The 63,697-nt window shown below is 41.9% G+C and overlaps 1 protein-coding gene across 4 annotated transcripts; it reads left to right on the top strand.

The window, feature by feature from the left end:
* The first annotated feature begins 6,809 nt into the window (after positions 1 to 6,809).
* LOC121698772 (centrosome-associated protein 350-like) lies at positions 6,810 to 22,193 on the top strand. 4 transcript variants are annotated; one of them, XM_042081135.1, is made up of 13 exons: positions 6,810 to 6,904; positions 6,996 to 7,105; positions 7,595 to 7,720; positions 8,133 to 8,326; positions 10,160 to 10,232; positions 10,610 to 10,747; positions 11,027 to 11,137; positions 11,515 to 11,676; positions 12,068 to 12,301; positions 20,576 to 20,977; positions 21,081 to 21,224; positions 21,522 to 21,647; positions 22,007 to 22,193. In XM_042081135.1, exons 1-13 carry the CDS (start codon positions 6,877 to 6,879, stop codon positions 22,163 to 22,165), a joined length of 2,007 nt encoding a protein of 668 aa, XP_041937069.1. In that variant the 5' UTR covers positions 6,810 to 6,876; the 3' UTR covers positions 22,166 to 22,193. The 4 variants fall into 4 exon arrangements, with proteins under 4 accessions (XP_041937069.1, XP_041937072.1, XP_041937068.1 ...); XM_042081134.1 differs by lacking the exons at positions 6,810 to 6,904; positions 6,996 to 7,105; positions 7,595 to 7,720; ... (4 more) ...; positions 11,515 to 11,676; positions 12,068 to 12,301 and adding exons at positions 16,108 to 16,270; positions 16,362 to 16,489; positions 16,768 to 16,893; ... (4 more) ...; positions 19,407 to 19,568; positions 19,962 to 20,192; XM_042081137.1 differs by lacking the exons at positions 6,810 to 6,904; positions 6,996 to 7,105; positions 7,595 to 7,720; ... (4 more) ...; positions 11,515 to 11,676; positions 12,068 to 12,301 and adding exons at positions 16,362 to 16,493; positions 16,768 to 16,893; positions 17,211 to 17,404; ... (3 more) ...; positions 19,407 to 19,568; positions 19,962 to 20,192.
* The last annotated feature ends 41,504 nt before the right edge of the window (positions 22,194 to 63,697 follow it).

Genomic DNA, 63,697 nt, shown 5'->3' with positions numbered 1-63,697 from the left:
TGCAACTGGCTACAGCAACCGTTCCACATTGGGGTCCAAGTGTCCATGGGAACCCGGGTTTGAGTCCCACTCCATCTCTCTCCTCTCTCTCCCACTCACCTCCGAGTCACCAGCTGGCCCGTCGCCGCTCACACAGCGTCCAACTTCAACGTCACTCACACCGTCATGTTGCTCAGGGGCCCTGGGTGTAAAAACAGCATAATTACAACAGAGGACCGCAACCATGCAGTTTGTGCATGTAGTATGAGGTTCTCATTACCTGGTGGAGTCCCCAGAGCAGAACCTGATGGCATCCATTTGCTTCAGGTGCAGGTGCTGTCTCATTAGATTAGATTCTACTTTATTGTCATTGTGCAGAGTACAAGTACAAATCCAACGAAATGCAGTTTGTGTCTAACCAGAAGTGCAAAAAAGCAGAAAAGTGCAATGTGATATACAAAGTATAGACAGGTGGTGCATAGGCAGGAAAAGAAATATAGTGCAGTAGACAGTAGAATGCAGTTGGTTTACGGAAGGTGGTTTAGAGTAATATAAATTAGATATAAATATGTGCAGTGTATTAGCAGTTACTTTATAAGAGCAGAATAAATATGGCTATGTGATATGAACAGTGTTGGGGAAGTTACTTTTTTTAAAAAGTATTGTTTGCTCGTTACTCGTTACTTCTTTAAAAAGTAATCCGTTACTTTATTAGTTACCCTCTATGGAAAGTAACTTTTTATGTTACTCGTTACTTTTACATTATGGAGGACATAACAGGTATTTCTTTTGTGCTCTTTATTATAAAAAAAAGACCAAACACAACACTTGACAAGAAAACATTATAGGCTATTATAGGCTTCAACACCACCACCAAGACCGAGAGGCCTACAATGTGAAGAACAAGTACGCCAAAGTGGTTTTTGACCACTGGTAGTAATAACACAAATGATCAAAACAGTTTTTATTTATTTATTTATTTATCTATTACCATGTTTATGTATACTTTGGTTTTGTTGACACGGAATAACGCTTAACTTATCCCCCTACTACATTAAGTTTCCTCAGGTTACAGCTGTTGTTTCATATGCAATGGAGTCAAGCTAATTAGCTCGACGTGCTGTGCCCATTGTTACTAGCAGAGATAAACTTCTGTGAATATTATAACATGGATTTTTACACAAATATAGTCAAAAAGGGACTATAGTCAAAAAGGGTTCTGTTACTAAACAGTAAATGTTTAGCTGAAGCCAGCTGCCAAGATAGTTATTATTATTATTATTATTCTAAATAAATTCATGCCGCTATCAATCATGTATGCATAAGATGAAGTCTTACATTCCACCTTCTTCTCAGATATGCCACATTCAAGGCAAATAAGGACTCAAATGATCTGACTTTCTCTGTGAGCTCTGATGGACTCGATGAGCATCGATGGCTTTCTCAAACTGGCTGCAAGAGGCAAAACTCTTCAGATTTTTGGACACCTGATACCCTGTTTGTACCTCGGCAGAATCTGCTTTCACACCCTTTGCTGAACTTGTGTGGCCCCAGGCACTTGGTTGGCAGACAAATTGCATTTGACCGGTTTGACTGAGATTTGGTACTTAATTTAGTTCAAATTGACAAAAAATAAGCAATTTAGTAAACACACGCACACACACACTTACAAAATAGGAAATAGTAATTTAAAAGTCTTTATCAGAATCAGATTTGGGGGAAATTGAATTATGTGAACAATTAACAACAAATAAGACCCAACAATTCTAGTCAGAATAGAGTCTGATACTGCTCCATTGGGATGTGATTATGGGGTGCATTTCAACTGATACAGGGGGCGAATCCCGTAGGAAGAACACCCAAACCATCCTTCTCCACAATTGCCTTAACATTGTTTTCTGGTCGTTTTTTTTAAAGTTATTGCACTGTCAATATCTTCTACAACAGACGCGATGGCGAAATCTACATGTCTACCTTCTAGCAACATCGTTTTTGTTAGGGAGAACCGGGATGAATGAAACACTTTGTAATTAAATGTCATTTACAAAGATACCATACTGAAAGCTAATATTTTGTCACTAGCAACCTTCTGTTTGCCACTAGCAAGCATCTGTCCTCTGTCAAACACAGTTGCATTTTCAGCTCTGAACAAAATTGTTCTTCTGGTCCGAACCGCTCTGCTTCCTGACCTCAAATGTTGTGGGCGGGGCTAAGTTCGGCTGGCATCCAGGTTAAACAACTCCATAAACACACACAAAATAGGTGTCATTTAAAAGTCTTTATTAGAATCAGAGGTAGGGGAAATGTAACTATGTGAAAATTAACTAATACAACACAATAATTCCCATAACACACACTCAAAATGAAAAATAGTCATCAGAATCAGAAGGGAAGAATACTGGTGGTCCAGAGCTGTGAGTATCCACAGGCAAAAGGAAAGCCTCTTCCGCCACCACCCCACCCAGCCAAGGACACAGGACCGCTATCTATCTTCACTGTAAGCAGCCCTAAGGTGCTTGAGAACAACATCGCCCTCAACAATGAGACCTTTTTTTAGTGTATGCTAAATATCAATAATAATTCTGAGAAAACTCTTTGGTAACAGTACTACAAAAAGAACACATTGAACAAGAACAGAAACAAGAACAGAAAGAACTATTTAGAACATGTGTGCATACAATGCTATCCAGTATCCAGCACAGTTCAGTCTCAGTTGTATAGGGACAATAGCAACAAGTGCAAGCCCAGTTGTACACGTAACTTCTTACAACAGAGCAAAGCACCTTTTCCTTTCCAGGTATTTAAAGGTAAACGCCAGACAGGTATTTAGCAGACAGTTTTATCCAAAGCGTTGGGAATCGAACCCTGGGCCAACCGCAGAGTGGCGACCTGCTGCATCGCCATTTGGTGGCTGAGGTAGATACTGATTTCCCTGTTCTTTCGACAAAATCCACACCTATCCAGAGAGCTCCAATTGCTCTTGCTGTTGCTGGCAGGACTGCTGCGTGCATTTCTGACATCTGTAGTGATGGTGGTGGTGGTCTAGTGGTCAGGGATCTGAACTTCCACAATGGAAAACTTGAAGGTTGTAAGTTCAATTCGAGGAGCTGCCACCATTGTGACTCTGAGCAGGTCACTATGGGTACATGCATTGTACTGAGAAGCTGTCTCTGGAGCCAACTCTGTCCATACAATGACAATTTCATTACATTTCCTTTTTATGTCATTCCTGAAAAGCAAAACGAAAAACTGTAATGTGCCAACCGAGTCATGTTTGATTGTTCATTGAATGACATAACAGGACCAGAATGCTCTGCAAGTGCACAGAATGTTTTTTTTGTAATAACTGTGTTAATTAGTTGTTTACTTTAATGACATGTTTAGTAATATCAGCCATCAGGTAATTTATGCCTTAAAGTGTGTGTTCCAGTTAGTGCCAGCCTTGCCTGCTGTTCTGTGCCAGGGTATAAAAAACCTTTGCCATCCTGCATTAGTGTCAGTCTGTTGTGAAGTTCTGTGCATCTGCGAATAAAAGGCAATTTTCTATGCTACAATACTATATGATTTCTAGTTCTAGGCCTACTGCAGTGTATATTTAGCCTAGAAATCTAGACGCACCCTAGCGGTAGTGTTATTATTGTTCTGTAATTCCTCTATTATAAGCTACACAAATGCTGTTTGCATGGGCGTAGATTTAGGGTGGGACGCTCATGACTAGTCCTAACCAATATTTTAAGATGACAAAATTGTCCCCACCAATATTTTAGCGAACTCATTTGTGCTGCTGATCATTCCGACAGCCAGCACGACAGTAGGCCTACAAGAAACGTCGTCATTTGATTGGCTGAAAACCCGAGGGGGAGGGGGAAGGGTTATCTGACACGCATGCTGCACACACATTGCTTTATTGCACTGGTAGTCAAGCGAGCAGGTGTGTCAACGACAACGGTAGGCTAAACAAAACCTCACCGGTTTCACAAAAACCGGCGTTGTGTGCACGGCCCCTAAGTTACCAGGGCTGTCTGTCAATACATAGGCCTACCCCATGAAAGGCCAGAGTGAAACATTTTGATATTCCCTTTTGCCTTTAGCATACATACAAACCCCTTTTTGTGGTGTGTAGATCAGCTATGCCACCCAAGAAGAAGAAAGGGGACATACGAAGCTTTTTCATAAAGCAGAGTATAAGTAAGCAAAACTAGATGTACCGCAGAGCGGTACAAAATATGACCGCCGCCCAGTCCAGCACGTTTTCCACAAAAATAATTCACGCTGAAAGGAATATATGATTCTAACTGTCTCACTGAATTGCATTATGCACACTCAATTCTCACTGGTATCTGCTAGACAACAAGTACCAAAACATGATTAGTTCATAGATTTCACATGTAATATACATTTTATACAACCCCACCCCCATCTTGCCTGTTCATAATTCTAAGAAATTCTTGAATTGTGTGAATGTGTGCGTGTACAGTACATGTTTATGTTTATGTGTGGGTGGGTGGGTGTGTGTGCGTGCATGTGTGTGTTTGCCTGTTTATGTGCCTGTGTGTGTGCATGTGCATGCATGCGTATATATGTCTACTGTGTGAGTATGTGTCATACGTAGGATTACTGTGAATGTATGTGTGTGCGTGTGTATCTGTTTATGCACATGTGTGCATATGGAATGGGTTTACATGACCCCTGGAGACAAAAAAAAATCTGACTAAACCTATATGACCGCCGCTTCGCTGCGTGGCGGTCATAATAACTAGCCACACAAGCTAGCACTGGTAGTGACCAGGCTTTCAAATTATGCAGATTCTATTATGTGGAAAAATAGTATTAACTGGCATATGTTACCCAGGATATTGTTAAAGATAAACCTAGCTTCTGTAATCTTTCAACCAAGGTCAGGAGTATTGATTAGGGGTGTGCAGCACGGTCGCATAGAAGTCGCGCTATCACAATAGATGCTATTACCAAGTCACTGAATGTTAATTAGCCTACCTTAAGTTAGAATCTTGGAAGTCACAATAAACATTGGATCTGGACATTTTTCGTTTCTATTCTGTTTATGTTATGAATTTCTGAGTGTAGCCTACACAATGCAGAGAAATAAAAGGGAGACCCAAATTCGTTTGAAGGACTGTCATTGCATTATGACACATGCTGTAAAAACGTGTTGGCATGTGAATAAGTTAACACTGTTGGTTATTCAAATATAATGAATCATTATTTGATGAATAATATCCAAATAACACTATCATATACAATATGGTAGGAGGGTTAAACTCGCTAGCCAAAGGATAGGCTACAAAATGAATGAACCACTTTGTATGCAGGAAAGACAGCATCAAACCACTACAGATGGATGGCAGGTTGAGGAAACAGCAGGGCTTCAGGTGAGGTTCTAATTATTAGCCTATGTCAAATTGTCAATTCAGTTGGAGTCAGCAGCATTGCTGTACAATATAATGAGATGGAGTAGATTCACTTCTGATATTCTGTATTGCCAACAGTCTGAAATAACAAAGGAAATCGCCATTAAGGCACTGGTATCTTACAGCAAAAGAATTCCAATTACAGTTAAGCAAATACAAATATAATTTAGAGTCGCATAAATTCATAGACATATTCAATCCTAAACTATGGTGCATTTCCATACTCATTAACATAAATAAAATACTATATGACTATATGATATATATGACTATATAATCTGGGCAAATTTAAGATATGCTTAGCTTCTGTTATCATATTTTCTCTCCAGTCGGAGATGCTAGTTTAACTTTAGAGTACTATAAATAATGAAAGAGGCTATTGTCTATTGACAATCTGACTCTTGTCAGTAAAAGTTAACTTTTCAGCGGGGGGTTGGACGTCCCCACCAAAGCTGAGACCAAACCTAGCCCTTGGCTGTTTGGTGTTGTATTAGGTGTTTTACTACTTGGCTGCGTAATGATCATATTTGCCATGGCAGTCGCTTAAAAGCTTAGCATTTGGTCTAGCTGGGAGGTAATCACACACAGGGACAAGTGAGCATACGACTAAGCAATACACAACAATTAGAATGACAAATCAAATCGAAGAAATAAAATAGTGTAGCCTACATTAACACCGTAGTAGCACACTTGATAAAGTAAATACATAATCGTCAGCTCCTGCCATGAAGCCGAAAACATAGCTAGCAACAACACATTGCAAACGGGTTGCTTTCTCCCAGTTAGCTATTAAAACTTGACCAACATAGCGTTAACCACTTGCAACAGGCTGCAAAGTGAGAAAACTGACGCGCAACATTGAACGAGACAGATCTTAATAACACATGCAATCTTATGTATCATTCCGTACCAGGGTAAATTACGATATAAACTCATGGTATAGGAATATGCTATACCCTATAGCATATTGCAGGAGTGATTAAAAAAAGTCAGGAGCGGACCTGCGGCTGACAATGGGACTTGACCTAACGGCTCGTCCAGAGATGTGGAACTCCGCTTGACCTTGCGGCTCCTCTTACTGGCTCTGCAACGAGCACCACCTGCAGTGTGGGACAGTAGGCCTACGTTATGCCCCTGTACGGGATTCTGTATGAGAAAACAGATACAATTGAGAGGGATGAGCTTGTGGTTGGTGAATATTTTATTTACTATTAGTTGTAGTCAGTGTATCATATTCGTAATGCAATAGTCCCAGAATAAAACTGCAAGTTCAAGAGGCATTCCACGTTCACTATCTTACGACGTCACGTCGCAGACTGCGCTTTTATTACGTCATTAGGATTCTGTTGTTTACGTGGAATGTTAGTTGAGTTTACAGTTTTATTCTGAACATTACCTGGCTGGTGTGCAGACGGTTATCGGCTACATATCAACTGACTTAAAACTCATAAGGTGTGTGTTTGCCCACATGATCATGGGTGCAACGGTGGTCGAAGGTAAGAAAATAATGGAAGGCTACTCCTAGGCCATTCAAATATTGACTGATATTATTTTCAGCACATCCTAATTTTTCAATCATGATTTCAGGTGAGCCACGCGGTGGCGTACCTTCATACATGCCACCTTCATTGGAATTTTCTGAGGCCATGATCATGGATCAAAACAATCCATTCAAGCTCTTAATTGATCAAAAAAAAGTAAGTGTGGCTAAATAACGGAACAAAAATCATCATTTTAGGTATTTAGATTTGAGTCGATTCGATTAGATTCAACTTAATTGTCATTGTGCAGAGTACAAATACAAAGACAACGAAATGCAGCTTGCGTAGACAAAGTATAGACAGGTGGTCTATACCTGTATTCAGTATGAACCATATAGACAGATTTACAGTATGTTCATCTACAGTGTGCAGTATGGTAACAGTACCATTGTAGTGCAGAAACAATAACCATATAAGAGTAGCCTAGTAAGAACAACTGTATGTGCAGGATGAATAGTATGAGGAGCAGTAGAATATGGCTATGTATAAGTGTAAATACAGCAGGTACATCTATAAATAATAGAACTCTATGGGTGGGATAGGTTAGTGCAACTGGGGGGGGGGGGGTCTGTTGAGGGGCTAAAAAATGGATAGGAGAAAGTTTCAAACGTGAAGACCATTTACCAGCCATTTACGTACCCACAGGTGCAAGGTCCAAACAAGGAAAAATACCTGTTGGGTATGAAGGTTTGGCTGCAGACCCAGATGGGAATGCAGCGTGTGGGACAACACCTTCCCCAACTGAACGGCACTGTCCCCTTACCTGAGGAGGTACCTGCTTTAGTCAACCCAGCAGTTTAGTGCTTGAGAACTGCTCTGGTTCTGATCTGATCAGCGGCCAAGATGCTGAAACTACTTTAGTTCTGATTCAATTACACACCAACATACTAATAAATAAATAATACATAAATAAATCACTCAGATATACATACCCTGATTCTCATCCAAAATACTGAAGCTGTTTTAGTTCTGATTTGACTACACACCAACATACTATAAATCATTCAGATTCTGCCCTGATTGTCCAAGATACTGAAGCTGTTTTAGTTCTGACCCGATTACACACCTACATACTGAAACCACTCTGATTCGATGGGCACATAGTCCATTCCAGACTGCCTTTGGCTTTTTTTAGCAGATAAGCTGTTCCCCAGTAACCCAACCCCCCTCTTTGTACCCTCAGGCTGTGTTAGCGGCTGCTGCCTGCCCCTCTGTGGTGGATGACGGCTGGACATCATTCATGTTCAGCATGATCCACCGGATGGTGACGGAGGAGAACGGCCGAGCTGAGCTCTGGGCCACCGTGCTCCAGTTTAAGGAGCAGGCCCTCGTCCAGGAAGCCCAAGCCAAACTCGACCTGCTGTCCTGCCAACCAAGGCAGGTGTTGCCCATATGATCACACACACCTATACACACTTTGCCCATATCATACACCGATACACACGTAAATGCACTCAACTCTACTGTCTGACAGACTGGTGTCAAAATGTAAATAGATTGACTGGGGCGGTGATATTGTAGTGGTTAAGGAGCTGAGCTAGCTAAAGTTATAGATTCAATTCCCGGCTTCCACAGTTGTGCTCTTCAGCAAGGCACTTAACCCCGAGTTGCTCTGGAGACAGTGGCCTTGTAATACCTGTAATATAAATTACATATAAGTCGCTTTAGATATAAGCGTCTGCTAAATGAACCAGAAATTCTATTCAAATCAATTCCAAATTTGATATAAAATATATAGTGCAGACATAGTTACTGCGATGTTGCTAGGGTAGACAGTGTGGTTGTTATGCTAAATAAAGTGGTTGCTATGCTGGTTGCTAGGGTGGTTACTAGGTTTATATTTTGGTAGTGGTTGCTAGGTTGTTGCTTAGGTAATAGAGATGGTTGCTATGGTGTTGCTAGGGTTATCCCATTGGTTGCTATGGTGATTGCTAGGATGACATTATGATGGTGGTTGCTAGGTTGTTGTTTGGGTAATTGAGATGGTTGTTAGGTTATTGTTAGGGTAGATATGGTGATTGCTATGCTAAATAAAGCGGTTGCTATACTGGTTGCTAGGGTAATCATGTTGGTTGCTATGGTGGTTGCTCGGTTGACATTATGGTAGTGGTTGCTAGGTTGTTGCTAGGGTAATTGAGATGGTTGCTAGGGTAATTATAGTGGTTCCTATGATATTAAAGTGGTTTCTATGTTGGTTGCTAGGTAGGAATTAAGTGGACATGGATGTTGATAAACAGATAGTTTAATGGATGTTGATAGGTACCATAGTGGATGTTGATAGGCAGATAGTCTGAACAGGCCACTAGAGCAGAGTACTCTAGAACCTTTGGTTGGAACAGGTGCAACTCAGTTTATGACATAATGCCTAATACAAAGTCTATGAGAAAAATAAGTTTGTAAGTTAAACGGTTTAAGTTGAACACCATACGGAAAAAGCAGTCAGCGGAAAAATTATAAGAAGCCTAGGAAGAACAATACAGTGTATTTTCATGCACTGTAATACATGTACCGTATTTTCCAGACTATAAGTCCCTCCGGAGAATAAGTCACATCAGTCAAAAACTGCGTCATGAAGAGGAAAAAACATATAAGTTGTACTGGACTATAAGTGTATTTATTTAGAAATTTATGTCACAAAATCCAAGATCAAGAACAGACATTTAATCTGGAAATGCAATTTATTCAACTACACAATAGCACACAGGACAACAGGCTGAATAGGTGTACGGTATATTAACGTAACACATTAACAGTTATTCAGCTACACAATAGCATAAAGAACATACCTGGGAGGCTGAATAGGCTAAATTAACATAACAAGCCAGCGAGTCCAACAAGCAAGTTACCGGTAAGCATGTTTCAGTTAATTTTTTCAGGGGTACAGGAGCAGCATATAGTTGTCACAAGCCTAAAGTGCCCTCTCGCAGCTGTAGACGGTATTGTTTACTTCTTGGTTCTGGTTTATGTCAGTCAGTATAAATGAACATTTAAAAACATGTTAAATTATATATGTTTTGATATATAAGTCACAACTCACTATAAGTCACAGGACCAGCCAAACTATGAAAACAAGTGCGACTTATAGTCCGGAAAATACGGTAAGTGTAAATGTGACTGCTTGAGGCCTTGCTAGCCAAGGTTGCTGCTGCTTGTTAAATGACTGGCTGCCTGACTACTGCTCCCTCCTGCTCTCCTGTCCTGTCTGTGCAGGTGTGGTGAAGAGGCAGGTCAAGGCCTTCTTGCGGAGAGTATCCGTGTGACCTCCCAGCTGATGCACCAGCAGGTGGGCTATCTGTTTCCTGCAAATGGTCTCCTTGCAATAGTCAAAAAGCGAAACTGACAGGCTATGCAATGTAAAAGACATTTTGATATCTAACGGAACTTAAATCAACTCAATTCAACACTGTATTTCTCAGTGGTCCTTAAACAAACAAACTGATATAAAATGACCTGATATGAAATGTCTGAATGTATTGTGTCTTATTAAATATTTTGATGTCTAATTATGAACTCTCTTTTGTCTGTAATATTTATTGTTATTCTAAGGTCTCCTTTTGCACTGTATCATGATTGACAGTCCTCGTCTGTAAGTCATTTTGGATAAAAGTGTCAGTTGCAAATGAATAAATATAAGTGTAAATGTTTTATTTTTGTCTGCAGGCCCAGATGAAGAAGCTTATTCGGGCCACTCAGGCTGCAAGCGAGGACAGGAAGATGCTCCTGAAACACCTGGCCGACCTCGAGACCCAGAGAGCATCAACCACCCAGCTGCAGAAGCAAGCTGAGGCCTACCAAAAGGTCAGGGGTCACCAGGAAACACACAACCAGCAGGAAAACACACCACACATCACAGTCATCAGGAAAACAGACGACAATACAGTCACCAAGACAACACACACACCACAGTCACCAAGAACATACACACACTGCAGTCACCAGGAAAAATGATCACACACTACAGTCACCAAGAAAACACACACCGGAAAACACACACACACACACACACACACACACACACACCTCAGCCACAGCTGCCTGCAGAGTGGAATGATTTGACGTCATAATTCAACTTTGCAGGAGGCCCAAATGTCTGAGTCTGTCGTAGAGACCTCAGTTCTGCAACCTGGTCAGATGCAGCGAACAGACCTGAAGGCCCCGGAGGCCAAGCTGGTCTCCCCTGCAGAATCTGTAAGTCATTGACTGATTTGTTTCCCCTTAAGCCACCTGCACTTACTGTGGGAAGGCCTATGCCTATCTGATGTACAATACCGGTACTCTTACAGCCGGCCTACACCGGCTACACAATTGAAGCTCTCCATACAAAGAGAATTGTTGCAGCATAAATCATTATACTTCACACTGTAATCTAACCAGATTACATGATAGCAGTGTACAGTATTTCCATCTGTGAACTTGTAAATGCCATACTGTAATCCACCCAGATTGTGCCCTTGAGTAAGGCGCTTAACCCCGAGTTGCTATGGGGACAATGTAGTCCCTTACAATAGAATTGACATATGTAAATTAATACATGTACATTTAAATAACAGTGCATTCATTTCCAGGCTCCTGACCAGGACACTAAGGTCCTCCACTCTGAGGTGCAGGATGCTGAGGACCAGACCTTTGAACAAGATCTGTGTCTGAAGGTGGCGATGGGAGAACACCAGGAGAAGGTGGACAAGTCCTCATACGAGAATGATAAGTATGAAGAGCTCTCCACAAAGGTATGTGGTGTGCAGAGTGACTATAAGGGCATGATCAGACGGGCTGGTTTGTCACTCGTAAAACAGTGAGGTGCACTATATTTTAAGAAAAACATGAAGGTTGTTGGGCGCTTTTCCTCCTCGAGTTGATTTTTCAATTGGAGGTGAAATAAGCAGCCCGTTAAAAGCTTACTGCCTTTACAACACAACAGAAAATCAAAACCAGTTTTCTTACAGATACATCATAAATCATGTACTGATCATGTATAGATGACCCATAAATCATATACTGCAGCTAGTCTTATTCGTTCAGACATATCAAGCATAAGGACATTGTAGACACAGAAGCAGGTTGCACCATTTCTCATATGGTCTCAGTGATGACCTTTCTGATACATTTCTGTGTGTCCAGGATCTTTATGACCTGCTTTTGGCTAAGCAAGGCGAGCTGGAGGAGATCTTCCAGAAGAACGGCACTCTCCGTACTCTGTCTCCGAAGTATGAGGTGGCTTCTCATGATGCTGCAGTGATGCCGGACGACACAGAGGACATTGACCTTCAGTGCAAAGATGACTTTGAGTCCGGCGAGGATGAGGCTGAGACCTGCTCGTCCCTCAGCAGCACTGATGACTGCGTAGAGTTTCTGGTGAGACCCTGCCTGACCTCTGACCTTCCCACAGAGTTCTAACCATATATATATATACGTCGATACCGCATGGTTCTAACCATAGATATATATACGTCGATACCAGATACCATAATACCCAACACAGGTGACACTTGGCACAGGCTGGGTCACATACTAGAGGCAACAAATATCAGGCTATTCTTAACACTTTTCTTTGGAACCTAATGTTCTGTTTGGTCTGATAAGAACCAGCATCAGACTGACCCGTAAATGTACAACCCAAGTCTTTTGGGGTGATGGAGAAGATTTCTCCAGGCACTAACGTCTAAGCATTAAACTAAGATTGTCACATTCCCAGCCTTCACCTGGTCCTTTAAGATCCTGTAAGTAAAACTCGCATTCTCTCTTTCAGCTCACTGACAGTGCCGTGTCCGCTGCGGAGGAGACACCCCGAGTCTCAGCCCGTTCTGACCAGCAGGCGTTGGGCCAGCTTAACCGCGAGGACAAGGCCGCCCCCTCCAACACCAGGGCTCAGGACCAAGCCTCCTGGAGCACTAAAGCTGGGCAGGCGGGGTCAAAGGTCACGATCCCCACCAGACAGCTGCAGGTGCAGGCCCTTGACACGCCGCACCACCCGGGCAAGGTGGAGATGCTCGTGCACCACGCCGTGCAGGAGATGTGGCAGAGCTTTGAGCTCGGACAAGGCCCAAAGGATCTCTCCGGAGTCCGAACCCCCAGGCCATCGGAGCAGTATCTGGTGATGGATACCCCTGGACAAGCCACAAACACCATCAGCAGACGCAGTTACAACAAGGTTCGATAAGAGTCGAGGGAATAGGCAACATAGCCAATACAACTTAATTGCATTGAGATGTTGTTCATTGATGTTTGTTTGTATTAATGTAAAAGAGTTTAATCTAAAGTGTAAACTGGTAGTAATAACAAAAATGATGTATTTATCTATTTACCTTAATATTTAATATATATTTAGATCCAAATACACTTTTATGAATTTTCAAACCAGTTCAAATATATATGATCTGAATCTAGGACATTTTTCGCTCTGTATTACAATCTGCTTTTTCCTGGATAAGCTAAATTCAGGACAATCCCAGAAAGTTTTGAAGGCATCACCTTGTTGAATTTATGTTACATTCAAAGGCTGAGATATATTTTGTCACTTTTGTTTTCATGTTTATTTATTTATTTATTCATTTGCAAGAGCTGTCTACATGTGAATCAAAAAGTAAATGCATATATTTGTGAATAAAAAAAAAACAAATCTGACCTCATATCAATTAATTGTAAATTTCACTTTTGTCTATTTTTCCTTCACCTCCCCTGAAGTCCTGAACACTAATTCTCTATGACTCCATTTTGGATTTTCTTCTTTACATTGTTGTTCCAACTATCTACACATGTTTAGTAGGCTACAGCACATCAGCATTTCAAACAAGCTTGAATGATGTTGCTGCTTTTATTGTAGGGAAACAAGACTGAAGTAGACTGCTGTAAAAGAGAGAGAAGGAAAAAAGCAAAATAAGTGGGAAGAGGGTGAGACTTTAAATTAATTGGATGAGACTCAAAGGGGGGGGGGGGGGGGGGGGTGCAAGTGTGTGTGTTTGGAGGGCGGGGGCGGGTCAGTCAAAAGCCTTTTAGTCAGTAGTGCTGTGGCGCAACTGGCTACAGCAACCGTTCCACATTGGGGTCCAAGTGTCCATGGGAACCCGGTGCTAAAACATCAATTATAATTCTGAGAACACTCTTTTTGATGAACAGTACTACAAAAAGAATGCATTGAACAAGAACATAAACAAGAACAGAAATAACTATTTAGAACATGTGTACATACAATGCTATCCAGTATCCAGCATATTTCAGTCCCTGTTTACGGACAATAGCAACAAGTGCAAGTCAAGTTGTACACGTAACTTCTTACAACAGGGCGAAGCATCTTGTAATCTACAGGTAACTGGTATTTAAAGGTAAACGTCAGACAGGTATTTAGCAGACAGTTTTATCCAAAGCGTTGGGAATCGAACCCTGGGCCAACCGCAGAGTGGCGACCTGCTGCATCGCCAAGCCCCATATCTCCTAGTGATGTTGGTGGTGGTCTAGTGGTCAAGGATCTGAACTTCCACAATGGAACACTTGAAGGTTGTGAGTTCAATCCGAGGAGCTGCCACCATTGTGACTCAGAGCAGGTCACTATGGGTACATTGTACTGAGGAGCTGTCTCTGGAGCCAACTCTGTCCAAGGTCTCCCACAACTGCCCCACGGTGAAGATAGCCTTTTTTTTCAGACTCAACCTGGGTTCCCTTGGGTATTTGGATCTGAACATGGTATGGACGCTGTAGCACCCGAGATGAAGATAATCTTACCACAAAATAATCCATTCTGGTTGAATTCTTCTGATGTAGGCCTGTCTCCCAATGGCCAGTGCAGTGTCTTGGAACTAGAAATACAATGACAATTTCATTACTTTTCCTTTTTATGTCATTCCTGAAAAGCTAAAGGAAAAACTGTAATGTGCCAACCGAGTCATGTTTGATTGTTCATTGAATGACATCACAGCACCAGAATGCTCTGCAAGTGCACAGAATGTTTTATTGTAATAACTGTGCTAGTTGTTTACTTTAGTAATATCAGCCATCAGGTAATTTATGCCTTAAAGTGTGTTCCAGTTAGTGCCACCCTTGCCTGCTGTTCTGTGCCAGGGTATAAAAAACCTTTGCCATCCTGCATTAGTGTCAGTCTGTTGTGAAGTTCTGTGCATCTGCGAATAAACTAGTTCTAGGCCTACTGTAGTGTATATTTAGCCTATAAATCTAGACGCACCCTAGCGGTAGTGTTATGATTCTGTAATTCATCTATAAGCTACACAAATGCTGTTTGGTGTTGTATTAGGTGTTTTTACTACTTGGCTGCGTAATGATCAGTATAAATTGCCATGGCAGTCGCTTAAAAGCTTAGCATTTGGTCTAGCTGGGAGGTAATCACACACAGGGACAAATGCGCATACGACTAAGCAATGCACAACAATTAGAATGACAATAATCAAATCGAAGAAATAAAATAGTGTAGTCTACATTAACACCTTAGCACCACACTTGATAAAGTAAATACATAATCGTCAGCTCCTGTCATGAAGCCGAAAACATAGCCTACTAGCAACAACACATTGCAAACGGGTTGCTTTCTCCCAGTTAGCTATGATCAAATAAAACTTGACCAACAAACCGTGTAATAGGCGTAGCGTTAACCACTTGCAACAGGCTACACCGTGAGAAAACTGACGCTCAACATTGAACGAGGCAAATCTTAATAACTTAATAACGCATGCAATCTTATGCATCATTCAGTACCACGGTAAATATCGATATAAACTAATGCTATAGCTATATGCTAGTGATTAAAAAATGGGACTTGACCTAACGGCTCGTCCAGAGATGTGGGGCTCCGCTTGACCTTGCGGCTCCTCTTATTGGCTCTGCAAGGAGCACCACCTGCAGTGTGGGACAGTAGGCCTACGTTATGCCCCTGTACGGGATTCTGTATGAAAAAACAGATGCAATTGAGAGGGATGAGCTTGTGGTTAGTGAATATTTTATTTACTATTAGTTGCAGTCAGTGTATCACAGAGCATGGCTCTGGTGTACCATATTCGTAATGCATTAGTCCCAGAATAAAACTGCAAGTTCAAGAGGCATCCACGTTCACTATCTTACGACGTCACGTCGCAGACTGTTCAGTCCAACTATTATGACAACTCATTAGGCTTTTATTACGTCATTAGGATTCTGTTGTTTATGTGGAATGTTAGTTGTTTACAGTTTTATTCTGAACATTACCTGGCTGGTGTGCAGACGTTTTTTTTAATCGCTCTTGATTTCTCACGGATTTTAGAATAGGCTACATATCAACTGACTTAAAACTCATAAGGTGTGTGTTTGCCCACATGATCATGGGTGCAACGGTGGTCGAAGGTAAGAAAATAATGGAAGGCTACTCCTAGGCCATTTAAATATTGACTGATATTATTTTCAGCACATCCTAATATTCCAATCATGATTTCAGGTGAGCCACACGGTGGCGTACCTTCATACATGCCACCTTCATTGGAATTTTCTGGCCTTGAAGGCCAAACTGAGGCCATGATCATGGATCAAAACAATCCATTCAAGGTCTTAATTGATCAAAAAAAAGTAAGTGTGGCTAAATAACGGAAGAATTAAGAACGGAAGTTAGAATACTACAGTGTATTAACAGAATATATTCTGAGAAAAACAGAATAAATATGGATATTCATTAAGTATAATTACATCATGTACATCTATAAATAATAGAACACTATGGGTGGGATAGGGTAGTGCAACTGGGGGGCGGGGGGGGGGGGGGGGGGGGGGTCTGTTGAGGGCCTAAAAATGGATAGGAGAAAGTTTCAAACGTGAAGACCATTTACCAGCCATTTGCGTACCCACAGGTGCAAGGTCCAAACAAGGAAAAATACCTGTTGGGTATGAAGGTTTGGCTGCAGACCCAGATGGGAATGCAGCGTGTGGGACAACACCTTCCCCGACTGAACGGCACTGTCCCCTTACCTGAGGAGGTACCTGCTTTAGTCAACCCAGCAGTTTAGTGCTTGAGATTCTGAAACTGCTCTGGTTCTGATCTGATCAGCGGCCAAGATGCTGAAACTACTTTAGTTCTGATTCAATTACACACCAACATACTATAAATAAATCACTCAGATATACATACCCTGATTCTCACCCAAGATACTGAAGCTGTTTTAGTCCTGACCCGATTACACACCTATACTGAAACCACTCTGATTCGACATGATGGGCACATACTCCATTCCGGACTGCCTTTCAGCAGATAAGCTGTTCCCCAGTAACCCAGTCCCCCTTTTTGTACCCTCAGGCTGCGTTAGCGGCTGCTGCTTGCCCCTCTGTGGTGGATGACGGCTGGACATCATTCATGTTCAGCATGATCCACCGGATGGTGACGGAGGAGAACGGCCGAGCTGAGCTCTGGGCCACCGTGCTCCAGTTTAAGGAGCAGGCCCTCGTCCAGGAAGCCCAAGCCAAACTCGACCTGCTGTCCTGCCAACCAAGGCAGGTGTTGCCCATATGATCACACACACCTATACACACTTAAAGCACATTCACACTAGAGCCTTTGGTCCGGATCCAATTTCGTTTAGAATGTGGGCCATTTTTTTGCCCATATCATACACCGATACACACGTAAATGCACTCAGCTCTACTGTCTGATAGACTGGTGTCCAAATGTAGATAGATTTACGGTGATATGATACATTGCGGTGATAATGTAGCGGTTAAGGAGCTGGGCTAGCTAAAGTTATGGATTCAATTCCCGGCTTCCACAGTTGTGCTCTTCAGCAAGGCACTTTAAGGCACTGTGTTAACTTAACACATTAACAGTTATTCAGCTACCCAATAGCATAAAGAACATACCTGGGAGGCTGAATAGGCTAAATTAACATTCATTCAACAAGCATGATTCAGTTAATTTTTTCAGGGGTACAGGAGCAGCATATAGTTGTCATAAGCCTAAAGTGCCCCTCTTGCGGCTGTAGACGGTATTGTTTACTTTTTGGTTCATGTCAGTCAGTATAAATTAACATTTAAAAACATGTTAAATTATATATATTTTGATATAAGTCACAACTGACTATAAGTCACAGGGCCAGCCAAACTATGAAAACAAGTGCGACTTATAGTCCGGAAAATACGGTAAGTGTAAATGTGACTGCTTGAGGCCTTGCTAGTCAAGGTTGATGCTGCTTGTTAAATGACTGGCTGCCTGACTACTGCTCCCTCCTACTCTCCTGTCCTGTCTGTGCAGGTGTGGTGAAGAGGCAGGTCAAGGCCCTCTTACGGAGTGTATTCGTGTGACCTCCCAGCTGATGCACCAGCAGGTGGGCTATCTGTTTCCTGCAAATGGTCTCCTTGCAATAGTCAAAAAGCGAAACTGACAGGCTATGCAATGTAAAATACATTTTGATGTCTAACGGAACTTAAATTCAACACTGTATTTCTCAGTGGTCCTTAAACAAACAAACTGATATAAAATGACCTGATATAAAATGTCTGAATGAATTGTGTCTTATTAAATATTATGATGTCTAATTATGAACTCTCTTTTGTCTGTAATATTTATTGTTATTCTAAGGTCTCCTTTTGCACTGTAGCATGATTGACAGTCCTCGTCTGTAAGTCATTTTGGATAAAAGTGTCAGTTGCAAATGAATACATATAAGTGTAAATGTTTTATTTTTGTCTGCAGGCCCAGATGAAGAAGCTTATTCAGGCCACTCAGGCTGCAAGCGAGGACAGGAAGATGCTCCTGAAACACCTGGACGACCTCAAGACCCAGAGAGCATCAACCATTCAGCTGCAGAAGCAAGCTGAGGTCTACCGAAAGGTCAGGGGTCACCAGGAAACACACAACCAGCAGGAAAACTACAGTCACCAAGAAAACACACACAATAAAGTCACTAGTAAAAAACACACATACTATAGTCACCAGGAAAACACACACACACACACCTCAGCCACAGCTGCCTGCAGTGGAATGATTTGACGTCATAATTCAACTTTGCAGGAGGCCCAAATGTCTGAGTCTGTCGTAGAGACCTCAGTTCTGCAACCTGGTCAGATGCAGCGAACAGACCTGAAGGTCCCGGAGGCCAAGCTGGTCTCCCCTGCAGCATCTGTAAGTCATTGACTGATTTGTTTCCCCTTAAAGCCACCTGTACTTACTGTGGGAAGGCCTATGCCTATCTGATGTACAATACCGGTACTCTTACAGCCGGCCTACACCGGCTACACAATTGAAGCTCTCCATACAAAGAAAATTGTTGCAGCATAAATCATTATACTTCACACTGTAATCTAACCAGATTACATGATAGCAGTGTACAGTATTTCCATCTGTGAACTTGTAAATACCATACTGTAATCCACCCAGATTGTGCCCTTGAGTAAGGTGCTTAACCCCAAGTTGCTATGGGGACAATGTAGTCCCTTACAATAGAATTGACATATGTAAATTAATACATGTACATTTAAATAACAGTGCATTAATTTCCAGGCTCCTGACCAGGACACTAAGGTCCTCTACTCTGAGGTGCAGGATACTGAGGACCAGACCTTTGAACAAGATCTGAGTCTGAAGGTGGCGATGGGAGAACACCAGGAGAAGGTGGACAAGTCCTCATACGAGAATGATAAGTATGAAGAGCTCTCCACAAAGGTATGTGGTGTGCAGAGTGACTATAAGGGCATGATCAGACAGGGGCTGGTTTGTCACTCGTAAAACAGTGAGGTGCACTATATTTTGATAAAAACATGAAGGTTGTTGGGCGCTTTTCCTCATCGAGTTGATTTTTCAATTGGAGGTGAAATAAGCAGCCCGTTAAAAGCTTACTGCCTTTACAACACAACAGAAAATCAAAACCAGTTTTCTTACAGATACATCATAAATCATGTACTGATCATGTATAGATGACCCATAAATCATATACTGCAGCTAGTCTTATTCGTTCAGACATATCAAGCATAAGGACATTGTAGACACAGAAGCAGGTTGCACCATTTCTCATATGGTCTCAGTGATGACCTTTCTGATACATTTCTGTGTGTCCAGGATCTTTATGACCTGCTTTTGGCTAAGCAAGGCGAGCTGGAGGAGATCTTCCAGAAGAACGGCACTCTCCGTACTCTGTCTCCGAAGTATGAGGTGGCTTCTCATGATGTTGCAGTGATACCGGACGACACGGACAGTGACCTTCAGTACAAAGACGACTTTGAGTCCGGCGAGGATGAGGCTGAGACCTGCTCGTCCCTCAGCAGCACTGATGACTGCGTAGAGTTTCTGGTGAGACCCTGCCTGACCTCTGACCTTCCCACAGAGCTCTAACCATATATATATATACGTCGATACCGCATGGTTCTAACCATAGATATATATACGTCGATACCAGATACCATAATACCCAACACAGGTGACACTTGGCACAGGCTGGGTCACATACTAGAGGCAACAAATATCAGGCTATTTTTAACACTTTTCTTTGGAACCTAATGTTCTGTTTGGTCTGATAAGAACCAGCATCAGACTGACCCGTAAATGTACAACCCAAGTCTTTTGGGGTGATGGAGAAGATTTCTCCAGGCACTAACGTCTAAGCACTAAACTAAGATTGTCCTTCACCTGGTCCTTTAAGATCCTGTAAGTAAAACTCACATTCTCTCTTTTAGCTCACTGACAGTGCCGTGTCCGCTGCGGAGGAGACACCCCGAGTCTCAGCCCGTTCTGACCAGCAGGCGTTGGGCCAGCTTAACCGCGAGGACAAGGCCGCCCCCTCCAACACCAGGGCTCAGGACCAAGCCTCCTGGAGCACTAAAGCTGGGCAGGCGGGGTCAAAGGTCACGATCCCCACCAGACAGCTGCAGGTGCAGGCCCTTGACACGCCGCACCACCCGGGCAAGGTGGAGATGCTCGTGCACCACGCCGTGCAGGAGATGTGGCAGAGCTTTGAGCTCGGACAAGGCCCAAAGGATCTCTCCGGAGTCCGAACCCCCAGGCCATCGGAGCAGTATCTGGTGATGGATACCCCTGGACAAGCCACAAACACCATCAGCAGACGCAGTTACAACAAGGTTCGATAAGAGTCGAGGGAATAGGCAACATAGCCAATACAACTTAATTGCATTGAGATGTTGTTCATTGATGTTTGTTTGTATTATTTCTGTACATGTGCAGCTCATCTTTGATCTGTCCTGGGAGACCCTTCAGGACCTCTGTGCCAAAGACCCTACCACACAGCCTGTGTGGAAACAAATTCAGCCTGAGCGCCGTAACTATGTCAACAAGCTGAAATCCTTTGATGGCCTTTCAAAAGTCCAGGTAAAGCAATAACATTTGAATAGACAATATATGACATCTGCCCATCTGTTTAAGACATCTATTTAAAAACTTCTGTAGAATTCCTGAGTCATTTTAACTAACAAACATCCTGTAATAGACCCTTTCAAATATGTTCCCAGAGGGTTTCAATGTTCAGAAACGTTCAAAACCAACGCAGATACTTTGGAATGAAAATGTGTAATGCTCTACAAAATGTTGTTTTTTAAATTTCGCATCTGTTTGTTTATTAAGTTGAAAGGGTCTATAGAGGGCTAATAGTCTCCTGTCTTTATCCAGCATTACATCACTGAGGAAGTCTTCAAGCTTTGTGGCCTCCAGGAAGGAAAAGATGCAGGGGCTTATGGGAAGGTTTTTGCCCACATTTTCAAAGGCCTCAATATGGAGAAATATGATCAGATCTTGGTGAGTTCCAATGCTGCAAGAGCACAACACTACATATGTTCTTTGGAACTGACCCATCATGATATATATAAGGCATACTGTAAAACATCCAGTACATGTTTGTAAATGCAATTACAGTTCCTTATCACCCGGAGAGAAGAAATACTCTTTTCTGATTGGCTGGGGGGCTTTAAATTCTGAATAACGGGACACCTATGAAGTAGATCTGCTTAAAAAAAGTTTAATCGCCGCTTCATATAACTAACATAGTAGGAAGACGGTTGAGCCTGGAGGCAGGCTTCACAACAATGGAATCAAACACTAAAAAAATGGTACAAACACTGAACACACTAACTCTTCACATCAACTCGGTCCTCCAGATCAAAGACATACCTGTGGAGGAACACCAGTGGCGTGACCAAGACCGAGAGGCCTACGATGTAAAGAACAAGTACGCCAAAGTGGTTTTTGATCACTTAATAGACGACACCCTCACATGCCTGCTTGGCCTTTCAAAAAAGAAAAACAAAAGGTCCTAAAGCCCCTCCCATCCCCTGTGCCCCCCAACCCCATTACTCCCTATTAAATGTCATTGCAAATGTAGTGGTACGCCTTCTTCTTATAGGAGAGTTGTTGGTTACAGACCAACTAATGCATACAATGTATTGTAAAAGAGTTTAATCTAAACTGTAAACTGGTAGTAATAACACAAACAATCAAAACTATTTTTTTTATTTATTTATTTGTTTGTTTATTTACCTTAATATTTAACATAATGGTAACATATTTTCTCATGTTTGAATTGAGTGTGTGTGCATGTGAGAGAGATTTGTAATAACTTATGTATTTCACATTGTAAAAGATCCAAATACATTTTTATGAATTTTATATATGATCCAATTCTAGGACATTTTTCTCTCTGTAATGCAATCTGCTTTTTTCTGGATAAGCTAAATCCTCACGGGTGGTAAATCAAGAAAATCATCAAATATTTACTAAAATGATCCATGTTGATTATATCAAACATGATTTTATTCTGAATAAATATGTATAAAGTCATCAGGAAAGTATGTTTAATTCTGAAAATAGTTTGATAGGAATATAACTTATACGTGGTTATATTTTAGATGTAAATGTCATGTTGGTTAATCTGGACACATGGAAATGGCCATGCACTTGTGGAAAATGGTTAAAAATAATGTGATACTCTTCAAGAATAATACTTTCTTGTTTATCGTGTTAACAAGCACCCTTGAATTATTAGCTTTAGAAACACACTTTGGCTTTAGTTTGTGCCTTGTGCATCTTATGAAAATGTCACCCGTTTCATAGAATATTTATTTATTCATATGCAAAGACAAATATTTTTGTGTGTATTAAAAATATGCATTCATGGAAAGAGCTGTCTTCATGTGAATCACAAAATAAATGTGTATATTCTTTAACTAAATAAACAAATCTGACCTTTCACACTTCACTTTTGTCTATTTATCCTCTATTACTTTCCTCTATGACTCCATTTTGGGTTCTTTTTCTTTATATTGTTGTTCTTACTATCTACAGATGTTCAGTAGGCTACAGTACATTTTAAAAATGGCAGAAAACAAAGCTTGAATGATATTGAATTTTATTGTGGGAGACAAGACTGAAGTAGAGGGCTGTAAAAGAGAGAGGGGAAAAAAGCAAAATAAGTGGGAAGAGAAAGGAAGGGGGCAATGAAGAGGCTGGGTGCAGGTGTGTGTGTGTGTGTGTGTGTGTGTGTGTGTGTTGGGGGAGGGGGGTCAGTAAGTCTCTTAGTCATTTAGATGGTGAAGAGCTTTAGCCAACACATTCCTCCGAGTCCCTCTGAGTCACCAGCTGGCCCATCCAGAGGTTTCAACATCACTCACACCCTCATGTTGCTCAGGGGCCCTGGGTGTAATAGCAGCATAATTACAACAGAGGACTGCAGCCATGCAAGTGTAGGAGGAGGTTCTCATTACCTGGCGGCATGATACCTTCGTGTGTCGTGATCGTGTCTGGTCATCTCAGCTCATCCAGAGTCCCCAGAGCAGATGACAGCCATTTTGCTGCAGGTGCAAACCATAGTCTGTATAAAATAGGTGCAAACCTTATGTCATCATCCCAGAGCACGGCCTGGCTGGATCTGCGCAGTTGCTGATGCTCCATCTGGGCCTGTCGACAAAGCATCCTGTGACAGAAGCATCCTGCCTCAACAAATGCCAACAAGTGGGTCAGTGTTCACCATCAGTTTGTGTCTGTGGTGTCTGTGTCAAACACCAACAAACTGTTTGATACGTACTGGATTCTAAATGTATGTGAAAACACATCCACGTTGACTGTGATGCTCTTGTGATTGAAACAATAATCTCCTATAGAGGCAGTGGATCATAGTGTGTATATCATGATGGATCAGTTCCAAAGCATGTGTAGGGTTGTGTTTTTTTGCAGCATTGGAACTCACCAAGATCTGATCAGATTTCTCTATATCAAAGCCTGAAAGCACTTACTCAATGATGTAATCCTGGATAAAGACAGGAGACTATTAGCCATCTATGACCCTTCAACTGCATAAACAAACAGGTGCATTCCCAAGGCATTTTCAGTGGCACAGTTAAAGCGTCATTCCGGAACGATTTCAACCCATGGTCTATTTCACCATGACAACGAGTCGAACACACCCTCAAGAGCTAGGCTGCGTTGACCGAATGAGTACCGAGTTTGACCAGCTTCAGTGGAAGTGCTTTGGGTAGGCTTCCTGATCCAGTATCGTCAAATAAACGGGTGCATCTGATCATGCAGCGCGCTCACTGATTTAACAATACCAGACCAGGTAGCCATGTGTAGCAGGATTAATGGGTGGAGTCCCCTTGTAATTGGGTTAGCCAATTGGTTTACCTGGCCATGCTACAAAGTGGTAGGTTGAGTTTGCTTAGGCAAACGCCTGGACACCTGCCTTTGCCACTTCCCGTTACGCTTCTTCCAGCCTGGTTGCTGGTAAGAGATGTTTTTGCTCTCTTTCTCTCGCTGTCTTGTTTGGTTTACCCAGTGTTCATTTCTAATATTATACGGCTCTTCACAATGCAAGTAGAATGCTCCATTGACTTGAATGGGATTTCCGAAAGTTCTAGCGGTCATTATTTCTTGGGAAAGGACCGCTGAAAACAAGAATGACCGCTGTCAATGGCAACGGAGTTTGTGCTTGGAACTTCATTCAAAAGTGAAAGCAGACGGTTGATCAGCTGTGTTCTAAAGAATGTTTGATTCAAGTTCAGCGTGTGTTGCTGGCGCGTCGGGGTCCGGTTCGCCCTGTCGGGACTTATTTTCCCCATAATGACCGGCGTTCTATACATTATCCCTTACATATCTCTGTGAGTCTGGGGTGGGAACAGATGGTCTAGTCTGGGTTATCACTCCGGCGTTCTATACATTATCCCTTACGTATCTCTGTGAGTCTGGGGTGGGAACAGATGGTCTAGTCTGGGTTATCACTCCGGCGTTCTATACATTATCCCTTACGTATCTCTGTGAGTCTGGGGTGGGAACAGATGGTCTAGTCTGGGTTATCACTCCGGCGTTCTATACATATTGGCTATCAATGACCCCACAGCACCGTCAGTCTTTGCCCCACTCCTCTTGCGAAGTACATGGTTCTCTCCGCCAACCACACTAGGAAAACTAATTGAGATCATTGTCTGGCTCCAAGTGGCGAGCTGCTGCCTATTTGGTAAGTAGCCTGCTGGGGTATTAAAGAAGCCCTATGCAACCATTTTAGGAAAAATGTCCTTAATTATGCAGGTTGAGAGTCATTCTGATGGTTCTACAACACTTTCTGGGTTGTTTGGTGGGTGCTTCGTCTCCCCCTATCGCTTCTCCGCGGAATAAACGAATATGCAACTTTCTGAACCCGGACCGGGTAAATCCGGATGTGACTCAGCGGAAGTATCCAATCGCGCCTCGAAAATGTAGTCAGATTGTAGTTTCTAAGAAGACTGCAAAACGGACGCCGACTTAGCTTTGTTGCTGTTGAAATTGTAAGTAGCCTACCCTTGGGTGAACTTCATTTTTGTAATGTGGTTTGATAGTCTCTAAAACAATGTGTTTGCTCGACCGTTTTATCGTGAGCCCTGTATGTGTTTAGCTTGGTTTCTTGATGGCTAGCTCGCTAGCTAGTGGGGGTTTAGTGTACTGTAGCGTCTGAATGTATGTGTAAACAGCAAAGTATAGTGTATGTGGTGAATTTTGTGTTTTTGTCTTGTATTTCTTTATTTTGATTTACGCACTGGTGGAAGGCCACTTAGTCTTGCTGCAGATCACCAGTGATCACAGTAGCTGGCCTCTCAATTGTAAATTGTATTCTTGTTGATTTATGGTTTTTGTGTCTTGTCTTTTCTGTCTGTAGTCATTCTGGTGTTGGTGTGTGTGTTTGTGTGTGTGCTTGTCCTGGTCTATTGCTAATTCCTGTCTTGTCTCTATTCTTAGGAGCTGAGGGCCTAAAGTGAGGAGGGTAGCTGCTCTCCTGAGGTGGTGGTGTCTCCTTCTTGTGTGCTGTGTTCACGTGTGCTCTTGGACGGGTATCCTTCTTGCCGTGTGCGTGTGGGCACGTGTGAGTGGTTTCCCAGGATCCCTCCTGGCCTACGGTGCCTGTTGGTGTTTGACACAGACACCACAGACACAGACTGATGGTGAACACTGACCCACTTGTTGGCCTGACCTCCGTCCCCGCCGGTAAGCCTCAGCCCCGGTATCCTTCCCCTGTACCTGTCAATTGTTTGTGTGTGGATATTATTTGTCTTGTGTCCATTTTATTGTTTTGTGCCACCAATCGTCTGTTAAAATAAACATAAGGTAAGCATACTGTTACGACGCCCTGTGCCCCCTTCAGGTCCTGGTCTGTCAGTGCACGGTCAGGCCTTGGCCTGGTTAGGCTAATTACATTATTAGATGCACCTGTATTGGGTGGGGCTATAAAAGGGGTTCCGTCTCTCTCTCGGTAGGCACTTTTTCCTCCTTTCTTGCAGGCACGTTGATAGTCCTTTACACTGGCACGTTATTTTTTCTCTCCTCTTTATTTCTATTTCCCCCCCTTTTGCCTTTCACTTACTCATCTTACATGCTGATACTACTATTTACATTCACGCATTCTTCAACACTCATTTCCCTAGACACTATTGTTGTTGATGTTGCGAATCTATATTAATAAATAGTTAAATTGAAAACTGTTGTTGTCTCCCTTTATGTTGCGGTCTGTTCACGAGCTGGCCATAACAATACCCATTAAGCCCAGGCACCATTAAAGCCCATTTGCAACTTTGAAGCAAAGATAATTCATGCGTAGCAAGATGGGTCGTCCTAGTTCATGTCTGAGGGCAAAGTGGAGTTCAGTCAGACACGGGCTCTGGTTCAGTCCCCGCCTGCACAGGAGCGTGTCACTGACGTTTGAACGCCTCGGTTCCACGTGGTTGATGCATGGGGAGGGTTGCCGGAGTACAAAACAAACTTGGTGTACACCTTCATTAATGTTGATTTTCTCCCGACTGGAGGGTCATACTGTCACAACATTCTCCTGAAACGAGGAGGAGGGTTTGGAGATCATGATACCGTGTCTGAAATGTGCATCCATTGCTCAGAAAAAATAAGACTTTGACAAATTCTGGGAAATTCTTGGATTCTGCCATAGACCTCAATGTTAAAAAGGGAGCCCGATCACTGCATAAATGGGTGATAGTAGCCCCCCCCTCGTGCGGGGCGTGTACTACTGCTACCCTATTTGCACATTTCCGAGGACAGGAAATGGCCTCTCAGGAAGTATCTTCGTAATCAACTATCTTTGTTTGAAGTCAATTTAAAAAAAAAAGAGGGGCCTGTCTAATGCTATTCATTATTTTGTCCAATCACACAATTTCTTAATTATATGCCAGTTTTTATTTGGCACCAATCACATTTGTCAATATTAAATAAGGCCCGCCTACATCCATGCAGTCTCAAGGAGGCTCAGATAAAGTCGCTTCAAAACTTGGTGTTATTGGACCCCTCAGAAAGAGCCTCTTTTCAACTATTTTCAGCCACTGACTTGGAAAGTACATTCAGTAAATTGGGAGATTATTGATATTTTTTTTTTGTGTATAAACAGGTAGTTCTTTGTCATATTTTACTATTTAGTTTTATGTGGAAAGATGAGTTATGCTAGTTAGCGTAGCGAGCTAATCATTAGTCAATACATGTAGCTCTACTGATAGATCAGGGGTGGGCAAACTGCGGCCAGCCAAGCACTTTCATGTGCGGCCCGCCGGCCAGTTTTCAAAACCCAATGTGGCCCTTGACCCAAAAAGTTTGCCCACCCCTGTGATAGATACACTGCTTAAGGATTAAATATTTTGAGTATACACACTAAATGTTTTCTGATTCATTTTACATAAATCTTCAAATTAAAACACAAATAAGGGTTTGGATGGGTGAAATATTTTCAAAAAATGCCTTTTTTTCAAGGTGGGCTTAAATGGTAGTGACCCAAAAAACAGCTAGCGTAAGCTAACTTTAAATAAGAATTCCTTGTTAATTCAGAAAGTTTGGCAAAAGAGGGATAACTATGATGGCAAGTTTTAAAGCATATTTATGCTACAGGCATTTCTACATTTGTTTCATTTTGGTAAGAGCATATTAGCTTTATTTTCCTGGTAGTCAGTGTAGAACCATTTAAGCCCAGTGTGTTCCATTTAAGCCCATCTCATGTAATGACATTTTGAGGTTTGATAGCTTTTTACTATAATCCTGTGTTTGATTTTCTCATACCTCACTAACTTCATTAACACAAGTACATCACAGATCACACACTGCCCAGAATTTTTTTTATGTACGTTAATTTTGCATAATAATTTGTTTACAGTGAGAAAAATGACAACAAAAAGGAAGAATGTCCTAAAATCATCGAGGCATGTCGCCTTTACCATGAGGGCACAATTAAGAACTTGTCGCTCTTAGCAAGACAGTGTTGATTGGACAGGAAGTCTTTGAGAGAAAGATTAAAGGTGCCATGTGTAATGTCTGCCGAAAAATTATTTCATACTCCACATTTCATAAAAAATGGGGGCAGTATACCTCCAGAAAGTAAGATGGTCTACCCTAGAGTAACAACCGGGAAACGTGTCTTGCAGTTTGGCTGGCGATTATGTTGCCCGCATACTGCCTCCCATGGCCGAAACTGGTATTATGACACCTGTCGGGCTGTGGCTAGTAATTTAGCATGCTAATTCAGGTTGATATATCTGCAGCACTATACCTTGTCATTTTTTTAATGACATCATTGCCCTTATTTCTTCTCATTCTTTTGACGTGTGTAGCTCATTTTTTGGATATTTTTACCTCAATTCTTACACATGGCACCTTTAAAGGAGAAAGTTAGTCTTGAGGCTCATCAGGGACGCACTATGAAGTTAGTCACAGATCATGGCTGGATGGAAAAGGTAGTGTTTTTGGAGTATTTCAACAACCAATTCTTGCCTGAATCTACAAAGTTTTCTGACCCGACATCACCCAGAATCCTGATATTTGATGGGCATGCTTCCCATGTGTCCCTGAGCCTCGCCCGGAAGGCCAAGGAAAACGATGTGGTGCTTTGAGCCTTGTAAATGGTGTAAAACAGTGATTTATTTGCATGGCTAGTCCGATGCCTGAGGCACCCCCCATTGAAAACCTGTTGGTAGCATCGGCTAACTAGCGCTAGATTTCAGAGTGCAGGGGAGAAGCCGAGATGAGCCATGAGACAAAAGTTCACACTCGGTATCATGTTTCAACACACTTTAGGTCAATATCACACCGAACTTCTCCTTTAACGGGTGTGCACAGGCACTAGTTCAATCAGTATAAACATATAACATAAACAAACAACAGTGGCGCAACAGGATCCTGAGGTCTCAGCGGTTGAATGGCAAGTTAACTGAATATTCCTGAATACCAGTAGGTTTGAGAATGAACGATAATAAATAATTAAATAGCGTGGTGCCTCCACTGTGAAAATACTACACTTACCTTAAGTTTGTGTATATGTATTCCTACAGAATTTAAATATCAATGCAATTACACTAGTGATGTATGCTAGGGATCGACCGATATGTTTTTTTCAGGGCCGATACCGATATCAATTATTACCAAAACAGGAGGCCGATAACCGATATGTAAAACCGATATGTCAGTTGTCAAAAAGGGGGGTAGATAGTAAAGGCGATATGCTGCAAAAAAAAACATTCATGCATTTAATTATGCAAAATTTTCTTTCTTCTTTTGATACACAATTGTCTATCAACTTGCATCACATGTAAATCCTGTGTATGATGTTAATCCAAGAACTGACTGATAGCAATTATTTTCATAGACTAGGCCTACACAATGGGCTATGTGCTTGTTAAGGGACCTGCCACAAAGAGGATGCTTTGTCATCGTGTGTGTGAGTGCTCGAGAGAGGGAGAGGAAGAGGTGCATGCGTGATGGCAAGTGTTTCGGTTGAACAGTTTAACAAAACAGTTTTAAAATAGTTCTTAGGCTATTTAAGCATGCAATTTGTGTCCATATGTAGGCTACACTTTGGTGAGCCTAAAAGGCACGTGAATAGCCAGCTCAGGCCGTGATTTAGGCTACTTCAGGTCGAATTAAATTACGACTGGCCCTGGGTGCCTGTAGCCTAGTCTTTTCTGACAGTCCGTTTCAAAAAGGAGCAACTAGACCTTTTTACGTTCGCTATCACATAATTTAGGACTTGTCTACTATGTAAGCCTAAGGGATAACGTCCGCCAAGGTGTCCCGTTATTCATGGACGAGGCAGAGGCAGAGAACTCCCGACGCGCAGCACCTGAGTTTGTAGGCTAACTAATAGCCTAGGCTACACAGCATATCGCTAACGTGCATCAATCGGGAATTCGCTAAATGAAGGAAGTGGGTGCTTTACTTATTGATCCGGATCAAAGAGACAATAGCGTCCAAAGTGGTGTTTTTGTAACTTCAGTGTAGATGATTGTGATTCATTGCAACTTCAGCAATGTAAGGTACCTTCCTTACCTTCGAAAAATAGCTCTGTACAGCTGAAGCCCAGTCTACAGTCTGCCTCAGTGAGAATCCTAAACTTTCTCTGTGTTCAATCTTCGATCCTGATTGGCTGCATTCATGCTAACTAACAAATCAGACGGTGTAGTGGGCGGGACAATGCTCTCGACCACAGAGTAGCAAATGCAGGGAGTGAGAGACGCTTTACAGACAAAGTAGCGCGTTCCATTCTTTATCCATTTCAATATCGGCTTATCGGTGGAAAAAATGGCCGATACCAAATTATTATAAAAATGCTAAATATCGGCCCTAATAATCGGCCAGGCCGATAATTGGTCGACCCCTGGTTAAATGCAGTTAAACTATTTGCCAATACACCCAGGAAATATAATGAAAACACCCTGACAAATGGACAAAAGTTAGTGAGTGAACAAATCCTTGTAAGGGGAATAGGGTGAACCCGAACGTTAACATTCACAGACAGTAAGGTTAACTAATGGTTAGCCTACACTGTTAGCTTAAGCTAAACTGTTACCAGTATGAGAGACAACCGACAATACAATATACACAGACAATAATTTATCGTGTAAACAGTAACATTAACACAGAGAAACACAATCATGTGGAGACAATATACAATGAGCAGATATAACCCCCAAGCGCTTTCTGTTGGAGCTTGTTGGTGAACTGAAGTCAGCTCTATGAGCTGAAGGCAGGGTAGCAACCGCTACAATGCCCGTCCGACTCGCCGGTCACTCAGCGATCCGAGTGTGTGTGTGTGTGTAAGTGTACTCACGAACGAACGATTTCACTCCACTCAGCCAAACCGACGACCGTTGTCCAGGCGCAGACGGGAGGCCAGCAGCTGAGCTACCCAACGTAGCTAGCGACACCAGCAGTAGCAGGGCGGTCTGGTGGGCCCAGCACCAGAAGTAACAGTCGTCCTTCAGAGGTCGGGTAGCTCCGGTGGGTCCAGCATCGGAGTTATAATCGAGTTCGTCTCCGATGGAAAATGTTAAACTGCAGCAAGAGCTAGAGTAGCTAGTAGCTAACAACCAGTAGAACTAGCTAAATGTGCTAGGCTCTGAGGCAACAACAAAACCCGACAAGAGACACAAAGCCGGTCCACACCAAACCGATCACAATGAATGTGACCCACTCGTACAGTTTTCAGTGGGCCGGGGTACATAAAAGCACCGCTAAGTCTCCACGAAACAGCAAGGTGTCTGTGTCAAACACCTTGGAACTCACCAAGATCTGATCAGATTTCTCTTTATCAAAGCCTTTTCAAAAACTTCCTCAGTGATGCAATCCTGGATAAAGACCGGAGACTATTAGCCCTCTATGACCTTTCAACTGCATAAACAAACAGGTGCATTCCCAAGGCCTTTTCAGTGGCACAGTTAAAGAGTAATTCTGGAATGATTTCAACCCATGGTCTAGCGAAGCGAAGAAGAAAGAAATCTTCTGCGGACATGGCTCTCAAACTTGCTGAGCTGTCATCTAGCGTTGAGCATTTACAAGCCTTGTTGTCTGCTGTGCACCCAGTTCCTGCTGACAGGCTACCGAATTGAGAGGGGCAACATGGTCCACCCTCAGCCTTGTCACAATTTAGCGCAGACTCAATCACTCCGTCAGACTCAGATGCCATGTCGGTTGCTGCTTCTGAGACCCTCTTCATTGGCAGCTTGGCCAGTGCTTATGGTGGGGAGAAGCCTGCTGCAGAGCATGCCCTTTCAACCTATTCACTCAGTGGGAGCGGTATGGATCCCCAGAGCTCTGCATCACCATCAAATCCTTCAGCAGCAACTATTCAAAGGGAAACTTGGCAGGATTTCCCCCTCTGCTGGAGAAATTGTGCATTATGCTATTTCAAACTGTGTGAAAAGGTAACGATAAAGCACATGGATTTGTTTACAAGGTAGCGAACGGTTAGCATAAGTTTGGCAGAACTGTGTGGATGTTACAAGGTAAGAAACACGATTTAAAACTAGTTTCTTGTTTCTCACTTCTCTTTCTGGGACGGTAGTCTCAATGTTGCGAGGTTGGTTTTCCTCCTGAGGACGCTAGGCGCAGCGGGGAAAGTGACCATTTTCACCGGAACAGGTCATTTAACCATCCAAATGATTTCTAAACGGGTTTATTACGTTGAAATAGTTGTCAAGTTCCCCTTTCAAAGCACACTGAAGGTAGCTTTGGCCCGTCTTAAATTGGACGTCCAACAGACTACAATCTTTTGTGCCGCCCCGCTGGGACTTCTGATGACCCACACATGCCACAGTGCCCTGACTTCACTGGTGTTGTCACAGACTCATATTGAATGGCTATGGCGTCCAGACCTGATCGTACTATTTGTTAGGGGTGGGCGATATATATCGTCTGCGATAATATCGTGATTGTTGTTTTAACGATGTGCAAATTGACATTATCGAGTATTTAAATTACTTATGGGGAAAAAAAACTCGAAATCACGCACTGAAGACTCATACATTCCCAGGAGGTAGCCTATGTGGGAGAAGTGCAGCAGAGCAAGTGTCACGTGATCACTAGTGGGTCACAACGTTGTCCCACGCAGCCTAATGTTTATTTTGTGCATGTAACTCTTTTGTAAATGGACTGAAGTTCGCTCTAAATATCTACGTTTACCGATTATGCTAACCGTTAGCATCTCTATGGGATTTTTCATATACATTAGCCATAAGCTAACGCATTAGTTTCTATTCTGTAACTTGGAATGCTAGCCTACGTGATTGCTCTAAAACAAAACATAGAAGGAAATAACTGAGATGTAAGCTACTCTGTTGGTCTGCTCTTAGTTTTACAGTGAATCCTATGTAAAGGTTTGAAAGGAATTTCAGCTTCAGACTTTCTCTTGGGAAACTGTTAGGCCTATTCATGTTCTCTAATGTAGCTGGCTAGACCATGTCATTGCCACACACACAAGTGGGGGCAGAATGTGTCATAGAGTGACAATGCATTGGTTGATTTGGTTAAAAAGTCACAGGTTAGGTTATTGGTTATTGTAATAATGCTATTCATAAATAATAAGCTGTAAAGTAACTCAGACTGTAACAAAAACAATTTTTTAAAGGATATCGACTAATTATCGTTATCGTCAAAGTCACAAAAAATATTGAGATATTATTTTTTGTCCATATCGTCCACCCCTACTATTCGTGCATTGTCAGCAATGGTAGAGCGTGACACTGTTGGACTTGGAAGAATGCCTACAGTGGAGCCCTGTGTCGCTTCTCTCATCATCTCACCTGGTGAAGCCCTGCGGCAGGTTATTCGCTGCCCAAATGCAAAAGGCCACCGCACAGATGATGGGTAGAGCTTACAGTGCTACAGCTTCTCTAGGTAGAGTAGGTAACTCTTTGGCTCACCTGCATACATGCATGAGCCAAACAGCATGAGGTTCCTTGCCCTTAATTCCAGAGCAGATCTTCAGTTCCACAGCTCAGATGGCTCTTGAACGCTGCATCCTTGTCTCCGAGACCCGAAATTGTCTCATTTGCCCTCAGCCAGCCTTCAGGCATCCCCCAATGAAGGGTCATACCAGAGCTCAGGGTCATCGATTGGCTCATCCTCATCCTCGGTCTCATCCACCTCGCTGGGGAAGCACACTGTAAAAGCCTTTTTCATATTTGCAGCGTTGTCACAAAGTAACTTCTCCTTGATGTTGTAATCTTTGCAGATACTTTCAAAGGAGAGGAGATTGGACCTTAACTGTATGCCGCCCTTCTCTTATCTTTCTATATAGTGAACAGTTACCCCAAGGAAGCCCCTAATTTTTCCGTCAGACCAAATGTCTACTGTGACTGAAACATGGTCAGTCTTACTTTGTTGTGTCTTCAGCCACATACATGTGTCCTCAGCAATGTTTTCCACATTGGAAGTAAGTGTTCTGCGGCATACTGGAATATATTTGCTATCAACCACTGACAAAAACTGCCAATTTTTTTCTTTCTCCACTACCGACAGGGGCATGTTGCATCCAATGACCAGGTCTGCTAGTATTGAATTTGTAATGTATTTTGTAGTGGGTGGACAGCACTGTATTGAGTACCTTTTGCGCTTGAAAAAGCAGAAATCAACGGCTGCTGTGGATCACTTGCGATGCTTTTGGTCATGTATTCTTCAAATCTGTATGAGATAAACACATTTACATTTATATTAATATGTTTACTTATGTGTGACATGAAAAGGGTAATGGTGGATCTATGATATCATATTTTACTACTAATAATAATAAACAAATAACTAACTAATACATTATTTCAAATGGGGTTTTTCATTAGCCTGGAAAATCCAGACCCTGGTAATCTAGAACAGTGGCTCTCAAACTTTTCACAATGAGTACAACCTCAGAAAACAGTTGGCTATCCAAGTACCACCATTATTACTGCCAATTTCACATATTGTACTGTATGTTGTACATACTGTTTTGCATCATTTGTTGCTGGCAGGTGCCATGGAAGTTTCACTAGTTACATTTGCTGGGCCCATTGTCACCACACCTTCTGTTTCTGCTCTAACATATTCACCAGACTTCTCTTTCTAATACATCCCGTTTGGAGCCATGATTGCATGGATGTTTTTTTTTTTTTTAAGTATATTTTTTGGGGCTTTTTTATTTTTTTTATTCGGACAGGACAGTGAAGACAGACAGGAAGTAAGTGGGAGAGAGAGAAATGGGGTGGGATTACACTGGATGTCGCCAGCATAGCCTATTGACAATTTATGTTGTAAATAGGCCTACCTTATAAGCCTACCTGTAGCTTAGGGAAGCTAACAGCTTTCTATTAGGATCTAGTTTGTTAGTTACAGTTTTGTCATGACTCCCTGATGCATTTTTGCATTTAGAATAGCCAGAGCGTGGATATCTCAGTCGGAAAATTAAACAATATCGGGTGCCTATGGACTAGGCTGGGTGAACCCAGACTGATCTGCCCACTATTGATTTTTTGATTTCTTAAAAGACTGAGCTTGGTCTGGTGAAAGCCAGACTAGCCATGGACCTCAGTTACACAATGCAAGGGAACATGAATCGGCCTATATTTGCACGAACAATAACGGACAACAGCTCTTCAACTTTGGCCCGTTAAAATGTGTATAAACAGTCTAGCGACGCATTTCATCAAGGCCCATTTGGACATGTCAGTTATTTGCACCACTGGTTAGATGTAAAACAGCATTTCGTTACAGACTACTGTTACTTAATTTGTGCATTGAAGTATCACATAAACTAAAGATGACTAAAATCTTATGTAGAAGAAGAAACATTCACAAAAAATCCATCCATCCAAAAATGACCTTTGTCAAAACGGCATGGAACTGACAGAGATGTTTTTGTTTATTAATAACTAAATAAATAAATAAAAACACAACATTATGCTGATACCTTTTGCTTTTCCCAAATACAATGTAGCCTACAGGTGTAAGTGACCTTTCATCAATCCAGTTGTAATGGATGAACTGTGATGAACTGCCCTACTTGTGATTGTTTAGAGATTTTAAAGGTTTTATAACAATGCTACAAGTTTCAAGAGTGGGGGATGGAGTAAAAGATGGAGACAAATTGAAGTGTGATTTATTTTCGCGGAACGGATGTACAGGACTGAGCGGCGGTCATATTTTGTACTGCTATGCGGTACATCTAGTTTAGACAAGATTAGCTCTTAGTATATGAGTAGAACTGGCCTCCAAACTCATTTCTTTCCAGAGTGGATTGAAATTACGTCTGACGTAATAATGACGTGCAAGTTCATTGGTTAGGTTCATATCAACATGGCAAATAACCTAACAACCTACATAAACCAATATAAATAAATACAAAAAATCAGAGATACCAATGAATGGTGAATGAACTAGTCTATGATCGATTGTGGTGAATCTAAATTGATACACTTTGACATTGTATTACTAGTTGTTAGCAAGGACTGTTACACACACGGATGTAGGCAGGCAACAACATCTAGGAGATCTATCCATCATCAACATCAGCCTTGTAGAACCTAAAAATAATGTAATAAATCCCCGATAATGTAATAACCGCAATAATGTAATAAAAATGTGCACTTGAGTCCATTGAAAATGTAATTAAACCTGATAACTTCCCGATAATGTAATAAAGTGCATTTCCCAATAATGTAATATATTGTCATGATTTAACATCAGACCACCCGTTAGTTGGGTTCAAGTGGTGATACTGTGTAGGCAACTCTACCTCGACAGCTCTAGCGCCACCAACAGGTCAAAGTTGGACATGCATGAATGTTTATTAACTTTTGACCTGTTCATCCGTTTTTCAAAAACGATGTATCACTGGAACCCTTGTGCCAAGCCGAGTTCAACACATCCTTATGTCTTTTTCAGCCATATTGGATTTTCTGCCATCTTTGATTTTATCAGAAGCCTGAGAAATGGGTGGTCTGCTGTTAAATTATTACAATATTGGGGAATCATTACATTATCAGGACCTGCGAAACGAAGGCTAACCTGATAATGTAATAACCTCCCATTTACTTTACAAAATACTTTATTACATATATATATTACTAATATTTTATTACATTTATTGGTAAAAAAGTGTATTACATTATTGGGAAATGCACTTTTACATTATCGGGAAGTTATTACATTATCAGGTTTTATTACATTTTCAATGGATTCAAGTGCAAATTTTTATTACATTTTCGGGGATTTATTACATTATCAGGTTCTACAAGCCTGCAAACCGTAGCCTCTGCACAAAGGTAAGAATGCGCCTCAATGTACTTTGTTTATTTATTTGTTTATCGTCTTCCAGTGGGCAGACCTCAGCAAAGCTATGCGACAGAGACCTTTTGCGGGCTAGCTGCATGTTTTAGTGAGTTAACTAAAGTTTGTTGTCTCAGATGTCAGCCAGCCAGACAAACCGTATGGTTTTAGCTCTACCAAAGATCCTTTATTAACCGTTTCTGGTGTTACAGTAGGCCTACTTTGGCCACGCAGGTTAGACACCGAAGCAATGTTTCATAACTTACACTATGATTAATAGGAAACCAAGTTGTAAATCCGAACTTGTTGACAATAGCATAAGCATTATCACTGTCAATGTCTGACTCTCATAGGCCTGCCTATGGGCTAGAGAGGGAGATGAAGAGACTGTCTGACTGACATTAAAGTGGAATAATAGTGATCATAATAATTTCTCCTATAGGACCAGATGGCTCTGTGACATGGTTTCAGTTCCCATTACACCGTGGTAAGTGATACTTTACTTATACCTCCATTATAGTGTCACAATGTAGCCAATGTGTAGCCTAGCCCATATTATTATAAGTTATAGTGATATTTTGGAAGCATTTATTTACCAATGAGAATAGCCTAGCCTAATCGTACCCCTTTGCATCTCTCAGCAGGGATACACAAAGGCGAGGGTTGACTGATTTTTGTTTCAAATAAGGGATGACACTTTAGTTTGTGGCATTTTCAAAATGGGTTGGCTATGCAGGTTATGTGATGCCTCTTCCGAGACAGGCTCAGTTACTTTGCCATTATCGGTTATCAGTCAGTTTTCACGGGTCAGCCCATTACCATGCATACACCACTCATGCATTTGCACATTCCAGTCTATCAATACACTGAAAATTCATCTCTAGAGGAGGTTGCATATCAGGAGCGTGGAGTTAATCTTGTGTTTACATGTCACCTGTGTAATTTAAAAGAACCTTTCTCAGAGAGACCATTATTTGCCCATTTAAGAGATCCTTGCCCATTTGAGAACCAATGAGATGGTAGCATGTCCTTACAGGCTGTGGTTATAGGACTAACTTTTCATTCAATGCACACAAGAGTAGAGCACATAGGCATGAGGTTAATGTACAATTTGATGAGGGCCCTTCCCAATCTTAGCACTCTTGAACTGCTTGCCTTATAGAGAATACATTCAACTGGCAAACTGCTATACATTCTATAGTTCTTGAGGGAGATATTGTGGTGTGTGATATAGCACAGTTGACAGAGGCGTTCATTTTGCCTTTTTTTTATTTTGTTATTTGAGTATTATTACCTTTATTTAAAATGTGGTTGTTATTTCTTTTATTTTCTGTATTAAACCCATTGCTGGGACGTTCTGAATTCGAATGGAATTGTTAAATAAATGGAATCTGCAGTAAAATTGTCTTTTGAATCGTTTTTTTTTTTTATTTGAATCATACAAATAAAATATATTTGATTTTGAGGAAAATAGTAAACGCCAAAAAGTCACGCCAAATTTTATCAAGTTGAGTCTGAAGTCATTAAAATCATGACTCGAGTCTGACTTGAGTCCAAGTCATGTGACTCGAGTCCACATGTCTGATAACTATGCTTTTGGGAAACGCTGATCACATCTAATAGCTAAACCTAAACAAACTGTCTATCCTTCTACCCCAGACACAGTGTTTAAGAAACTGGGGGCAGCTGTCAACTAAAATGGCTGAACTAAGATTAAATGAAATAAATAAAAATGTAAAAAATAAATTGAAAATGTGTTGTTTGTTTGTCAAAATGTTAACTTTTTACATTTCAAATGAAGCACAGCAAACAGTCGGCCCGATCCTGGCTGAGTGCAGCCTCTCTCTCTGTCTCCATCCCCGTCGTGTGCGCGCTACACTCAGATGCACACACGATTTAAAATGTCGGTCTCGTGTATGCGCTCTTGCTCGCTCGCTCTAGATTCCGGGAGATTTTATATAATTTGCGGGCAACATTTACATATGTAAGTCACTTTGGATGAAAAGTGTCAGCTAAAAAAACTAAATAAATAAATGTTATAGGGGTTTGTGTTGTTTGTATTTAATTTTAACATATAGTCAACCTATTTTTTCTGTAGTAGTACTAAAAGAGGTGCTAACTAAGCTGGAGATGGTGCTGGACCAGCAGTCCACCATCCTACGGCTGCTCCAGCATCGGGAGGGGACAGCTGTAGCAGCGCCTGAAGGCCTACCACTCCATAGCCCAGCTCCTGGAGCAGAGCCTCCAGGATCAGGATCAAAGAGACAAAATGAGCAATTTCATTTAAACCAAAGAACGATATGCATTCAAACACAAAATGCAACAACTGTGGCAGGACAAAAGAATGACATTTTGTTCATCAGAAACTTTGTAAATCGTAAATGGTTGTTTTTCTTTTAAAATCTGTTTTAGATCAACTACCTGGCCATAATCAGGGGCACGGATGTGCGTGACTGCACTTGGAGGTTAATGGGGCGTGTGATATCAAATGGGCATAAATTGGCCAGCCTCCACCTGAAGGAGGTGATTATTGATAAGTATATTTGGGCTCATACAGAATTTTGATATCAGATGTTGAAATAAGCTTAAAGGAGAATATTGGCGATTGGCCAGGCAGCTACAGTGCTACACTCTGGGGGCATGAACATGGGGGCTCATGCACATTCCCCCAAAGTGTACATGTAGCACTCTAACTGCCTGGCAGCTCTAACTTTGAACAACCATGCCAAAGACTCCTGACCTGGTGTGTTTTATGGTACCAAGTAATAACATCACTTGGAGTCGCACAATTGAAGAGGCTGGGAAGGATTTTGAGGACCTTGTCCGAAGTGCTATACACCGCTGGACAAGGGTAAGTACGCTTTAGGGTAGGCTATAGACTGTGGTGTTTTCATGGTCCAAAAATATGCAGTAGACGAATGTAGTAAACTAATGTTAGAGAAAGCATTGCACATACAGTAATAATTAGCCCATTTCACAAGATGGGGCCGCTGTGTAAATCAACTTCCTGTGGAAGAGCACTGTCCCATAGACAGCAAAAGAAAAGTCCACAGGTAAGACAGAAACAGGAAGACGTTTTACCCTGCCAATTAAGGTATCATTAACATCAATGAGGCCGGACACCTGGACAATGTGAAATTGGTCTATCGGTTGCAGTAGGCTACAACTTGGGCTGAAGAGTTGAGATAATTACGATCAGCTGGTTTAGTGAATGGATTTTACTCAGAAAATGCATGTAGTAATAACGATATCTCAGTTATGGCCTACTTGTAATCCTTTCATCCTCGGTTTTTGTTTTGGACTTCCCACCCCGGCTTAATGAAGATACTGGCTATCAGGCACTTATGAGTGCTGAATTTAATAGAGTAGCCACATGCCTTGGAGTCGGGTATAGATCAATCAATGAGCACCTCCCTCTCCATAAAACAGAACTATGGTGTAGGGATGGTGTCCACTTGAGTGATGATAGAGGCATGCTTATGTTGGTGGACCTTCTGTGGTGTGCTTCGTACCAGCACCTGAACCCCCCAACACCACCTCCAGGTCCATGCCAAGAGTAACCCCCCAGATTGTGGTCAGAGGGCCACCTTGTGCCACCAAGGCCCGCGACCCTGTGCTGTGGTCAGAGGTAGGCTATTAGACTGCAGTTATACTTAATACTTATGTCAACAACAACAACAATTTATGATAGCAAGACCGTATATGGTTACAAGTGTTTTGTATTGGTCAGGCTGTGTGCGGTGTGAAAACGATGACCGCACAGACACAATTTGAGGAGGTCTACAGGGTGAGTAAAAATATAATGAAGGCTACAAAATGCAATATTATATCTTTCCTGTATTGCTAAGTAATTGTTTTTGTAGGGTGTAAATGGTGGCATTGTTTGCCACCTCCTGGGTATAGATGTTCTCTGCCATCCCAAAGCGTTAACTGGGCAGAGAGAAGTAACCATGCATCATTACTCATTGCCAGAGTGTCTCACAGAGACAATTCAGATTGTGCTCTTGCGAGAACTCTGGAGTTTCCAGGGTACATATTCACATCATTTACATATACATTTCACTAAACCTCCCAACTTTTTTGGAATTGGGGTTGTGCTTTTACTGAAAAAAAGGCTGACTTATTTCCGTTGTATGTGATTATATGGTGTATGTGACATTATGCTTCTTTTCTGTTCAGGTGAAACTCGAGAAGGGTGTCCTTCTGAGTAAATGGATTCGTTGTAAGTTTAATAACCCGTATTGCAATGCCGTTGTTTCACTTTAAATGCTAACATGAAAAACTACCAGCCTCATTTCTGTTGATTCAATACATGTTATTATGTTTTTGACATATTGTAGCGTCGGTGGATGTTCATGTCTAACGTTGAATGAGTGTCTCCCAGAATGCAGTGCAAGTGAATGCTAGAATGTGTAATGTCGGTTATAATAGTTGTAGTTACGTTTAGCATGTTGTGTATTTGTTAGCGTGTTAGTCTCTTTGGGTGTACCTCATGTGCTTATCCTCGTGTTGATGTGTGTGGTAAACCCTTATTGTGTCTTACATGTGCGGCTGAGACTACCCCTGTGTTGCCCTATGTAGTTATCTGTATGAGTCCTAGTACGTCTGATTGTGTTTGAGTCTTCCTGTTCCAATAAATGGCCGTCCTGGCCAAAGGTGAATCTTGTCTGAGGGTGAGATCGCTACAATATTTCTATTAAACCTTTGAACCAGGAGCACAATTTATTTACAAATGTACATTATTACACTTATACATAGCCAAATTCTACTACTCTTTATGCTATTCATCCTGCACATACACTTATTCTTACTACTCTTATAATGTTACTGTTTTTCTGCACTACAATGGTACTGTTACCACACTGCATATAGCTGTACATTCTGTACATATCTGTCTATATTTGTCACACTGAAAATCCATATTTATTCATTTTCTTATATTATACACATGTTATATACATGTTGTTCATACATTGTTCATATTTATTGTCTGCTCTTATAAGGTTACTACTAATACACTGCATACATTTATATTACTCTAAACCACCTTCTGTAAATCAACTGTACACTACTGTATTCACTACACTATATATTTCTTGAACTGTCTATGCAACTCCTGTCTATACTTTATATCATATTGCACTGTTCTGCTTTTTTCGTACTTCTGGTTAGACACAAGCTGCTTTTCATTGTCTTTGTACTTGTACTCACAGTGACAATACAGTTGAATCTAATCTAATGTAATCTAAAAAAAACAGAAGGAAGATTTACTCTTTACAGTATTCACTAATTTTATTTTCTCCTCTGTTCTCTTGAAGCCTACGTAATCAAAGGCACCCCCATGGAAGTCAAGGACATCATGACCATCGTGGGATGCTCAACAATGAGTCAAAGCTGTTCAAGAAAAAATAATCCATTCTGTTACATTTAATAAATATCTTTTGCATTTCAAACAATGTAACCATTATTTTCTTGTACTTTTCTAATTGATGTAAAATAGGATATATCATTGTTTATAGTAAGATAGAAAGCTGTTTTGACACTTGGTAAGTATCGTTTAATTAACATGCTAGGGATTTCATCTACTATACATAACTATAGGAAACTTTAGAAAACGTATAGGATTTCTAAAGTTTCCAATAGGACTGCACCAAAAATACTATAGGATTAAATCCTATAAAAGATTACTACAGAACTATATAACACTATAAGAGTCCTATGGACCCTTTCAAGAGAGTTCCATTATCAGCATCATAGTTGGCCCCACAAGACTTCCTTTTTAACATTCCATATGTTATCTTAAAGGTGTGATTTGTAGGATTGTTACCGAACGTTCTGTTGGCCAAAATCAAAACACTGGTGAACGTTCTCAAGACTACCAGACGCGAGCCTCTTCTGGGTTGCCAGATGTAATGAAGACTTAGCTAACGTTAGTTGACCTGCAGCTGCTTTAACGTTTCTCCAACCATGACCCAGCTACACATTACGGAAACAGTGAAAACTAAAAATACCTCTCTAACCAACATAACATATGTAGCTGAAGTTAGCGATGCAGATGAAGTTTAGCATAGGCTACCTGTTGTGGAGAAATATGGCCAGCTCTGCGTCAGACTTGATATTCTTCGTTTGACGAAGACGTCACCATCTCAGGAAGCTCCTCCGATGTCCACTTAATTTGTTTCTTGTTTTAATTTTGGAAATTTGCCTGCCTCTTGTAGGCGTTCATGACTACAACTGACAGCTGTTGACAGTTGGCCTTTTCTAATTTGGCAACCCAAATAGGAGGACGCGCTAGCCCATTATTAATACGCTATTCTAGAATTAATCGTTCAAAACATAAACGAAAATTCCAAGAGATTCCGCTCCGTAACTGATTTTTTTTCATGGGGTTTCACGGGTTAGAGTAATGTTGTCAAATAAGCCATTACTTCAATTCATCGTGTTTCCTCACTCTCTGACAAACATATGGTGATCATTTTTGGAATGGTTACAGTTTATTTTCCATTATTTCCTACATACTGGACCTTTAAGGCAGAGGAAGTAGATTGGGGCCCAAATAGAATGTTCAAGCATTGTTTTTGTTTACCTTGTTGAAAGGGTCTATAAGAATGCTATAATATTTCTGTAGTTGGCCTATAGTAAAATGTCCCAAAATACTATAATTGTCAGGATCTAGTTTCCCTCAGTTTCTGCTCACACCTGTTCCCTGTTATTGTTTTGTTGGTTTTGTCTAGTCCTCTGTCTTTCTGTTAATTGATCTGTGTATTTCTACCCCCCCCCCCCCCCCCTTTCCTCTGTCGGATCGTCTCTTTATTCTTCCGGAGTCTGTCAATCTTGTCAATCATTAAAGTGCATTTTCTGTCTGAAAGAGTCTTGCGCGTGGATCCTATCTTGAGAATCCGAACAATAATATTCCTATAGGACAACTAAAGTATTTCTAGAAGATTACTACATCAAAATATCATAGCAATCCTACAATAGGGTTTCGACGTCGTGCTGAAAACAGTGAAAATAAATCAGTTTTCACCACTATTATGTATAATACGCACACATACACATGTTAAACTCGTGTTGAACTGCAGTGCGGACTCATATATAATACGGGCTTAATACAGATCATACATAGAATTAATCATGTAATATAATAAAAAATGCATAGTGGCCTTATAGCCTACAACAATGTAAATAGGTGACAGAACCCACTTTATATTAAAAGAAAACCGATAGACATTTCATACCTGGGTACAGAATGGGGCACAAAGGGGCACTTTAGAATGCGCACACGCACAGCAGTCTCGTTCCCATTCCCTACACACAGTAACGGCCAGTGAAACGCTAATAACGGTAAAAACTAATTTAACTATTTTCGAAGCTTCAAATATTACGAATAACACATACAATATGATAATGTATACAACAGAAAGTTATGACATCGTTTTCACCCGTTGTGGGCTGATAATAACTTTATGTACAATATAATTGTTTAGGCTACATTACGGTATACATTAATACACTATGAACGCTAAAGTTATTGATTTCTCATACACATTCGCTAAAACAAGGTTACAAGTGATTAAATAATACTTCAAAAAGATCATGACATTGTTTTCAGGTGATTTCTATTCAAGAACAATACTTTTAAATAAATAATTAATGCCGTTTCTATTGGAGGAAAATAATAGCGGCTTACTCCTTACAGCATCCACTTTGCAACTGGGGAATGCTCTAAATGCTAGTTGCTTAGCACAAGATAATAATAATAGTAATTTCTATGAATCAATAATAATGTGCATTGATTTGATGAAATTCACCACAATAATAGACAAAGTATTTCACTGCTACATACACACAGACTTAGCCTAGAAATCTAGACGCGCCCCTAGCGGCAGCTAGTCTAGCAACTCTCCGTTGGCTTGTGAGCTCCAGAAATCAAAACTTAATCAGGTCATTGAAATCGTGTATAGTCGTTTGGTGGGCTTAAAGGAGAATTCCGGTGTGATATTGACCTAAAGTGTATTGAAACATGATACCGAGTGTGAACGTATGTCTCATAGCCCATCTCGACTTGTCCCCTGCACTCCAAAATCTGGCGCTAGTTAGCCGATGCTACCAACAACTTTTTCAGTAGTGGTGCTTCGGCATCGGGCTAGCCATGCAAATAAATCACTGTTTTACACCCATTTACGAGGCTCAATGTATCTCCACACTTCATTGGTAGACTTCCTAGGGCCCTGACATTTAAAACGAGACACTGAGAACTTTGAAAAAGCACTGGTAGTTTACTTACAAGACGATTTATACAGACAGTATCTTCACGAAGTTTAACGTTTGCAGCCATCTTGAATTTAGTCACGATAAGTCGAGCAACGAGTAAGAATGAACAGGTATGATAAGGGATCAGATTCCAAAAATAATTCAGTGGAAATGCATGGATTCCAGTTTCTTCCAGTAGCAGCAACTGGAATCCATGCATTTCCACTGAATTATTTTTGGAATCTGATCCCTTATCATAGCTGTTCATTCTTACTCGTTGCTCGACTTATCGTGACTAAATTCAAGATGGCTGCAAACGCTAAACTTCGTGAAGATACTGTCTGTATAAATCGTCTTGTAAGTAAACTACCAGTGCTTTTTCAAAGTTCTCAATGTCTCGTTTTAAATGTCAGGGCCCTCAGAAGTCTACCAATGAAGTGTGGAGATACATTGAGCCTCGTAAATGGGTGTAAAACAGTGATTTATTTGCATGGCTAGCCCGATGCCGAAGCACCACTATTGAAAAAGATGTTGGTAGCATCGGCTAACTAGCGCCAGATTTTGGAGTGCAGGGGACAAGCCGAGATGGGCTATGAGACATACATTCACACTCGGTATCATGTTTCGATACACTTTAGGTCAATATCACACCGGAATTCTCCTTTAATCAAAGCGGCGTCCCCTGAGACAATCGCACCGAGGCGTGACCGTCCAAGGTGTCCAAAACAGTTATGTCAGCGGAAAACCATACATTAAAACGACATATGAGAACCCCAAGCTTAAAGCCATGCATTAGCTTGAAGCATGAGAACATCTTATTTTTTTATTGAAAAGTGTCAAAATGAAATCCACTATTATGATCAAGCGGAATAACTGCGGACTTAGCTGATTGGCTCAGTCAGGTGTCAATCATTAGTCACGGGGAGGAACCTTGATTTCTGATTGGGTGAGTGACGTACGAAAACTAGGAGGGCCTGGGATCGCACACCTAGCATAAAAGGCGAGACACAATCGTTCAGACTTCAGATCGTGTGCACCCTCTCATGGGAACATGTTATCTGCAGATACCTTGATTCACTTTACTGCTTGGTGGTACTTGGTCAGACTTTGTCCATTGTCAGTACTTGTGAATTAAACTTGGTCAACGGCAGCGCTCTTCAGTCTCCAGTGTCTTCTTGGATCGCGTTAACCAGAGTGCTAGTGATCGTGATATAGAGTGCTAATTGGAGGTTGATTGGTTTTTCGTGGGCTCATTTTTCCACGACACTAACCTTTAGCATTTCCGACATTGTATGTCATCACATAATGCAGCTAACATTAGCCTACATGCTGCAACACGGGTATGAAATATATTATGTTTTAGTGAGTGTCCAAAGGGGTGAAAGCCACTTTAAATCGGGTCACATTATTGACTGTTGTGTGTCCGAGAGTCAGCTTGTGGGTTTTGTAAGGGCCAGCATGAGGGACAAGACCTACAAAGTTGTGGCAATGGCAATGGCAAATGGCAATTCGCGCCGGCTCGTCCTTGCTTATATTATTCAGCGAGGCGCGGTGGTTTATGGGATGAGTAGTTCCTTCGCTCGGAAATGAAAATATGTACACAGTCTTGTACCTTTGACTTTTTTTGGATTTTCTCCTCGTTTCACTCGAAATGATATGTTGTATGCTTGAGTTATGCCGTAAAGTCATGCTGTAAAACTCTTTAGATACGGATTTTTCCAAAACGTCAATGGGACAAATGAATGGGAATCTTACTTCCGGCACCTAACCGCATTTCGTCTGTGGGCGGGACTGTGATGCTCTATTCCAATGCCTCAAAAGTGTGGACTGTGTTGTTTATCCATTGGCGTTGGTAAAAGTGGCTAGCAATGTTGCTAAAAACAAACGCTAGACAATGCTAGCCTACTTTGGATAATTGAAAAATAGGAACTGATGTTTCTATCTGTGCCTGGGGCTGCCTGAGACAGGCATGGTCTTAGTGCTCGACTTAAATTAAAGCTGATTTGCTGCCGAGGGCCGAGTCCCACCCCTCACCACGCTTGCTTTAGCCATTACATGGACAAAATAGCTGTTTGAGCGCTTGGGGAGTCTACTTGGGTTTGGCCATGGTTTCCCTTGTAAATGCACGTAAATAATTTGACAGAAATTATGTAATTTTGTGCAGAGGTGGAAAGTAACAAATTACATTTACTCACGTTACTGTATTGAGTGTTTTTTTGTTTTGTATTTTTTAAGTAGTTTTTAAAATTGGTAATTTTATTTTTACTTGATTACGTTTTGAGTGAAGGACTTCGCTACATCACAAATCTACGAGTATTAGGGCCACACATCAAGAAATTTTTTTTTTTTTGCCATGGCGAGATTAAACTCGACATGTTGACTTTAAAGTCGACATTAAACTCGACATTTCGAGAATAAAGTTGAAATATCATATCTACTTTAATCTCGATGTGTCGACTTTAAAGTCGACATGCTGACATTAAACTCGCAATAGGCCCTTAAACATAAACTGTGTAGGCTAAGCTATGTAGCCTACACTAATACACAATATGTTACATGAAAAATGGGCTTCAAGTAGGTGTTATTTCAGCTAGATTGCAGATATTCAGATAGATTGCGTCTTGTCTGGATAATATGGCAAAACTTTTCTAAAACTGCTTTTCCATGTCTCACCTGCAATACGTAGCCTATAGGAGGCTAGAAACACAGGTATAGCCTAAGCATATATACTATTTTGATCCCGGGAGAGAATATGTGTGCATGCACTTTATTTATGCACTAGGCTATGTGTGCATGTAGGCTACTAGCCTACATGGGGTGGTCGGGAGGACAGCTTCATTCGTCCCTCCATAGACATTCAGCAATTGGCTGTTTTGCATCCATTACAAACAAGCAACGTGAAAGTCTAGGATTGGGGAGAGCGCCTAGTATGCAGTTGAACCTTTAGATGAAAAACAACACTTTAATAATGGGCCTACAATAAATAAATAAACCGCTAATGACGTTTAGGCTACTTTTGACCATCGCATTTATCGCCTGCAACTCCGTGATAGGACCTACTGTAACAGCAAAGTAGCCTATTTGGCTGAGCAACGTAGGTTAATATGTTTTGTTCACATGATATAGTCCTATGTCTAATCATTGTTGCACTCGAACACTCTGAATCATTGTTGCACTAGTTGCATTGTTTCATTCGTCCTCCCTTTCAATCGTCTCGAGCGGTCGTTCTCTCTCCAAACTAACTTTATTCTCAAAATGTTGAGTTTAATGTTGACACGTCGAGATTAAAGTCGACATGATATTTCAACTTTATTCTCGAAATGTTGAGTTTAATGTCGACATGGCGACATTAAAGTCGATACGTCGAGATTAAAGTCGACCTTACATTTCAATTTTTTTCTCAAAAAGTCTAGTTTAATGTCGACATGTCGAGTTTAATCTTGTCATGGCAAAAAAAAAAAAATTCCTTCATCTGTGGCCCTAATACTCCGTCGTACAAATCCCATCCGTTACTGAGTAAAAAAAAAGTTAAGACTAACGGTGGGTTTCCACAGCGAAACACCTCGCGAATTTCGGCCAGCGAAATTTCGCATCGGGGGCGTGACGGCCAAACCGCTAACCTTTTAACTGCAGTGTCCAGCCAGTGGTGGCAAGCAAGCTAATTAGGCTAATCAGTTAGTTCAAACGTTTAAGTACTTAATGAAGATGAATGAAGTTGATGTTGCCTATAAACAACAATTCTTGTTCATAGAAACAACAAGGTCAATAAGACATAATATATTTCATACCTGTGTTGCAGCATGTAGCCTAGCTGTCTAGCTAGGTTTACAATGCAATCCAATGTACGAACATATTAGCAGTTCACCTGTCAGCCAGCTAAAAAGTTTGAGTGTTTAAACTAACATATATAGTGGTCTATGTGCTCTGACTAAGTTTGTGTCTCATATAACCCGCAATTTGTTTTGATACAAGTGCTAATGTTAGTGTAGAAACATTGTAATCACATACAAATTTTACAGCTCAGGTAGTCTCCGCCATCTTGGTCAGACTTTTTTGTAACTCCCGCCTCCAAACACAAACACGCGGACCTGATTGGTTCTCGAATGGTCCTCATTTAAATAAAGTTAAACTTTCGCCAACTTTGTTTCGCCTGCCTCGGCGATTCGCTCACATTTCGCCCAACCAGGGCGAATTTCGTCTCCATTCAACCTCGGTGTGTGGAAACCCACCGTTAACGTTAACAGTCACTTTATAGAAAATAACGTTAATGGACTTACCTTCGCCGGGAGTTACAGCGAAAGCTGAGGCTTCACAGGAAAAATTCCTGGCAAATTGGAATCGTGGTGCTCCTCGCTGAAAGATCTGGCTTACTTCGTCGCATATCCGAGGAGTTGTTATGCTATTATTTGCTGCTGATGGTGATGATCGTGGTAGTGGGGTAAATGATGACGATGGCGAGGATGATTTAATATGTCATTGTTATTCAGTATGCTTTCAATGACTCTTCGTGCCATCCCCCCTGACATGTCTAATGAATAGGGTATTATGAATAAATAAGCTTCGCTAACGTTAACCAACTAACTTCGTGAGTGACAGCTAACCGCCTCTATATATAGCCTATAAGTTATATTTCTGCTTCCATGATAACCGAATTTATTGTGTGTCCTCAGGATGTACTCCTAAGTCCACATACCAAGTTTGGTTTAAAGTGGTGAAAGTGTTGATAATTATAGCACCCCTAGTGGTGAAAGCACACCAAATTAATTGTGCATCCTCAGGATGTAGTCCCAAGTCCACATACCAAGTTTGGTTGCGATAGGTGAAAGTGTTGCTAATCATAGAGCCCCTAGTGGTCAAATGTCACCAAATTTATTGTGGGTCCTTAGCAGGGCTTGAAAACAAAATTATTTTTCAAACGTTCCGTTCCGAACGGTTCAGGTAGACCTATGTTTAACGTTTTCGTTCTTGCATGCGTTCCGCCACCAACATATCGTTCCTGAACCGGTTCGGAACGCAAAATATCGTTCGTTCTTAAAGTTCCGGCAGTGTTTGGTGGGCCTATCAAGTCTAAGAAGACTAGCCTATGCCCAAAAATAATAAATCACAGGAGGCATCCAAAAACATTCAGATGGGCTATCCATCCCATAGCCTACAGACTTACTGTAGGCCTAACCTATGCCTATAAATAATTTCTTATCAAAAATATTTCTGGATACGTGCTAAACTCCTTACCTGGTTGTAGCCTAAGTTTTATCCATATGGAGATCTTCAAAGGCTTGCGCTATAATTCCAACCCTGTTTATGAACGAACCTGTCTGTTGCTGACAAGGCCTATCTCAAATTTCCCGTTTAACTCTTCTACATAGAATAGGCTATAATTGCGCAAACATTTCAAATCCCGACTTTAAAACGACAAGGCGTGGACAGGCAAAATAGGCTACAAACAATTTCCAAATCAGTTTCAGTAGCCTACGCTACGAGATGGCCTAAGATCGGAAGTGGCAGACGGATAGGTTACATTACAACAGCAAGACAAAATATACACATTTGGACCAAAGGTCCATTTATTCGTTTTTTTTTTTTTCCAAACTGCAGAAATCAAATTATTAGGCTGTTCGCCTAGTTGGCTACATAGCGGCTTGTTAGCTCACATTAACAGTGTAGATGCGGGCTTGTTTTTCGCACAACCGGAAATAGTCTCAATAGGATATGTGCTTTCGTGAAATTTTATCAAATATATAGAGAACGAAAAAAAAAACGTTATTAACCGGTTTTGTGGATTTCAGAATAACGTTTCTGTTCCGGAACAGTTGAAGACCATTTTGTTTTCGTTTCCGCTCCTCGTAAAATTCCGTTCGTTTTCGGTTTTCGTTCCTTGAACCGGTTCGGAGCCCTGGTCCTTAGGATGTGTTTACGACTCAACGTACTAAGTTTGGTGTCGATATGAAAAAGTCTTTCTAATTATAACATCTTTCAAAATGTACCAACTTTCTTGTGCTCAGGACCCAATAAGGAGGAGGCTCATGTGGTAAGTTTAGTCTTGATACGAGAAAACCTTGCTGAGATATCACTTCACTTCCTGTTTGGTGGCTTTGCCGACAATTTTAATTGGCTGTTTCGGGCGAACGGTTTTAGATTTGAAGACGAAAAGGGGTAACTTTTACGAGGCTTGGTCTAAAGATAATCTGCACCAAGTTTCGTGAAAATCGGACAAACTTTGTGACCTGTGAAAACGTTTAGGTGTTTTTGATTAAATCCAATATGGCGGCCGAATCAATTACGATGACATCACAATTTGGCATGGGTCAGCCTATGGACCTCCAACAGCATTAACAGACCCCACTAGTACATTTTAATTCCAAACACAACAGCAGCTAAAGGCCAAAATGTATTTTTCCTAATTGCAGCGCCCCCTAGAGGTCAAAGGTCACCACCGTTTTTGAACATCCTCCAGATAGGGTCCTCAGTCCACCTACTAAGTTTGGTTATGATATATGAAATGGTTGCGGATATATGAGCTCACTTCCTGTTTGGCGGCTTCGCCACAAATTTTAATTGGCTGTTACGTGGTGGCGCTAGAGTGCTCCAGGTGCCGGTATGAAACTTGGTGAAATTAATCAGGAGACTGTCCCCAATCAGTGTGCCAAATTTCACAACATTTTTTACCAGACGGTTCTATGGGCTGCCATAGACTCCAATGGCGGAGGAAAGATGTTAAATAATAAGAAAACTAACAAACACAATGGGTGCCTTCGCTGCTTTGCCCCCAAATATATTTCTCGCAGCTAATCGAAACACATCACCTGACCGCTCATTTAGCCTACTGTGCAAGCCCGAGCCCGTGTGAAATTATAGAAATTAAGCCAAACATCTTGTCCTTGAAACATCGAAATGTTGCCTCGGGGGCATGGACGGCCAAACCGCTAACCATTTTACTGCTGTGTCTAGCAATGAGCTAATTGGGCTATCGGCTAGGATAATTCGGGTATTTAGCACTTTGAGTCCCTTTTCTGGTTTGTTTTGGATGAACTAGAGTGGTGGACACCGACGTTTTGACAATGGGTCCTGTCTCGACTTTCTGACTCGTTTTGAATTGCCTTTGACGGTTTCAGAGTGGCTGGCTATAGGCATGCACAAACATGTCCTTAAAGGCAGGAGCGTGCGGTCCATATGACTGGTCCGAACTACCTGAAGCATCCTCCACAAAAAATAGTTCCTCAGTAAATCATTGCTCCAAGTCTACTTTTAATAATGTGATTGTCACATTAATTATCTATAGTTTCTGTAGGCTTTCCAACTATTTTTGGTCTATTGACATCAACTTTTGGATGATGGTGGCGATTTTCGTTGAGTTTAATGTATCATGCAATGTTGGGGTAGGGAACCTCGACAATCACATTCCTCAATAATTTATCGCATAACCCTGGCAGCTTCAATAAGGATTGCAATCCGCGCTAAAAGACGCCTGTATGGTCGTAAAGTAGTCTGCCCCATGGTCATATTCTAGAAGTACCCAAATTATTCCGCCAATTATAAATCAGGCCTATCGTTTCATTTCAAGATGCAGAAATGGCGAGTAGTGTTGCACCTGTTAACCGTGTTGAGTTTCTGTTAAAAAAAAAACAATTTGAGAAGTTGAAATTAGAAGATACACTAGCTAACCCTGGTGTCTTCCTTGGTTTAGTAGCTAGCTTCTAGTGGATTTAATAGCATCTTTTGACAGCGCAAAAACGAGAAGGCAACGGTGTTCAAAGGTATGGCATAGGCTGCTGCATTCAGAATGAGCTATCCTATAATATTGCAGTTATAAAACCCAACTACTTAAAAATATTATATAGTTATAGCAGGCCAGACAACACAAAAAAACGTTGCTATGCTTCGCTGGTTTAACGTGATGAGAACGGTGCAAACTTAACTGATGGGTTACTGATCTACAATTCTGACTGTGACATGATTTAAGCATACAGCAAAGTCCTGTAAAATATGTAATTTTAATGTAGCCCAAAATGATAGGCTATTAAAAAAAGTCAGACTTTCTGCCCTACCAAAATGTATGGTCACCGCACGCTACTGCTTAAAGGAGAAACATGATACCGAGTGTGAATGTATGTCTCATAACTCATCTTGGCTTGTCCCCTGCACTCAGAAATCTGGCGCTAGTTAGCCGATGCTACCAACAGTTTTTCGATGGGGGTGCCTCGGGCATCGGGCTAGCCATGCAAATAAATCACTGTTTTACACCATTTACAAGGCTCAAAGTAGCTTCATACTTCATTGGTAGATTTTCGAGGGCCTTGACATTTAAAACGAGACATTAAAACTTTGAAAAAGCACTGGTAGTTTATTTATAAGACGATTTATACAGTACCTTCAGGAAGTTTACCGTTCGCCGCTATCTTGAATTTAGTCACGATAAGTCGAGCGACGAGTACTAATGAACAGGTATGACAAGGGATCAGATTCCAAAAATAATTCTGTGAAAATGCAAGGATTCACGTCCATGCATTTCCACAGAATTTAAAAAAAAAATTTGACTCGCGCATCAACTCTCATTAATAACTGAAAGACAAAAGCTTGACCAGAGGTGTAAAACAAGGACACACTAACACCCCATTATGTCACAAAGTGTCATGCTTAGCATATAATTTAAGCTACACCACGATATTTGGTAGTTGTATGTAAAAGTTGTTGCAAAAGTGGACCTGACAAAATCCAAGGCAGAGACTCTTCCAGGGCTTTCACCTGGACTGCGCTCCTCATGTTGAGAGTAGTGCCATGGATTTTTGTCTCCGATAGTCCTGTTAAAGGGACACCAGGCAAGCCTGATGCCTTTTCTCTACGAAACTCCCCCTCACTCGGTCTGAAGCTCTTTTCCTTTTCTTTGCGTCTTCCGTCAAGGGTTTTCGCTGCTTCTTCGCCGGTTCTGCCATTCATTATACACACGTTTGCAACAATCTCTAGTGTTTCGTTAGCCTGCCTCTGTGCTGTAAACTGATCCTGCTTCGGTCGGCGGGTAGGATACACCGAACTTGCAAGTGAGATATATTCTTCCTACAGGCAGTAGGGGCAGGCGAGAGAGCCTTCATTCGCCCCGTAATGAGTCATTTAACCATATACTGACTTACGAAGATGATTAATTAACACGAAAACGTTGCCTGGTGTCCCTTTAAATATGCAAGATATCACAGTAGGGTATTATTGACATATTTTGTCATATAATTTTATTACAAGCCTAGGTTTTCTTCTGTACCTTGAATTGAGAATGTCAAACAGCCTGTTCATGTCTTGAAAGAAGAGTGCAGTGTCCAGTGCCTCTGGTGGAAGCCGACCCAAGTCTACCATTCATGCCTTCAAAACCAAAGCACTGGTAAGTTTATATGTGTTTATGATGAGTGGTCATTGTAGTCATTACTCGTTGCATGTACTTTTACCAGCTGCCACAGTATGACTGAAGACCTGGATGGCCTCGCACTCGCATGTTCATAAACGGTGGCAATGTAATGTGCTTTTCTGTTATTTTTGGAGCCAATCTCATGGTATTTATTTTATCATTCTCATAACATTTTTCAAGGTGGCTCCAGGTTGGAATCTAGAATCTAGTTCTCTGAATCTAGTTTGAGAAAAATATTGATCATAATGATTATTGTATTTTTTTGTTGTATTGATTACATGTATGTTGTCCACATTGTTAGTTTCTATTGTACTGTTTTGGTGCTAACCTTAAGCCCATGCCTTTTTAAATTGTTGCGGACAGATTTAACAAAATGTGGCACATCAAAGACAATGGGTATTATCTTCCCATCCAGTTGCCATCACGGTTGGGTTGTCAGCCTTCAGACTGGCCCCTAGAGTCCTCATGGCTTTCAAATTGGTGGGTGATTGGTCACAAACCACACACACAACCTATGGTAAGACACATTGACATTGAACTTATTACTTTGTCATTAGTGTCTGTAACGGTGCGGCTGCCTGTTACGGCTACAGTTCATTTACACGGGAGTAGGGCTGGGATAAACGATTATTTTTTAAACGACTAATCTAGCTATTATTTTTTCGATGCATCAATTAATCTAACGATTCATTTTTTGTTCTATTATCTCCCCATTAATTGACTAATAGCAATTTATAATGTTGATTTACATATCTAAATAAAAAAAACATGAATTCCTTAACATTGCAATATATGTTTATTGCTCTTAAAATTCCAAAATAAAAGGCTATACAAGTGCAAAGTAATGCAATGGCAAAATGTGTTGGCGCAAACAGATGAAAAGTCAAGTAGACATTTAGAATGTTAGCGTGAAAAGTACGTTTTTTTTTTACTTTTGTAACGGTGTAATGTCCTTCGGAATATGTAGCGAGAAGAAACGAGAGACTGAACTAGCGTCGTTTGATAGCCATATATTCAATACTTATTACACAGAAGTATATAACTGAACCAAAACTACACAGTTAACTATTATGTTTCAGTAGGCCTACATTAACTGTTAGACCAGGGGTCTGAAACCTGCGGCCCTTTGGCTTTGGCTCCTCTATAGTGGCCCCAGCTTTTTTATGCACAAAGCAGCATGATAGACGCAAATGTCAAAGCTGCCTTTTGAAGAGAGTAATGGCACTCCCTGGTGGCACTTTTATTTACTCACAGCCTAGAAAACTTGGTCTAACACAGGGGTCAGCAACCTTTTCTTTCCAAAGGGCCATTTTTTGATGATAAATACAACATTAAATCAGTTTGGGGCCACAAAGATATCAGAGACGTTTAAACACAGATAGTCAGTCACTGCACTTTACTAACCTACCATTCTATGCTATTATCGTCATGGCTATACTGTATTTCCATTAATTGTTATCATGAAAATATAGATATAGCCTATTAGTCCACATACTTCAAGTAAAGCTTGACAATTAAATGAAATTATATTAAAATATTTTATTCATTTCCATATTTATAAATCACATACTAATAGTGAAAGGAAATAAACTACATACTTTGATATTTGTTTTTCATAATATATTTCATATAATCTAATATGTTCTTTTTTATAGAAAATGCCCCGTGCCAAGAATTACATGGAGGAGGACCTATGGCTGGCCTTGCTGGCCCTGGAGGAGGGAGGGAGCCTCCGTAAAGTGGCGGCCAAATACGGCGTGCCCCACACCACCCTGCAAGACTGGAGGAAGGGGAAGTATGCCCACCTCCCCCACCCCAACCGGGCATTGATGCCCAATGAGGAGGAGGCCCTGATCAGCTACATATTCTGGATGGCAGCACACGCCTTCCCCATCACCAAGTCAGTGGCGTTAGTGCTTGCCTTCGAGATATGCAAGACGGCAGGACGGACGAATCCGTTCCTGAACATGGAGAAGGGCCTGAACAAGATGTGGTGGAGCCGCTTCAGAGTTCGCCACCCCACCGTAGCCTCAAGAAGACCAAACTAGATCGAGACCGAGAGGATTCACGGGGCTACGGTGGCACGGGTGGACGAGCTCTTCCACATCAGCCAGGCCCTGTACGAGCGGTTCAGATTCCGCGGGACCCCTGAGCTCATCTACAACGAGACTGGATTCGGCGACAAGGGCTCCTCCAGAAAGCGTGTCCTCTGTGGGAAAGGCCAGAAGACTGTGTATGCGCAGCAGGTGACAACCAGGGAACACATCACGCTGCACTGCTACGTAAACGCTGCTGGGGAGGCCATACCTCCGTTTGTCATCTTTGCAAAGTGCCTCCCCAGCACAGCCTACGGCCTGGAAGGGCGCACCAACGCGCTCTATGGTGTCGGATACGGGGTACATTGAGCTGTTTTTGAAGTGGCTGGAGCACTTCGTGAAATATGGCTGGCAGGAGCGACTCATAAACATGACACTCATGTTGGGACAAGAGTGGTCGACTTCTGTCGGGCGAACCAGATCGAGGTGGCGTGCCTGCCATCGCACGCCACCCATGTGCTCCAGCCGCTGGATGTGTCGGTGTACGGCCCTCTGAAGGCGGCATTCTCAGATCTTGCAAGACATCTGGGGCTGGTGAGAGACAACCTCATCATCGGAAAGAAAAACTTCACGCCGGTGCTGAAGGTCGCGTTGGAGCAGGCCTGTAACCCGCTGGACAGGAAGGCGGTGGACAAGTGCAAGGTGAGTTGACAAAAATAATAATACTAATACAACCATCATGAAAAGTTAAATGATTGTATTTTCATTTGTATAAACACTCCACTCATAATATCTGTTTTTCTGTTTTTTTTTGTGTTGCAGCTCGTCAAAGGCCTTACCGCCCGCCCAGAGGATGACAACATCGACCCGGAGGACAGAGACGATGACTCGTCCACCTCCCATCCCAGCACCGGCAAGGATACCCCCACTGCCTCCACCAGCCACATCAACACCGCTGCCGCCAATGCCGTACCCGACCCCGAACCCCTGTCCACCACCGTAGTTTCCGCCGAAGACCCCATCACCACCACCGTCTCATCGCAAAGGGGTCCCGCCACCACCACCGCCTTGGGCCCCACCTGCCTCCTCCTCATCGGCCACCACCCCCACCACCACCGCTGCCTCAACCACCATCACCACCACCGCCGTCCCGACGCCTTGGGGCCCACCTGCCTCCTCCTCATCGACCACCACCACCGCTGCCTCCACCACCATCACTGGCGTCACTGCCTCCACGACCATCACTGCCGTCACTGCCTCCAGCGATGACACCTCCACTGCTGCTGCCCCCAACACAACCGCTGTGGCCACCGGACAGTGCCCAACCTGCCGCCGCTTCCCCAACCCCCTGGTAAGGGCCGGTGTCATTCCGGCGGCATTGGCCGAAATCCTCATGCTGCCACAATTCGACCGGCCGTCCCGGGGGCGGGGAAGAAGGATGCCTCTGCCCGCGAGAGTGATAACCAGCAACACTCACGCTGCATTACTCGCAGAGAAGAGGGCAGAGGAAGCCAGAAAAGAACAGGCCCGGCAGGATCGGGCAAACCAGCGCGTCGTCCAGCAGCAGGCTGCACAGTGGCTGTGAGGGAGGCCGCAAAACGGCAGAAGGAGGAAGCTCGGCAGCAAAGGGAGGCGTTATAGGCATCGGCCCGGGCTGCCAGGGAGGCCCAGGAGGCAGATAGGGAGCTCCAGGGGGCTGTGAGGTGTGCCTTCTGCGGGCAGGGAGGGCAACAACTTTTTCTTCAGTGTGACTCCTGTACCCTGTGGTACCACGCCGAGTGCGTCAACGTCGGCATGGTACCAGAGGGTACATGGTACTGTGACGTGTGCCATGCAAAGGCAGCAATGGAGGCGGCGACAGTTTTCGAAACATAAAAAAAAAAAGATTTATGATTTTTGTGATTTAAAATTTAAAATGAGAGTTAAAAAGTTAAAGTTGCCCTTTAAAGTTTGACTCGTGTACATTCACAAAAACACCCTAGGATGCATTTTGGCGAGAGTTACGCTTTCAGAGAGGTTTATGCTTCGACGTGCTAGGAATCTAGAACAAGTGTCAGCTTTGATGTGTGACGGCTCCCGTAGTTCTAAACAAGGTAGCACTTGAGAGGTTGGTTGCTATATAACTCCTAACCACTAGATGGGAGAATTTCTTACCCAGGGGGGCTTTAACCTACCGGAGTTTTGGGAAGGACATGCGGCAGTGTGGTTTGCTCAGGCAGAGGCTCAATTCGCGATCAGAAGGATAACGGACGATGCTACGAAATATTATGTGGTTGCGGCCCTAGGTAGCTCAATAGACCTTTTACGCACTTCTGCATTTTTCGAACGGAAATATGTCATTGTAGCGTAGTAGAACTTCCTGTTATCGTAGCGGGTTAGCGGCAGATACGGAAAATGGCAGAGTCGACGAGTCGCAATTTCTGTTCCAGGCTGTTCGTCTTCCACCCAAAAACCGCCCTACCTTTCATGTCATTCTTTTCCTATGAATCCAAACCTGAAACCCAAATGGATACAGGCGATCCGAAGAGAGGAAGGGAACAAGTTTATTATAAAGAAGTAGCACTTATGTCTGCAGCCGGCACTTCGCTACGGATGATTACATTGGTGGCTGCGTCGTTCGTCGCCTGAAGAGTGATGTTGTCCCAAGCCTATTCCCTTGGAACAATTTTACGGCTCCTTTGAGAAGGGAGTCAGTATATGACAGAACTTTCAAACGTCAGTCTATCCAACTATGCTGTGAAGATATTGACATGGTGGCTAAAGCAGTAAGGATGGATCACGACTACGTGACACACCCACCTGCAGGTAAGATTGTTCATAATGTGTTTAGTAGGCTAAGGCTAGCGACGTTAACGTTACTGTAGCAAGATGCTCGCTCGACATTTCAATTTTACATGACGTGATTACTGTGTTGTGTTGAAAGGTAGCATAACACTGATTTGTAATTTCTTTATCTTTGCAGGTGCTCTGGATGAGGCTTTAGATTACATCCATGACTTAGAAGCCAGGTTGCAAAAGACTGACCTACCACCCCCTACTCTCTTCAGCCGATACTGTTCATCTGACGACCAAATTAGTTTCTACACCAAAATTTCAATCCGAGAGGGTTTTTACTATTTTTTGGGAGTCCATTGCACCATCTGCCCTTAGACTTGCGTACTGGACCAAAGCAAAGAGGGCAGGGGAGGAAGGCTGCGAAGATCCCAGCCCACCACGCAGCATGCCATTAATCGATGAGTTTTTGATGTACTCCATGCGGGTTGCTGTTGGCATGAAGGAGCAGCTCATTGCTGACAATTACTGATTACTCATTGCTGACAATTACTGATGCTAGGCTCTCTTCCCATCTGGATAAGCAGGGAAAAGGTTAAGTTCACTATGGCCCTTAAATTCCAGATGTATTATTCCAATGTCAGAGTAATACTGGATTGCACAGAAATTGCCCTGGAGACAGCCTCATCTCCTTACAGTCAGAAACATTCAAACTACAAAAACAGGACAACATTGAAAGGGCTGATTGGAGTTGCTCCCAATGGTTTGGTGACATTTGTCTCACCCCTGTACACTAGGTGCATCTCAGATAAGGAGATCACCAGGATCAGTGGAGTCCTTCCCTTGCTGGAGTCAGGAGACGACATCATGGCAGACAAAGGGTTCCTCATTCAAGACCTCCTTGCTGGCGTTGGAGCTAAGCTCATCATTCCACCTTTTAAGCGTGCAGCTCAATTCAGCAAGGAGGAAACGGAACAAACCCAAGCCATTGCCAGCCTCAAAATTATAGTGGAGAGGGTGATCGGTAGGGTAAAAGTCCTTTCACATCTGGGACTCTCCCGTGCCACTCACACTGATTGGCATTGTGAATCAGATCTGGCTTAACTGCTGTGTTCTAGCAAATTATCAAGGTACTTTTAGTTCTGAAGAGTGACTGAATTGTTTTCTGTATAAATAATTTAGTGTTCCCTCATATTCTTAAACATCAAAATTGTTATATTCTTAATATTTTTCTGTTGACTGATTTCACTAAAACATTAGATGAACAATTAAAACAATTTTGTTCAAAATGATGCATCCTTTATTTATTTTTTTGTATTTGTAACATACTAAACCACCTTCTGTGAACCAACTGTATACTACTGTCTACACTGCACTATATTTCTTGTCCTGTCTATACTTTGTATATACATTGCACTTTTTTGCACTTCTGGTTAGACGCAGACTGCATTTCACTGTCTTTGTGCTTGTACTCTGCACAATGACAAGTTGAATCTAATCTAATGAACTGATTAATAACAACTGATTCGATCAATAACAATAACAAACATTTACAATAAAACAGGACAGAAGGCGAAAAAGATTAGTGGAATTCAAGGTATGCATTCATGTATGTGACATCTAATTTTTGTTTTATTCCCCCTATGAATGAATTATCACGCCAAATTCTTTCTACAGTTAAATCTGATTGGGTATCGGTAACAAAGTCACACCATGCCAGTCCTGTGATAGCCAGTTGGCCCTGAACCTGCCAGTAGTACTTGTGTGTACGCCTCAGACTGGCATGGCCTTCCTGCACCTTGAGGTGAGCAACCTGACAAGGATAATCTTTTGTGCTGCTCTTCACCTCAACCAGGCCAAAAGGAGGCGACTCTGTCCAGTCATACACCCGACCGTCTGGATTGGCCCTGAGATGTGGTGCGTCAGGGTGAATGACAAAACCTGCTCGTAACACATTACATTGCCTGAATTCAGCATAGTTTGCCAGCACTTCAGGCTCCATCAGCAGACCACGCTTCATTGCAGCTGTTTGGATTGTAGAGCCTCTGATCATGTGAACAGCTGCAGACTTCTGCTCAGCACTACCCCCCCACTACTGCAAGCATCCTGAAAACGACTGGCAGTTGGCGCCTTGGTCGTCGTAGTTGTGTCCACGCAGGACATTTGGACTGCTGCCGGGTTTCTTCCTCTATCTTGCTGGACAGCTCTGGGGACACTTGTAGAGACTCAAGAGGCATTTGTTGATGTAGGGTCGGGACGAAAGGCAAGCTGCAATGCAAGGTGTGCTGCATCAGCGGAAGGGATGGAAATTTTGGAGCCATGTGGTGTATGATGAGGTCACTTGACTTCTTGGGTGGACAGTGATAGGACAGGGGGGATCCACGAGGGACAGACCCAAATCTAGATGGTGTCAGCTCCATCTCAGAAAGCCCATCCAAAACAACAGCCATGAGAGGCTGGGGCTGTACCTGGCCTAATTTGCCTCCAGATGCCATTATATATGGATCTGGCAGTGGTCCTAGACAAAAGAGCAAAGAGATACACAAGATTATTGGTCACACAAAAAAAGTTAAGACATGAGTGCTTAACTACAATTACATTTATATTTCATTAATTGTATCTGTCAATACTAGTACTGGAGAATGGAGTGTCTACATTATAAGTACAAGTGAAAGTGTGGTAGAATGAAAAGTGGTAGAGGAGGGAAGAGGTGGAGGGGAAGGAGGAAAAAGAGGGAAGAGCATGTGGTAAGTGTGCGTCATGCGTGTCAGGTTGTCAAAAAAAGTGATAGGAGAGGAGGTATCCTTGGAAGTGACGCGTCGTCAAGAGTGTTTTGAAGATAGGAGAGGGACATCCCCTGCTCTGGTGGCACTTGGCAGATCGTTCCACCAACGGGGGACACCAAATGGAAATGGTCTGGAATTAACTCTTTAGGCGCCAGAGGTTTTTTTTTTTTTTCGAAACGTTCGATGTCTTCATTTCAAAAGGCTATATCTTAAAAGTGATAAGAGATAGAGACTTTCTGTAAATTAGAGAAATATTAAGGATGACCCAAAGTTTATGTAGGGATTAAATGTTTATATCTAATTTGCATATTATGACATCATATGGTGGCGGTCATCTTGGATTATACAATTTTCATGAAAAGTTGCATGTTTGAATGATAAAATGCACCACCTCTTTCCCCCCTTCTGTATGCTATATTGCACAATACTGAATGCTCAGGTAAATACTAAGTAGTAAACAAACTGTGTAAATCATTACTAATAAATGGCAGAAACAAACCAAATGCATGTAGCGGTAGGCTGGCCTTTTGCTTATTGATTTTCCATTTACTACATACAGTAGGCACTCTGATTCCATGTATGGGGCACATATATATTATTCAGATGACACGCAAACACAAGTAGACAAGACCTGTTTAGTTCGAACAGATCAGGAGTGAGATGACGAGACAAGACAAGAGACAATGTTAGTATTTGTATTCTTTTGTTGTTTTTGTTGATGTTTTTTTTGTTGTTTTTTTTCTTAGCTGACAAAGACACACACATCACAAGGACATGAACACACAAAAAAGAACACATAGTGTATGTCCTAAATGGTCAGGGAAATAGACAGATCAACAGTGTAAATCATTACTAATAAATGGCTGACAATTTTTTTTTTTATGTAGCAGGCCTTTTGCTGAAGAGATGATGACTATTCATATCCATATCCTATCCATACAGGGCCGGCATTCCCATCATCTTGTGAAAGACTATGCATGGCCTAATGGCTCCCGTGTCACCAACTCTGCTCCTGCTGCGAGCAACATGGCCAGA

Source organism: Alosa sapidissima, chromosome 23, assembly GCF_018492685.1.
Source record: "Alosa sapidissima isolate fAloSap1 chromosome 23, fAloSap1.pri, whole genome shotgun sequence".
Lineage (NCBI taxonomy): Eukaryota > Metazoa > Chordata > Actinopteri > Clupeiformes > Clupeidae > Alosa > Alosa sapidissima.
The sequence above is the reverse complement of the archived record's forward strand: the minus strand, read 5'-3'. Positions and strand labels throughout refer to the sequence as shown.

Bases quoted from the DNA above. Each gene is read 5' to 3' on its own strand.
- LOC121698772 (XM_042081134.1), top strand. From the start codon at position 16,243: ATGATCATGGGTGCAACGGTGGTCGAAG. The intron at 16,894-17,210 runs GTACCTGCTTTA...TTGTACCCTCAG, and splicing joins CTGTCCCCTTACCTGAGGAG to GCTGCGTTAGCGGCTGCTGC. The intron at 21,225-21,521 runs GTAAAGCAATAA...GTCTTTATCCAG, and splicing joins ATGGCCTTTCAAAAGTCCAG to CATTACATCACTGAGGAAGT.